General features: G+C 39.0%; 6 protein-coding genes and 1 pseudogene across 8 annotated transcripts; 2 read left to right on the top strand and 5 right to left on the bottom strand.

Moving 5' to 3' along the window:
* Nucleotides 1-4923: 4923 nt before the first annotated feature.
* On the bottom strand, nt 4924-5554 carry LOC126791719 (flowering-promoting factor 1-like protein 3). The gene has a single exon (XM_050518184.1). It carries the CDS (start codon nt 5489-5491, stop codon nt 5165-5167), a length of 327 nt encoding a protein of 108 aa, XP_050374141.1. The 5' UTR covers nt 5492-5554; the 3' UTR covers nt 4924-5164.
* A 7242-nt stretch (nt 5555-12796) lies between these two features.
* On the top strand, nt 12797-13666 carry LOC126791718 (uncharacterized). Its single transcript, XM_050518183.1, has 2 exons — nt 12797-12965; nt 13305-13666. Exons 1-2 carry the CDS (start codon nt 12802-12804, stop codon nt 13492-13494), a joined length of 354 nt encoding a protein of 117 aa, XP_050374140.1. The 5' UTR covers nt 12797-12801; the 3' UTR covers nt 13495-13666.
* A 2252-nt stretch (nt 13667-15918) lies between these two features.
* LOC126791714 (protein SRC2-like) lies at nt 15919-17065 on the bottom strand. Its single transcript, XM_050518178.1, has one exon. It carries the CDS (start codon nt 16938-16940, stop codon nt 16068-16070), a length of 873 nt encoding a protein of 290 aa, XP_050374135.1. The 5' UTR covers nt 16941-17065; the 3' UTR covers nt 15919-16067.
* An 11760-nt stretch (nt 17066-28825) lies between these two features.
* Nucleotides 28826-32034, top strand: LOC126791713 (mitochondrial thiamine diphosphate carrier 2-like). Its single transcript, XM_050518177.1, has 7 exons — nt 28826-29236; nt 29442-29558; nt 29668-29779; nt 30086-30213; nt 30957-31109; nt 31509-31658; nt 31773-32034. Exons 1-7 carry the CDS (start codon nt 29120-29122, stop codon nt 31989-31991), a joined length of 996 nt encoding a protein of 331 aa, XP_050374134.1. The 5' UTR covers nt 28826-29119; the 3' UTR covers nt 31992-32034.
* Nucleotides 32035-32396: 362 nt separating this feature from the next.
* On the bottom strand, nt 32397-33489 carry LOC126791716 (uncharacterized). Its single transcript, XM_050518181.1, has 3 exons — nt 33226-33489; nt 33000-33121; nt 32397-32917 (listed from the first exon to the last, which is right to left on the bottom strand). The coding sequence occupies exons 1-3, from the start codon at nt 33359-33361 to the stop codon at nt 32633-32635; spliced, it is 543 nt and encodes a 180-aa protein (XP_050374138.1). The 5' UTR covers nt 33362-33489; the 3' UTR covers nt 32397-32632.
* A 702-nt stretch (nt 33490-34191) lies between these two features.
* LOC126791711 (uncharacterized) lies at nt 34192-39526 on the bottom strand. 3 transcript variants are annotated; one of them, XM_050518174.1, is made up of 3 exons: nt 39435-39505; nt 37249-38101; nt 34192-36588 (listed from the first exon to the last, which is right to left on the bottom strand). In XM_050518174.1, the coding sequence occupies exons 2-3, from the start codon at nt 38077-38079 to the stop codon at nt 34828-34830; spliced, it is 2592 nt and encodes an 863-aa protein (XP_050374131.1). In that variant the 5' UTR covers nt 38080-38101; nt 39435-39505; the 3' UTR covers nt 34192-34827. The 3 variants fall into 3 exon arrangements, with proteins under 3 accessions (XP_050374131.1, XP_050374132.1, XP_050374130.1); XM_050518175.1 differs by having other exon boundaries at nt 37249-38079; nt 39418-39494; XM_050518173.1 differs by having other exon boundaries at nt 34193-36588; nt 37249-38079; nt 39435-39526.
* Nucleotides 39527-53205: 13679 nt separating this feature from the next.
* LOC126792258 (F-box/FBD/LRR-repeat protein At1g13570-like) lies at nt 53206-54715 on the bottom strand (annotated as a pseudogene).
* Nucleotides 54716-61250: the final 6535 nt, after the last annotated feature.

The raw sequence follows: 61250 nt of genomic DNA, 5'->3' as shown, positions 1-61250 counted from the left end.
GCATATCATAATTAATATCGTGTGTCCTAAATGGACATGCACGTGTCCATACCGTGTCTAAAGTATGATACGCTTATTAGGCCGTATTTAGCCGTATTAGAGCGTATTGTGTTCGTGTCTGACACAGACACGTAATACGTAAGGTGAGAAGTGTGTCCATGCTTCTTAGGTGAAATTAGAATAATTAAGATATTACATTAGCTCGCGGATGCTAATATTTAAGTGCACTTACGTACTAAATAAACTTAATTGAGAAAACAATAGAAGAAGGAAGTGGAAGAAAGCTCTCTGCTAGGGTTTCCCTTAGAGTGACACTGATCGCGATTTTGAGTGGTGGCGTGGAGATCTTCTTCGCCGATCCATAGTGAATCAAATCTTTGGGCTAGAAGAGAGGGTTTTCCTCTATTTCTCGCGAAGGGGATGATTTTGGACGGTGGTGGAGGCTACCATCAAGTTCGATTGGCGGCGGCTCAGAAATATCTTCGAGTTGATTGTGTTTCACATAGGGGTCGCTCTTCCTTCAAGGGTGGCGCTGCGGTTGGTCGCCGAGGTGTGGGCAGATTTTGGCCGATTGGGGATGGAGACACAAGGCCAGATCTAGGTATGGGCTATAGGGCTCAAATGGGTCGGTGGATCCAGGAGAGATTTCGAGCACTGATGGAGGGGGTTACAGGCTGGTCGGCATTGAAATTAGTTTTTGGACTAGGTGAAGGCGAGGTTTGGACTGGCGATGATAGTGGCCTATGTGGTGAGGGCATGTCTAACCGGCAGGGTTGTATTACCGATGGCAGCAAGTCGGTAATCAGGACTGCAACCAGCTGGTTTTAGGCCTCTCAGATCTAGGCTGGGTTTTGGGCCTGGGCCATGGACCAAGGGGAAGGGAACATAGCATGCTTAAGTTTTTTAATTATGCCCCGATGCCATTATTTGAGGTTGAGGCTTTATTTTATTTTTTCATTTGAGACTCTTATTTGGTTTTGTTTTTTATTTTTTATTTTTTTTGTTTCGTTGTTTGCCGAATCCATACGTGTCATGGTGTAAGTTTTTCTCTTCTTTTCTTTGCATGGTGCGGAAGTAGATTTAATAGTTAGGTCTATCATATGTATCAATATAGTACGTATACATGAAGCATTATCTACTCCTCGAATGGTAATGGGTGGATATATAATGACATGCTTGACTTGTGACTCTATGAATGAATTATCTCTTAAAAATTTTGAGAAAACAATAAAGGCAAACATAGTTCACTACATATAAGTCGCTGATCGATATATGTAGTTTATGATTTACAAACATCTTTGTCATTGTATGCCAACCTCACTAAGCTAGCATTCACCGACTTTGACGAGGACATTAATTTACTCTCATGAAACAAAGGTAGGGGCAGCAGAAAGGATGTGCATATTGACTTACTGAGAGTAGATAATTTTGTTTATAATTAGTCCGGCCTCCTCATGCATATATAGTTTGAAAAACATGATACACCGACATCCCAGATAATGTTCTTTCTCTCAGATCATTTAAGAATAAATCGATGATCCATTATAAAGTAATAATTCAAACTCAAACAATACAAAATTCAGTATAACTACAGCAGAATGAAAAAAAGAATGCGTTGAGAGAAAAAATTCCTCTTGCATCAGAGTAGTCGCATAAGCTGCTACAAGATGAGCCACATTGCAAAGCTTCCAAACACTCTGCTGCCTCATTTTCAAACTAAAAAAAGCGTGCTGGGACTAACTGAACTGAACTATATCTTTATATATTAATTAAAATGAATAGTCCGGTCTGCATGTATGATTGATCTATATGGAGGGAGACTAATGACATACATATCTTATTAGTCATCTAATTGTTCGTCACAGTAGGAGCTCGTTATATATGATATATGCAAAATTTATATAAATATCAAAATATGCATGCGTAAACTTACATTGAAGTGTGTTAGTAAGAAAGAGATTTCCTTCTCCCCTAAAAAAAGCAGAGAACCCCTTTCGTCTCCATATATTCATAATCCTCATTCTCCACAGAACTGATCGGATCAGTTCAGTTCATAATTTATATCTTCTTGGCTCCTTGGAATTGGAATCAAAGAAGATCGGCCATGTCGATTAGTCTCAGGGGTGGAAATGTGTTCAAGCCCGACGACGTCCGGACCCCACTTGGGTTCTGACAAGTTCCCAATACTATACTGAGTATTTGATAGACTACTATTGCCATAAATTAATGATTTTCATTTCTTTATGATTAGTGACATTGAATAAACTTTTAATAAGCTTTCTATGAAAATAATACAAAAAAAAATAAAAACATGTAACATATAACTAAGTAGAATAAAATCAAAATCAATCTAGTTTACTATCGTCAAACTCGGACCCTCCCTAAATAAAAATTTTGATTCCGCCACTGATTAATTTGAAAAGGAAATGACTACTCGATGAAAAGTGAGTCGTATCCATTCAAAGTAGGCATGGGCATATATATATATCACGCATGAGAGCTCTAGCGCGGTCTAGCTATAGCTACAACTATCTGCTAATGTAATGGGTTCTCCATTGGCCATCGCCCGTACGTACAGATATAATTTCACATGCATGTTGATAAGAGTCTTATCTGCACAAGATTTTAGTGCTACGTACTGTTTTTATCCGAAATAGAAGAAACTAATAGATATGTCTCTGATAGCCACCATAAGTCCATAAGCAAAGCCTTCTTAAAATCATGTCTCCAACAAGTCCGGGTTCATGCATGGCTGCTTATTCCATATCTCATGACTCGTGGAAAAATTTGAGAGTATACGCATCTTCATGCCTTAGGTTAAAGATGAACTCTCTGTCTGCCTTTTATTTATATACTATGTAGTCTTTACTGGCCGGATTAGTTTTCTTAGCTCTTCACTCTTTCTTCATTTCTTTTCCTTTTAATTGTTTCATCGATCGACTGTCAAAGTAATCCAACGATATATAGAAAAATCGGATCGACGTACTCCAATAAACTAGTAAAATGCAAGTGAGCCCCAAGAATGTTTTTGAATGTTACTACGAGAAAAGTGAAATCTCTCATCGAGAATTTAAAGTCCAGCACCAGTACGTACTATATATATGCTGGATCAAATAAATTTGAGTTGCCGATCGGATATAAGTCATATAACTACTCGTTAAGAATATTGGATCAGTGGTATTTAACTATTTATACCAGTGTACCGCAGTAGGTACAATGTGCATTAAGCGAGAAAAGATTCAGTAAACCTATAGATTCTCAGATACGCACCAAAACTGTAAGATGCTGGCTAAATTGTCTGCAGGGTTAAATCAACGTACTTGTATCTCTTGATCATGGGGGAGGTGTATGGGCTCTTTCAAAGTTTCAGTGAAAGGTTTCTATTTCCGTTTTGAGTAGGATGACTACCGTGTATCAAAGATAAAATCTCGATTATTCACGAAAAGTCGGAGTAGTTTGGGTCTCTGATAGCTATATTGCTTTCTATTATTCCATTTTTGGCTTACGGCCGACCACATCATTGGCCTCATTGCTCTTACTTGCCTGATTTGTAGGTCGAAATTGATTAGGGAATATGACATTTGAGGTATGACCAATTTGACATTTTGGTACCTAATATTTTAAAAATGATTGTTGTATCTGAAGTTAGATTTATAGAACATTTTGGTACTTATGTTGACTAATATAATGGTAAAATATATATTTAAATATATATTTATAAAAATACAATAAAAACATGAATTTTATGTGTTTATTATCCTCAAATCTTAATCGTTTATGCATTTAAGTTAATATTTTTTGGTCATGTTGATATCATAAGTCAATTTTATATTTATTAAATTCAATCGTCTTACAAAACTACTCCCTGAGGCTATATTTAAGTAGCTAAAAACATTCTTGTGGGTATTTAAATCACAAATTATAACTTTCCTAAATAAAAATCTAATTTTTCACTTCCAATTAAAGCATAAAATTAATTCATGTTTATTTTCTCGCAAACGATATAAAAATGATGAATACGAGGGTGATAAAATTAGTTTTGAACCCATAAAATTCTATTTGTTATTTTTATTTTGATAAATAATAAGTAAATGTTCATTTTACCATTTATATATAAAGTATCACATAAAATTTAACTTCAGATACTAAAGTGTCCTCTTTGAAAACACCAAGTACTAAAATGTCCAATTAACCATACATCAGATACCATAAAATGAATTCACCCTTTAAAAACTTGATATTTTTGCTTGCTACAGTCATTGATGTTCATCCTATGAAAATAATGTCGGCAAATTAGAGTATTAAGCGACGTTGTTTCCCTTTGCCTCTCTAAGTCCGTATCAACAAACCTCTCTGGAAGGCCAAAAGGCTTGGGGAATATAACTTATAATATCAAGAAATGTCAACAATATTAAGCAGCTCCGAGCCTCCGAGGAAGGAAAAAGTTGAAGACGTTGGAAGTTTAGTTTGCATTAGATATATATATATATATATATATATATATATATATATATATATATATATATATGTTCAGTAGCTAGCAATAATACATGGAAACCTGCCATATGCATGGATGTATTCTGTAAAAGAGTTGGAAAAACATATTGGAATTACGATTTCAAGGTGATCCAAAAATGAAAATGTATAGATACTACGGTTTGTTCCGCACCACCGTGTGTTGATCAAAGCTTTAATCATATCTTTGATGTCAAACTCATCAATGTTCTGATTGATAATATCTGTATCAGATTAGTAATCCTTCTTTTGTCTCTTTTGGTTGTAAATTGAAGGGAAATGGGAATCCCTTGAAAGAAACTAGACCAAAAACACACACAGACACAAGATCAGTTTATCAAGATCCAACTTTCGTTGCATGCAAAGACACATAAACGTTCAATTAGTTTGTACAAAACCGCAAAAGAGTACCCAATAATCACCAATCAAACCCATGTTTTTACTAACCTACATACATATTGTACCTACATACATCAAGGTTCAAACCAAACCAAACCGAAACACAGTGAACCCTCCAACAAGAAAACACAGTTACGATCACAAACTAACCAAACACACATAATTATCATCATCATCATGCATCACAAACACATTCATCAGCAGAAGCTAGCAGGCAGTAGCAGCAGATCCAAAGGACAGACTAGTGAGACTACATGTCCCTGACTTCAAACAAATTCCGATTCTTCACGACGATGTCGTACATGTGCATGGACTTGAACTTGTTGAAATCCTTGGGGAGAGAGATGAGGTGGACGGTGGACCGCTTGTGGTACTGAAGGAGATCCGGGTCGTCGTAGTACCTCTCCCAACCAAGTGAAACCAGCTTCCGCTCGAGCACAGCGTAAGAGCTAATGACGTCGTCACTGGGAGTGTGCACCAAAACCTTGCGCCGGCTGTTGGAGCCCTGCAAGGAATCCGCCCCCGGGTTCTCCACCAGCCGGACGACGCCGTTCTTGAAAACCCAAACCCCAGACATCTTCTTAGGGAAGTATGAAGAACCAAATAAACTAGTTGAAGAAGCAGAAGCTAGCTAGCTAGTAGTGAGAATATTTTGAGTATGAAACCCTTCTTCAAGGGTGGTGTATATATAGGCGGGGAAATGAGTGCTGTGAGTAAATAAGGTAGGGCCCTAAGCATTGAGGAGTCATTGCAAGGGTGTCATATGGGACATGGTGTTTTATGCAGGAGTGGACCTGCTGCAAGTATCGATCACGACCTGCATATCTCTATGTATAAATGTATATCTGTGTGTATTTGTCATTTTATTATATAAATTCCGGTCGAATTCTTTCTATAAGTGGTTTAACCCCACAGTGGGAATCTTTGTTTTGTTTGTTAGAAAAAGAATTTGATCGATATTAGTTAGGGTTGATTGAGACTTATTCGGTCTCTAGTTTTAAGAAGGATAAAATTCTGGTCATTCCTCACAGTTTTATAAACTCGACAGTTTATTCCTTCAAATTTCAATTTCAACTAATCACTTCTTATATTTTCAAATTCGAGCAATCTGGTCATTCTGTCATATTTCCATCTAATTTGGGTGTTAAGTCCATCCAATTTCTGTTTGCCCAAAAAACAACTTAACACTCAAATTGGATAGAAAGATGACGAAATGACCAGATTGCTCGAATTTGGAAAGTATAAGGAGTGATCAGTTGAAATTTAAACTTGAAAGAGTAAACTGTCGAATTTGTGATAGTTTGAGAAATGACTAATATTTTATTATTTTAAAAATTATAATTATATATATTGTATGATGATTAACACGTACTGGTGACAAAATTTTCTGTGATATCCGGGCATCGGCAAAAGGGAAATTGGATGGTGATGGGTTTTGAGGGGGTTGTCTGAATGTCTTATATACAGTGATAAAAATATGGATGACGTACTTAATCCAAATAACCAAATTACCTAGGCTTGACTCATAATGATATTACCAACAAAATTAAAACTGACTTATTGAACAATGCAGATAAGATTACAACTGATTATTTAAGAATGTGTGGAGGGAGAGAAGAGTAGCCCTGAAAGATGGGATCAATAATTAGTTCCGAATCAACATATTTTTCTATACAAGGATTCGCTAAAATAATTAAAGGGCCCATAATTATGCTAATGATGTTCATGATTGAGCAATGGTGTAATGTATGTATATATATGGACATGCATAGTCGAATTACGTACTGTTCCATGCATTCATATAGATGAAGTTGTTCTCCTTTTGTTAGTTCACTTTACAATATATATAGTAGCACAAAATCATGCATCTAAAATTCTTAATATAAAAATTAATGGGGTATATATGCTTCGGATGGACTCGGAGAATAAACCTAATTTTCTATAAGAGGAAAAGTTGGGATGCTCAAGGCATTGTTGGGTTATAAAAGTTTAACGTCTTTCTCCAATCTATGCGACTGGTTTGCGGGATGATGAGCTGTGTGCCAAAAATCAAAGGATTCCATGATTTCCATCACTAACTAAACATGCAGTATTAATGCATGCAGTAGTAAACTAAGCATAGTTCGATCACTTTCTGGAGGAAATGACGACCGACGTCTGCAGTGTGAATCCTCTCCCGCCCCCAATTCTTACGGCGCCTAACTACTATTGACTATATATTGCCAATGCCTCCTATTTACATACATATTCGATTTGAAGACCAAATCTTTGCATCTTCTATCCAGCCAATAAAGCTAGCTAGCGAGCTAGGGCAACTCTCGGAGTAAGAGAGCCAGATAAATTGGAGGGAGTGGCATGGGTTAACCTTATGTGACCAAGTACATGCGCATATAGTTAATGATGGAATCCAGCGGCAAATATATACAATTATCTACGTACCAACGACCTCATTTTGAGCCAACAAATTCATCAAGGGGTGCTGCACTTTATTTTGGATATAGATTATTGTTGAACTTTAGGGCACACATTCTCTATATATACAGTGCCATGATCATGCCCTTGTTTGGGATTTGTCACTTGCTTATCCTACCAACTTGGCCTGTGATACAGACCCAATCGTTCCCATAGCCAGCATCAACGCCCCTTTCCATTCCCATGACAACGAACCTGTTTAATTAGCTCATTAGCTGAGCTTCTAAATCTGTCATTTCTTCCTTGTTATTCCTTCTCATAAATATCTCAATAGCCTATTTTCTGAACTTGTTTTGCATATAAGTTGTGAAAAGATTTACAAATGTGTTAGCAAGTATATATGAATCCACGCTACTACTGATTCTGATCAATAATTTTTTAGATATATTTTTCAGGTTTAACTCCGCTGGAAATCATCAAAGTGGTAGGTGCTTAATCTGAGAATCTCTTGATCGGTACTTAGTATATGCCAGATCCGATGAACCATAAATCTGTTAATTATGTCGATTACTTAGATCTCAGTCCTTGCTTCATATCTAGCGTTGGTCACTCAGACTCGTTTGGTTCACGGAATGGAAATGATTTCCTTGCTCTTTCCATTGCCATGGAAAATTACAATTCCCATAAGTTTTCTTTCCTTGTGTTTGGAAAAGCTAAGGAATATAAAAGAAAATCTTATTGATTTTCTCATATTACCCACATATTACTGATATTACTATTAGTGACAAAAGTTAAGGTTAGTTTGGTCTAATAATTGTAGAAATTTGTAGGGGTGGGCACGGGACAGGATGGGACAAGACGGGGCTCATCCCACGTCCCGTCCCACTCTTTTGAATTGAGACGTGATCGGGACGGGACGAGGGTTTTTAAAAATGCATCTCACTCGGGATTAATCCCGGTTGGGATGAGACGGGGATCGGGACAGGACGGGACAAATCCCACCTTCTTATGAAGTTAAATAAAAACATATGTTTTTACTTTTTCATTAACAAAGTAACATTTAATAATGAAATTTTAACAAAAAAAATACATATTATGTTCAAAATATTATAATTTACCATTATTATTTGAGTTGATAGAATTTTGGAGTTATTAAGAATATAAATTAGTTTCATTTTCATACAAATATATAAGAATTTTTAAGTTTTCATTAAAGGTGGGACGAGACGAAGCGGGATAGAAATTATTCGTCCCACGTCCTATCCCACCATTATGAAACGGGACGGGATCGGAATTTCCATTTTTTATGCCCACCCCTAGAAATTTGGATGTAAAAGTGATTCCATGAGGTGTGTGGAGGGAACCACTTTCCCACTAATTTTCCAATATTTTGAGAAATATTTTCCTTTCCTTCTTATTTCCTTTGCTTCCCAAACAAATGAAAGGAATCACTTTCCTTTCCCCCAATGATTCCATGAAACAAGCATGGCCGAAGTGTTAATGAAACTACTCGTTAATTTATGCGCATTACAAGCTTTTAAATCATTGATCGATAATTCGATTATACTTTAAGCTACCTAGCTAGGGCTACGGGAACTTCAATGCGAGTTCATGGAAACTCATCAAGAGCTGATCGAAGTGCAACTATATATACGAGCATATAGCAAGACTGGTAGCTAGCACCTGATCAATTAGGCATGGATTGATCTTTCCTTGGCAAGAAAAAATAACCATAAAGTCGACTATTTCGTATTTCAAACGTAAGCACTCGTGCGTCAATTACATAAGAAAGAATATAAAACAACGGATCGAATTCGTGCATATCACAAATGACCTATGCGTAATGATCTGAGATAGGCAAATGATGCTTCAACAGCAAAGTTCTACTGTTCTACATCTCATACAGACATGAGTGATACTCACAAATCTAAATCTGCCATATCGTTCAGTTCCATATTAAATATGAGGCTTCAAACATTCCACATCGGCCAGCCTTTTTCTCCAAGTCATTTTAGCCGGGGAACATTCTAGCCCCGACCACCTTTTTTCATTGTCTTGGTTTTGCTTTAATCCTCTGGCTAGCTATATATCCCGACCAGTAGTAATCGATCTTCATAAAGTGTGGAAAGCTCTATTACCATAGTTATTCACAACAAGCCCATGTGATTGCCCTCATGAAAAGAAAAGCCGATTCCTATTTTCCATATTTGCTTCAAAGAATCGAAGATAATTTGTGAATACATCATCCTTCAAAAATAAGGTTATGTTATCAACACACCTCAAAATTACTATTCACACCCTTTCAATTATTATATCACCAGAAATTAATTGAATTTACAAATTAACCCCTAAAATAAGCTTTATGATTAGCTCTCATTATGAAGGGGGTGTGAATAGTAATTTAGGGTGTGTTAATAGTACAATCTTAAAAATATTCACCTCTTATTGAAGGAAGAAGCTAACGACCTATCTTAATCACTAAAGCGAACTGTTCCAAAATTAGTAATAAGTTTTGGACGTCACGGATTGAATTAAATCGAATTTAATGATAGGGAAGCCTAATCTATAGGAGAATATTTGGATTAGCAGGGTTAATCATCAACCTTTTGCAAGTCGATTCTTGATGATCTCCTCGAGTTTGTGGCTATATATGCGTTGGTTATGTGCGGATATATCATAATCAACTTTGATTACAAGATAATCTATCGATGAAAAGATTATATAGTAAATAAATACATTAATTGTGACTTTTAGATCACTTGTTGGTGAATAGCTAGCTCTACCATGGTGATCGAAGTGAATTAAATCATCATTTTTGGATGTATGCTTGTTAATAGATAGTCTATCAATTAAAATACACATGCACACGATGGAAAAGAATTCGTGTAATTAGATTGAATGATTGATCTACAGACATGATCGAGTACGTACGTAAGATAGCTTCAATCTTGTTTAAGATCGATTATATAATCCGGAGTGAGTAAAAACGTAAAGTGTTCACTCATTCCATATATACGTGTTTATTAACTTCATCATCTATCGATCAATTGATACATGAAGAGGCTGTGAAGATATAATTCTACAATATTGTCACTGAAATCTTATATCATTTACTGCATGTCGGTATTCCTTCCGATATATACATATTGATTCTCGATATACCTATTTATCGGTCCATACTGGTATTATTCCATTCAAAACTATGAATCGATAGATGTAGAGGTTTAATTTGACTAGTCATACAAAATGTCATCACGCAAAACTTAGATTCTCAATATACGTGGGATTATAGATTCCTCTAAACGATGGATGTTTGTATCCGATCATCGCTCTCTATATACGTATCTATCTCTAAAAGCATGCATGCAGAATTCATCTTGCAGATCCCTCTCAAGATTCAAGTTAGCTTCCACATGTTAAATCACTGACGAGTGGGTTAATTGAGACGCACATAATGTCATGTATACACTATACCAATTAATTTGATCAAGTTAATTTCTCAACTTTCCCAAGTCACAAGTAACCATTTTCAAGTTGCATAGGCATGCTTGACAACTAGAGATTCCTCGATTTCTCCTAATGAATACTGGAAACCGTTCTATACACTGCAAAATTCAAGCATACCTTGATACTTATTTTGTAATCTTTGCTTACATCTTCTGATCTTCAAAGGATCGAGATTTCCCATTAATTAAGGTGAGTTTCCAAATGATTATCCCTCTTAATAGTAAATAGTTAAATCAGACCGGCCAACTTCTCTCCTGGCCTACTGTTGTGGATTATTCTCCATTATGCTATTATAATAAGACCCTAAGAACTTAGGAAAATTGGGCTGTGCGTTGCCGATTACCATGCAACAACATTTTTCTCCACAAATAAATCCTCACACACACATGTGCATTTCATGATACCCCTCCATTACCACACATAATTGTGTGATATCATACTTTGCTGCACAGCAGACAAGCTCAAGAACTTATTGGCTTCAGTTAGGTTTTGTTAGTTAAAGTGACAATTTGTGAAGATAGCAATGGGAATTTTTCTTCTAGTGTGAGAGGGAAGGGAATGAAATAAAGCAAATGGCTAGGGAATGGTTTTGCTTATCTAGTATTAGTTTATGCCTAACTTTGATTTTAGAAGATGGGATTTCAGGGCCAATGACACTGATTTTGAGAATAAAGCAGTGAACATATTCAATTCCTCATAAGAACAAACTTACGGATGAATTGTTTTAATAACATGACATGACCGTGTGACAATAAAGAAAAATTCAAATTTTGAAAATGACATGACCGTGATTTTCTTTCAACAAAACAAACAATTATAACGTGATGATCAGAACTAGCTTGCGTTTTTATTCCTCGGTGGAATTTGACGTTATGCATGTTCTCCATCTTCTAAAATCAATGGTCGCAAGAATATGAAAAAGAAGAAAGCAGCATAAATATCAAGGTTCCTGTAATTCATGCTAATTCCTTCATGAAATTTGGTTATCTTACAATTGGCCGGGTCAGATTTCAATTACAAATGTGTAAAATCAAAGTGCAACATCACTATCCAAATACAGTATGAAACTGCACATTCAAAGCAACCCTATTCACTCGCTTTATTTCTGTAAACTAGCAGGCTTCGCCCAAAAGAAACAAACAGAAAACAGTCCGTCTCCAATGACCAACTGGAACACTTTCTCTGAGGGGTTTGCTTACTGGTAACAATTTAACAACATTGTAGACAGGGAAAAAGATATCAAGTTCTGACCAGGTGTGGGCGTGTGGCAGCAGAACTTGCGCGCAACACAAGTATCCATGTGGTTCTCATGATTCTCTAAATCATCAAATATTCAAATAATTAAGAACAAAGTAAGCAAAGTTCCATTCTGTAATTATTTAAGATTTCTCAAATCCTAAGCTGAGATCTGCAAGAACTATTTTCCCTTCAAAGATGCACAACAGTTAAGCTGCTAAATGTTGCTGTTGATATTTGTACCATGCATGATGCATCACCATGATGTTAACAGAAAATTATACTCTTGTTATTAAGTCTTTCAAAAGTTGAACTCTAATAATTGAAACACGTACCTATAAATTATTCCTTTCTCCAAAATATATTTAGGGCCGTCGGCTTATGCTTATGAGCCAAATGTGGCGCCAAACCAACCTCATAAGTCATATCTCTACTTTGAGAGCCAATTAAGCCTAGGAATGTTTCATCAAAAACTGAACTACCAAATCTGCCCATGTATTGTAGTATATTATAGTATACAAAAAAAAAGTTAATTCTGATACAAAATGATAATATATATGAAAAAGATCATACATGAGTTTGTGAAAACTGGGAAGAACAAATTAAGGAGAAGAGACATAATTGTGGAAAGAACAGATATCATATGCGGTCTTTTACGAGAATGCGAGTAGTTCACAATAAATTTGGGTCTTATTCCTTTGGGCTCAAAAACCCCGAATTAGCAAAAAGAGAATGGGAGTGGCGTCGTTTAGGTGGATACTGCAATTGCACAAGGACGTCCCAAAAGCCGCTCGTTTCTACTCGGAAGGCTTGGGTTTCACCGTCAACGTCTCCACTCTCCGATGGACCGAGATTCAGTCCGGTCCGCTCAAACTTGCCCTCATGCAATCCCCCAAGTAATTCGCTCCTTCTCTTTTCTGTGAAACTCGCTCTTAATGCACACCTTGTGTTCGACGAAATGTCTGTGAGACCTTTTCACACGCCACACCCTCCTACATTTTCTATTTTGCAGAAAAAACATATGTTTCGACTAGACCCATGTCCCAGTTTTCTGAATTAGTTTAATGGTTAGACTCGAGTCGGAACTCGGACTTCTCATTAGACTTGGTAATATGTTGGTCGCATTGTTCTTTAATTATTGGTTGTGTGCATTGGCTTCTATTTGGTCTTCCTCTTTTTTTTTTTTGGATTTGTTTATGACTAAAATAGCAGCTGCTAACAATCAAGCTTAACAGTGACCATGCCATGCAGAAGGGCTACTCTTCCCTTTTGTCTTTCACAGTGCCGGACATTAACCAAACAGTGGCGAGGCTGATGACATTAGGAGCTGAGCTAGATGGTGCGATCAAATACGAAATCCATGGGAAGGTTGCTGCGGTAAGATGTCTTGATGGGCACATGATAGGCCTGTATGAACCGGCGTAGGGCTCTAGAAGCTAAAGACCTTTTGATGATGGAAGTTGCTGAAGTAAGATCCTTGTGGATTTTTGTTATGTAAAACTTTGAACTCAATAGAGAAGATGTTATGCACTTGTGCCAAATTGCTCCTCTCTGGTGTTTTATGTTCATTAGCCCCTAATTTGTAATACAAATTACCAACTTTGTGGCAGCAGAAGTTAAAAAAAGCTTCATTCTGCAATTATATAAGTACCCTAAAAAATCTAAGCTGAGAGCTTCAATAACCAATTTCCCTTCAAAGATGCTAAACAGTTCTGATACTACATGCTGCTGTTGATATGGATGGCACCACAAACCTCATTAAGATATCATTACCATGCATCATCATGGGGCTAAAAGAAAATTTTGCTCTTTATATGAAACTCAGAACACTTCATGATTCTACCAATAAGCTGATGATTCAACTAAGAGAAGACTAGCGGGCTACTGGGGTGATCATTGGTAGGCCACTAATAAGATCCACAAAAAACTAAAATCTATAGCAGAGAATCAACATCAAGAAGACAAACAGAAAAGTGCACAAATAGGTATTCGGAACAGATAATTGAAAAAGCAATGCAGGTTGTAAAAATTAAAACTTAAAAATAGGACGAGCTGGAAAACAGTTTTGAGTAAAATTCAATGGCGTATTTAGGAGAAGAGACCAATAGTTTACCATGACTTTCAGCCAACCCAGAGTTTCATCCACTTCACTTGTACAGTTGCAGCCAAACAGAGCCGTGTACCCGTATGATAGTAGAGCTATTATTGTTCTTTGCATATTATATTCGCCAGTCTTTTCTTGCATCTTACCTCTTTATTCTATGATGCAAGAAGTTGACAATGAATATATATTTAGAAATTTCATAATTACAAGTAAACAGACTAACATTAGGCAAATCTAAGAGACGTCATGATTAGACTAACACTAAGCAATGAAGTAAATAAGACATTAAGACTTATGTGCAAGAGGATGTTGTTGTAAAAAGAAAAGAAAAATACACAGGGAAGAAAAAAAAATTGAAGCTCAAACAATTGATTTCCATATATTGAATCATTTGAAAGTTCTTACATGTAGCTTCTACTATCAAACATTAAAAATTAATTTAGATCTCAAAATAGCATGGAAATCATCACAAAGGCAGGCCAAGACGCAATCAGAAGGAGCAACAAATTAATGAACTGCGATTGCGAAGAACCAAAATGTTCTAGACCATTTGCTAAACTGAACTCTCTATGAATATGATGTCGCATCCCAGCATCAGGATGTTTTCACAAGAATCATCGATAAGGCAGAGCCAACTTCTAGTCCCGTTTAACATTATCAAATTTCTTCCCACAGGCCATTCCTAAAACGGTAAACTTTACCACATCTCGAAAAACCAAGGCAACAGCAAGCTGTAATATATTGTGAACCAAAATTGAGAAACATCTGAGCTTATCAAACCTGTGAAATAATTTACTGAGGATTTGCAGGAACAAGTATATGTCACAAAATCAGTCTATGACTCTACCAGTACACATTGATGCACTTGACCATTCAGTCTAGACTAAGCAGAACTCGTGGCTGAAAGCCTGAAACACTTCAAATGCTTGTGATCTTATGATTCTCTCAATTAACAAACTTATCACAAAAATAAGAATACAGCGTCCGCTAGTCCAATACAAAATAAGCTCCATCCAAACAGTTTAAATCCATTTATATGCAAGTAATTCTGAAGATCAGATAGCTTCAACCATTAACAGTATAATGAGCAACTGTATCATCAACTTGGTCATGATCTGGAACACTCAATTACAAAAGGTTTTGTAAATTGAATATGAAGTACTAGTTGTTCTACTGCTTTAGCAAAATATTAATTAGTTATCTCCTATAATGCAATACTGTACATTATGATGAGTACACATTGATGTACTGTCATATTTCTTTTCCGAAATATCGAGAAGCTATAATATTGGATGTCTTTTCTAGAAGGTTGATTCGTTGTGCATTTTTAAGAAGAGATGTGCCAAAGTAACCTTGTTCCATTCACGAAGCGCAAGGTCATCCTCCACTCGAATATCCTTGAAAGTTTGCTTTGCAATTGACGAAGAAAGAGGAGGCTGCTGTACTCATGCGAATGCCAGCTTGCCTTGTCTTCCATTAACTTCACCATCAAATAATATGAACCACTTGGAGGACCAGGTTTAAGATATTTCCTAGTTTACATCACTTCCTGCTATCGCCAGAGGCCACGGGTCCTTTCTGTCCGGCCGGCGCACATTTATATTGTTAAAGTCTTAAGGTTGGTGAGGATTACAAAGTCCACTCCCGTTCATTATTCCGGCGAGTCATAACCTCTCAGCTTCGAAATTCTAGTTTCCGATATTGTTAAGACGCTTTCAGCAACAACAAAACAATAACATCATGAATGAATCAAATCAAACTAAAAGTAAGAACAAGATGTTACAAGAACACCAAACACTGTGTATAACATGAATTACAAGATAATATCCAAATTAACCGAAAATAGAACTCTCAAGTCTACACAAGACCAAACATAAAACGAGTCTAAAATCGATCAAAAACCACCACACCCACCACCACCGCATCCTCCGCCACCGCATCCACCGCCGTCGACCATATCTCCAATAATCATCCCACCAAGAACACCTCCTAGCAACCCAGCTCCCAATCCCATCCCGAACTTGCTCTTCTTCTTCTCCGGTTGTTGCACCTGCTGCACTGGCGGGTACCCATACCCCGGCGGCGGCGGCGGGTATCCGTACCCGGGCTGCTGCGGCGGGTACCCATATCCCGGTTGCGGCGGTGGGTACCCATATCCCGGCGGCGGCGCCTCCGGATAACCCGCCCCGGGCGGCGGTGGCGGGTATCCATACCCGGGTTGAGGCGGCGGGTAAACCGACCCGGACGAACTTGTCGCCTGTTGTGGGTACGCCCCGTACGTCGGTGCTCCAACCGGGTACGCCGTCACCGGCTCACCCTTCTTAGCCACCTCCGGCGCCGGGGCGGCGACCTTTTCACCGAACTTATAAGAGAAGCTGAGCTCGCCCTTGGGCCTCCCGGAGGGGCGGCGGACCTGGTAGGAGATGAACTTCATGTTCTTGGGGTCGGCGGAGTCGAAGAGCTCCTTGACGGGGACGTGGACGGCGCCGATGTCCTTGTCGCCGAGACTGCGCTCGCAGACGAGCTTGATATCAAGAGAGAGACGGTTCTGTTGGGTTAGAGAGTCGTCGACAAAGAACCTCATGGGGAAGTTGAAAGTGGGGTGGGTGCCGCAGTTGCGGACGAGCTTGGTCTTGGTCTTCTGCTCGCCGTGGAAGGTGTCGCCGTGGAGAGAGACGACGGCGTATACGTCCATCTTGGAAATCAAGTTCACGTCTTTCAAGTCCTTGGCAGAGACCAGCTCCAGTTCCAGGGTCCTTTGCTCCATAGTTGGCGTTTCAATCAGAGAGAACGAGAGAGAGAATTAGACTTATGGATTTGGGAAAATTAGAGAGTTCGTGGTTGGTGCAGGTATATATGTACAGTGAAGGAGGAGAAGAGAGCACCAGGTCAAGGTCAACGAAATTTAGGGTAAAGGGAAATACGAAGTTGTATGGTATTTCTTGGAAGGAATCTTTATAAGATAATGTCATGTTTCTTGCCTTGGGAATCGTGTTGGTCATATTGTGAAATTAATAATTTTCCTTTGTTGGAAATTGTAATCTTTTGACTTTTTTCTGTGCCGTATTTAATGAATTCTTGACAACATGGATAATGTGATACAATCAAATGAATCAACCAGATGCATGCTTTGAATTCTGACTCTGAGGCTGCGCTGTTACGAATTGTAAATGCATCCATCGTCCTGAACGAAGTCATCTTTTTCACTAAATCTTTGATTATGTGAACTTCAATTTCTACTAAAAAGAGTTATTCGAAATTTTTGCATCAGTTAAAATAAAGGACCATTCTAATAAGGGATTTTTTTTTGTCTTTTAAAGGGATAACTTATTAACTAATTTTTCGACTACATTTCAACATCTCAACCATTCAACTTTTAGGGTATAATGTATAGATTGATCCCTGTAAAATTTCAGTCAAAATAGTGATCGTTAAAGTATTAAACTTGGTGAAATCAATGGACGCACCAAATCTGTCAAACATGAACCGTTCATACTTATAAGTTTAAATCACAGTTTTGAATGTCTTAAACACCTCAATTTTGGCTGAAATTTTACATATGTGATCTACACATTATACTTTAAATGTTGAACGGTGGAAATACTAAAATGTGATCGAAAAGTTGGACAAGTGACCTATCCTTTTTTTAGACCCAAAAAATAGATCCCTTAATGGAAGGGCCAATATATCTCTTTCATAAGTTTCCAAAGAAGTATACTTTCTTAATTCATTAATATTCTAATTAACGTCTTGGTTGATCGACCAAACAACAGAATTTTGAAATTCAAATTGATTGTTTAAAATTTCATCATTTCAAAATCTGTAAAGAATTCAAAATGTATCACATAAACCACCGTAATGGCAAATAGTGTTCGATTATGAACTTATATATTACTGGATTATAACATTGTAGAACGCGAATCTGAAAACAAATAAGAGTGCAGACACGTGTACAAATAAAATGTAATTTATTGAATATCAAGCGCGGGGTTACAATCTTTGTGAACTCCTCTGATTCTATCTCCGTATATGACTTGGCTCAAGGGTGACGTGCACTTGATCTTGAGAATTTGAGTTTGATTTGGATTTGGATTTGATGAAGAACGAGCGATTTGGCCGCTTGATGATTCTTCGTGGACTTGAGTTTGGATTTGAATTTGATGAAGAACGAGCGATTTGGCCGCTTGATAATTCTTCGTGGACTTGAGTTTGGATTTGGATTTGATGAAGAACGAGCGATTTGGCCGCTTGATGATTCTTCGTGGACTTGAGTTTGGATTTGGATTTGGATTTGATGAAGAAAGAACGAACGATTTGGCCGCTTGATGATTCTTCGTGGACTTGAGTTTGGATTTGGATTTGATGAAGAACGAACGATTTGGCCGCTTGATGATTCTTCGTGGACTTGAGTTTAGATTTGGATTTGATGAAGAACGAGCGATTTGGTAGCTTGATGATTCTTCGTGGATTTGGGAGACTTCGGGATTTCTCGAGAGTGATATTGCTCTCTTCTTCTCCAATGTTAAAATCCCCATTTCTTTATGTTGAAAGGGGTATTTACAGTGTCAAGAATACTCTATTTTATAGAATACTTTAATGACACTAAAATAATAATATTTCTTTAGTTGCATAATTAAATCAATATATATTTTCTGATTAATTTAAAATTAGTTATGAGAATAACTAAATTAAACAGATTCAAATAATTGATTTAATTATAACCGTAAAGAAATTTATTACTTTAATCAAATGTCCGATTACCATTTCGATCGTCAATGACATTCAATTTTCTGATACAATTCAAAACGTATCACATAAACCACCGTAATGGCAAATAGTTTTCGATTATGAACTTATATATTACTGGATTATAACATTGTAGAACGCGAATCTGAAAACAAATAAGAGTGCAGACACGTGTACAAATAAAATGTAATTTATTGAATATCAAGCGCGGGGTTACAATCTTTGTGAAGTCCTCTGATTCTATCTCCGTATATGACTTAGCTCAAGGATGACGTGCACTTGATCTTGAGAATTTGAGTTTGATTTGGATTTGGAATTGATGAAGAATGAGCGATTTGGCCGCTTGATGATTCTTCGTGAACTTGAGTTTGGATTTGAATTTGATGAAGAACGAGCGATTTGGCCGCTTGATGATTCTTCGTGGACTTGAGTTTGGATTTGGATTTGATGAAGAACGAGCGATTTGGCCGCTTGATGATTCTTCGTGGACTTGAGTTTGGATTTGGATTTGGATTTGATGAAGAACGAACGATTTGGCCGCTTGATGATTCTTCGTGGACTTGAGTTTAGATTTAGATTTGATGAAGAACGAGCGATTTGGTAGCTTGATGATTCTTCGTGGATTTGGGAGACTTCGGGATTTCTCGAGAGTGATATTGCTCTCTTCTTCTCCAATGTAAAAATCCCCCTTTCTTTATGTTGAAAGGGGTATTTATAGTGTCAAGAATACTCTATTTTATAGCATACTTTAATGACACTAAAATAATAATATTTCTTTAGTTGCATAATTAAATCCATATATATTTTCTGATTAATTTAAAATTAGTTATGAGAATAACTAAATTAAACAGATTCAAATAATTGATTTAATTATAACCGTAAAGAAATTTATTACTTTAATCAAATGTCCGATTACCATTTCGATCGTCAATGACATTCAATTTTCTGATGCAATTCGGAATCACGTAGCTTCGATTACGATCATTTGTTTATGTGCTGACACGAGTTTTATTCTGATCCGCACCAACTTTGTTAATTTTTGGCCACGTGTGCAATTTTGTCGGGTTCTTGGTCGATTTAATCATTTAATAAAAATGATTTACTTCATTAAATTTCTTGTGTCTACAAACATATTCTAATATTATTAATTAATTAAGGATTGTCAAATCACAATTCATTTCATGGGTGATGCCGTGAGTCTCCATCCTCAAGCAATCATGTCATCCACCCTTGACACCGTGACAACAAGCTTTGCTGCGAGAGCAAGGGGTGATGAGGATGATGTAATCGATATCTCGCATATGAACATAGAAATCAAAGCGCGCACCAATTTCAAATTTTACCTCATTATCAAGACTCTCACCACCAAACCATATACGATTGGTGACTTGCAATCCCAATTTCATAGGATTTGGACGCTCAAACACAGATTCAAGGTGCTATCTCAACTAAATAATATGTTTTTTTTTTTTCAAAATTTGACCTAGCGTGTGATCCCAATAAGGTGTTATGGGGAGGTCTCTAGTACTATTTGAAGGTCCCTGTGTTCTTTAAAGAGTATGATGGTCTTCAAGGTCCGGAATTAGTTCACATGAACTCTCTGTATTTTGGGTTGGCATCACAAATATTCCTCCAGAGCTAGAAGAGAAGAAGGTAATCATTAATGTTACCTCTGTTGTTGGTTCTTTGATAACTAGATGAACATACTTTTGAGGCTTATGGGGTTATTAGAGTTAGGGTTGCTTGTTCTCTCACCCGGACTTTCTTTGAAAAGAAAAAACTAAAGATTGTTCCAGGTGTAGAGGCCGAGAATGGCTTTACCTTTGAAAATCTTATGGAGCTTTTGCCCTAATTGCAAAGTCATCACGCATGAAGATGGCCCTTGTACTCGTGTTATTCAGCCTCCTTCTAACCATACACCTATATTACCAAGTTCTTTGCAAAGTTTTGCAAGTATAGATTTGGCAGGAGGTCTTTTTAGGTTCAAAAGAGATCAAGGAATGTTTGGGCCTAAAATAATACTCATGTATTATTTAGATTCTGTAGGCTCGTGGACCGGTTATTTGGGGAAAATCTATCAAAGAGCAAGATTATATTCCTTATTGGAATAGATTTCGGGGACTGATGCTGTATAAAATCTGAGTTGAATAAAGAAGGTAAATCCGAATCAACTAAGAGGTTCTCAGGACTTGATCCGCAAAAAAGAACAATATGTGTTCTCTATATAAAGGGGTCGAATGTGTAAAATAATACACACACACAACGTCAAACAAACTATCGCGCAACCGCATAGTCAAGTCTCCCCACGGAGCAAAAGTCCGATTAGCTTCGGCAACCAAGTCTCCCATCGGAGCGGAGCTACCCAGATGTATGCCTCGCGCTGCATGTAGCAACAAGTCCGATTAACTTCGGCAACTAGAGTCAAGTCCATCGATTCGCTAGCCTACCTTCTAGCAAACACAAAAGTCTGCACTATTCAGTAATTCCCTATAGCAGGAGAGTCCCGCTATCAACGACACATTATAAGCTTTGCTTTTCCCCAAGCGGTCTAAAGTAAGATCGGTCATCTACTTGAGGTGGTGTGAAAGGTACCTAGCAACTCCGGTTGTGTATAGGTCATTCGAGTTTCAGCGGTTTATCAGCAACTGCGGAACAATCGTTTGAGAAGAAGACAGTACGTGAGTGAAATCATCATCAACAAGCAAGAGTTGTACCTAACTCAAAGGTACTGGCACGCCAAGCAACAACAGAGAACGAAGGTTAGAACCATCTAGGGTTCAAAACCGGGGCTTGCTTATTGTTCCCTGAGGAAATCTTTTTCCCAACTCGAACATTTGGCACGCCCAGTGGGACCGTGTAAAGATAGCAAGCCAGAATCCTTACGCAAGAGGATATCCTCATTCCTCGAAACCAGGGCACTCGCATTGTGTTCCTCACAACACAGCGACTTGCAGAGGTTTAACAACGGTTGAAGCATTACTAAAATTTGGACTGATAGCGACATCGGAAGACATGCAAACAGCTTTCAAGGAGTTGACAAAGTAGTCAAGTCATTGGAGGAGTCATTCGGCGAGAGAATGACTGCGATCGAGAGAACGTTGGATAATGTGCCGCAACTACAGTCGACACAAGGTCAGCATCTGGCTGAGACCAACGATAGATTGAAGAAGCTGGTTCTGAGTGCTAACGAGCACGCGAACAATGCTCGTTTAGAGTTTGAAGGCCAAGACGAGCGGTTCAAGCAAATTGAAGAAGCCTTGGGAATACAACGGACTGTCACTGAGTTTTATGAGAAACAAAATCATGACAAGCCTAAGGCCACCAAAAAGGCTAAGTCCAACAAGAAGGTTAACGCCGGTGACGACGACGACGGTGAAGAGGATGAGGCCAAAGATGATGAGGCTGACAAGTCAGATGCAGAGCCTATCAAACCCGCAAGGAAGAAGAAGACGAATGCTAAAAAGGGAAAGTTCACATTTGGAAGTTCAAGACGTTCGAACACACCCGAGTTTGAGGCACTTAAGAGGGCAGTGACACTTCTTCAACCAAGTGGGAGACAAGAGCGTCAGGACCAGTTCCGTCGCGAGCGTCAAGATGAGCATCGAGAAGAGCCTGAGAAAGAAGTAGAAGAGGGTCAGACCCTTACCAAAGAGCAGGTTCAGAAGATAATCCAATAGAGTGTGAGGACCATTCATGGTCATGCTGCCGTGAACATATCCTATACAAGTCCATTCCCAGAATGGGTGACAGCATGTCCTTGGCCCTTGGGTTATCGACCAATCAAGTTCCAGACTTTCTCAGGAGAGGGGTCCGAGAATGCAGCTGAGCACATCTATCGTTTTCACAGTGATTGCGGGCCATATGCATCTGATCCAGTCTTCAAGATGAGGGCTTTTGGTTCATCTCTGTCGGGACCGGCGCTATCTTGGTTCTCTAAGTTAGCTCCAAGATCCATTTCAGATTGGTCCATACTCGAGATAATGTTTAAAACGACTTTTGGAAGTGTTGAGCCTGAGGAGGATTTGTCATCTTTGACTTCCATGTATCAACAACCAATGGAGTCGGCAGTGGAGTTCCTAAAGAGGTTTAAGGTTCAGCAAGTAAAGTGCAGAACACCACTCGTGGAACAAGATGCCATTCGAATTGCTATAAAGGGTTTGGAAACCCGTCAGCGGGCCAAACATCATGATGCCTACTTTTCTAGCATGGCAGACTTAATGAACAAGGTGGGAAGCTACCAAGTGTTCCTCAGGGAGATGGAGGACAGTGCCACAGTTCCAAAAGGTCCATCTGTGTCCTGTCACCCTGGTACTTTGAAACCACGCTATGCAGTTTCATCTAGAACTAAGAGGGTTTCCACTATCTACTCGCATGTAGATCCTTTCTACACACCATATCCATACGAAGAGCAGTGGGTTGAGGAGGTAGATGATGAGGTAGCGGCAGTGGAGATAGCCGGAAGACAAGCATTGAAGTACAAGGCTTTGAAGATGTCTAGAGACCATGTCAAGATTTCTACAGCAGCATTCACCAAGCATGAGTACGAGTCGTATACCTACAATGCTCACAAGGCTCCAAAGATTTTAGATGAACTGTTCGCGAGTGGAAAACTGCAATGTAGCTGCATCACAGATATAAGGGAAAAAGTACTGCAAGTTTCACAACTTGTTCAATCACCAAATAGCCGACTGTGTTAAGCTCAAGGATTAGCTGCAAACCTGGATTAACAAAGGCATGCTTGGGGTAGATACTGAAAGAGCTGCAACATGGGTCGATATTGATCCCTTCCCTACAGTGTCCGTGGTGGAAGTTACACCATTGACAACACTTTTGAAGGCTCACCGCCCTTCCAAGTTTGTTGAATACACTTATGATGCTTCCTTGGCTCATGAGATCTTGGACAAGCTTATTGCTGAGGGTGAAACCATTGTGCCATGGACTGAGTTCCTGACTGTGGAAAAAGTTAAAGGTAAACGGTATTGTAAGTTTCACAACGTTTGGACTAATGATACTCGTATTTGTATACAGCTCAAGGACCAGGTACAACAATGGTTAGATGAGGGAGTGTTGTCTTTTGCCTTAGAGCCCGAGCCGGGCATGAAGACAACAGTGAAGGAAGTGTCCATGGCGAAAGAGGTTGCAGGAACCGAGCAATCTGAGCAGGGTAAACAGAATGGTGTAGTCCAGAGCAAGGAACAGAAAGTAGCAAAGGCAAGAACTTATGTCCTTTGCAATAGATGCAAGAAAGAGTGTTCCATAAGCTGTAAAAATTCTAGTAGACATGAGGAAGCAAGAAGACATCGAAGGCGTCGCTCGCCGACGAATCGATACCAGAGGGAGAACCCCAAGAAAGCTAGAGTTCAGACAGATACTTACGCTCAAGCGCTAAAGAGGCCAAGCTCAGGTCTTGGTGGAGTCGCGAATGTGCCTGGGAAGCAGCAAGTTGGGGCAAATGCGCCGGAAACTCAAGCTACGCGCGAGGCGCTGCAGCGGCCATACATACCGCCTGTACCGAGGTCGTTAAAACCAGATGTTTGGTATGTTCAAGAGCATGGAAGAGCTATGGAAGCTACAAAGACTCAGAAGAGGAACGTACAGAAGAGATGGTGAAGGGCCAAAAGAATGTTAGAGGCGTATAACAGAGGAGAACTCTCTCGCGACCAGCTGGAACAGCCACCTTGGCTGCTGCGAGAGACAGTTGAAAAGCTTACTATAAGGCCATACGTTCACATTCGTCGGAATGATAATTACAAGAAGGAGCCATACCCCAGGAAAAGCGTTCATGATCGAATTGAACGACCAATTAAAACTGCTCTTAAGCAAAAAGTTTCAATCCATGATAGGTTGTCTTACGCATCTACTGATGGCAGGGCAGCAAATAGACAACACATACATAGTGTTTCTATTCAGCAGAAATAACAGCAAAGTAGTGTTACACAACCTGCACAAGCTAAATGGGTTCCAAAGAGGTCTGTAAGTAGGCCAAGCCACCAAGAACCAGTTCCAGAGAAAATAAAGCCAAAGTTTGAATTGAAGCTGAAGATCAAAGAACCAATACCAGTGATTCCAATAGTAAAAGAACCAACACTTGTGGTTTTAGAGATAGGCGAGGTTGTGGTAGTAGTTATTCTTCCAGAGGCCCATCAAGAATAATTGCTAACGGAGTATCTCAGGAGCAAGTTCCTCTCGCGAGCGCCAACTGGGTCAATTCCGGACGACAATATGGAAGAACCAGGCTGTAATGAGCAAGAGTTAGAACTTTCTGATCAAGAGGAAGAGTTTGAGGAAGGTTATTATGAAGAAATAGCAGCTACCCCATACTGCAACATGTTTAGCCTTTGTCATGAAGATAACATCGAGGAAGGAATACCAGGGCCAAATGCTGTTCCTAGTTGTAACATGGTATTCACCTTGTCCTCGAAGTACGGTCTTCCAAGGCCAATGACATCTCATCTATTCATTGGAGGTGAGACACCTGCCCAGGAGGTGGGTACAGTCGCATAGTTGTCATCTACAGAGGTGCCAACTGTTGAGAAAGACACGAGGAAATAGGAAGCTGATAAATCTCACATGATGATAGAGCTCCAAAGATTCTTTATGATGTTCACAAAGCCTACAACGACCATGACTCAGCACATTAAACCTTTATACATATCAGCTGAGATGGAGGGTAAGAAAGTGAACAAGATTCTCGTCGATGGCGGTGCAGCGGTTAGCATTATTACAGTGAAGATAGTCAAAGCACTTGACATTGCAAAGGAAAAGGTTCTCAGTAGCAATCTTAAGGTCAGGAGTTTTGCTGGCAACTTAACTAAAACCTTGGGAGTTTTGATCCTCAAAGTCAAGATAGGACCTTCCGAGCTGTTCCAGACGTTCTTTGTTACAGACTGCACAGCTCCATACAGCATCATACTTGGCAGGGATTGGATACACAGAGCTTATTGCATCCCTTCTACTTTACACCAAGAAATGTTGATGTGGAATCCCGCAACTGATAAGGCAGAACTAGTAAAAGCAGATGATAAACCATACTCAGTCGCTTCCTGCATCTTGGATGCTGAGTACTATTATGGGGACATGAGGCCTTTAGGAGTTGCTGGAATCGGCACCAAGGGTCGTCCAGTTGGGGTGACTTCTACAAAATTGACACGATGGGGTTTAGTACATGTCAAATCAGATATAAACAGACCTGGCTTCATCGTGAAAACAAAAAATAATCATCCATGAGTACATCACTTGCCAAAGAGCAAGAACAAGCCTATGTGTCATTTCTCCAACGCTTATCTATTTACAGAGAGGAACATGAGGCTTTGGGGGCAGTCGCGCTAGTAGAATGCATTGAGGATGATTTGACTAAGATTCAAGGGGAGGAGGAGTTTATTCAACCAGAACCTGCAGCTTTGGATGACACCCCACCTAAAGTGAAAGATCCAGTGGAGAAGATTAATCTTGGGATTGCAGAAGAGCCCATGGAGGTTGGAATAAGTAAACACTTGGATGAGGAACTGAGACAACGTTTAATAGAGTTGTTGCAAGAGTTCCGCGATTGTTTTGCTGAGAAGTTTGAGGACATGCCGGGCTTGTCTCCAGATTTGGTTTGCCATCGCTTGCCCATAATGGAAGGTTACAAGCCTGTACAACAAAGTCTACGGCGAATGAGTGCAGACACAGCAGCGGTAGTCAAGAAAGAGGTTCAAAACATGTTTCAAGCTGGTATTATCCGACCAGTTAAATATTCTTAGTGGTTGTCTAACATAGTACCAGTGTGGAAGAAGAATGGCAAAATTCGCGTTTGCGTCAACTACATGAATCTTAATACTACAACACCGAAAGATGTCTATCCCATGCCCGTGGCAGATATGTTGGTAGATGCAGTCGCATGACACTATGTTTTGTCTTCTCACACTGAGTTTTGTTACTTGGCAAGGTTTTTAATCAGACAACACATTATGTCCTATTTTACAGTTTACTCGGCATAAGGGGGAGTGTTGAAGGAAAAACACGTCATGTGTCTTCATCAATGTAACAGACGAGAGGTAAATTACATGATTAACATTCAATAGTCATTGTGTAATGATTAGTCATTATTGTCATCATAATGTGCGATGTAATCACCATTGTAATACTCTTCCTATATAAAATGATTATGCAATAAGATGACAGAACAATATCCACGTCGTCGTCAGATATATATAAAGTAAATATGCAAAAGTTATCAAGGCTCCATGATTAATATAAAAATCAGGACGAGGTGCATACATCATGGGGAGTCTAGCACATATATGTTATTCTCAAATGTAATATGTACGTTATGTTCTTTTCCCCTTTGACCAAGGTTTTATTTCTCCCATTGAGTTTTTGTTACTTGACAAGGTTTTAATGAGGCAACACTCTTTATGCAATTTTATCTTTAACTCGGCACATGGGGAGAAGGAAGGACGCTTTCAGAGGCGAAGGGCCATGGGAAGATACCATTAGTGTATCAATTGAAAGAAAAACACAATTAGTGTGTCTTCGTTAAAGTAAATGATTGAACGAGATTACCATTTACTTATATTGTAAACATGACCCCTATATAAAAGGGATTGTCAATTAAATAAGTAGACCAATTTCATTTTCTTTACAACATAATTGACCAATTTTTCAATTTTGGGTTTACGAATCAAGCTTTAAGTGATCGACTTTCTTGTATTGAGAAAGAAATCATCATTGTTAATACATCAAAGAGATGGATTATGCTTATCAAAAAACAACGAAATTGTGGTTACTATTACACTACTACTGTGAGAGATAAAACCCGCGTATATATAGCCTGCTTACGTATATTTACTTATTTAGGGAATAAAATACTGGCTACCACACAAAAAAATAAAAAGATGAAACTTACACTTTCCTCTTTTGAATTAAAATGGCTTCCACTGTTCAACAAACCCCAGTATTTTTGATCAACTTCTGGATCATGGATTACTGATCGATATATCATATTAATCCAACATAATGTGAGAAAAGTGTGGAAACTGGAAACTACAAAACCTCTAAACCAAGTTTAAGTGATTTTCACACGAGTAAAGCTGTTGTCTGGCGTACTATTCTATGTCCTACGTAGAAGAGTCGTTATGAAACTTCCAAACACAGTAGAATGTTTGTTCTAGATTTCCCAGAGAACTAACATTTCTTTCCCTTGTGATATCTACTGACGTCTAACTTAATGGAAAGATCGACAAACCTAGTAATATCTAAAACACATTTGGTTGGTTTGTATTCTATATGTGGTGTGTTTGGCATATCTATCACATGGTTCCTTATAACATATGAATGTACATTACGTAGGTTTGGTCACACTCCCACTCCAACAGCGATAATACATGCCAACATCGTGTGTACCTACCTTTTGTTTGTAGAGTTAAAGTACCCATGCGTACAAAGATAAAAAGATAACACATGATAGACAATAAGAGTTATCTATATAACTATATAGCTCTCTAACTTAGAAACTAGACTCAAACGGGCTTAAATACCTTATGTGTATATAAGGTATTCAAACTTTCAAGGTGCTACAATCAATTCTACTATTATACAATATATATATATATAGTTGATCCTTATCATTACTGTATTGACAGTAACAGTCCCGTTCACTCGGTTAGCTACTGACTATGGAATTCATGCTCAACCACCATTGAATGTAAATTCAATGATTGAAAACAAAATAACTCAATTTTAAAAAATTCTCCTAATTCTTAGATTTACATTAAATAGTGATCGAACATAAATTCGTTGAACAAGCGTTTTGTTGCGATATACTCTGTATATGTTACTGCTCGAATTTTCATATAAAATTTGGACCATTCGGTCCATTCCACTATGGACGGACGGAAACAGAAAAATCGTGTAAGTTGTGGAAACAGAAAAATCGTGTAAGTTGTGGAAACAAAAAAAGAGAGGCAAATACTCCGTCACCCAAATCCGCCTCTATAATATCCAATAAGGCGGCAAAACAATGACGGCGACTCTCCCCATTTCCACTTTTGCCCCTCTCTACCGCCCTCTCCCAACTTTCCCCTTTCTCTCTGCAACCCTAAAATCCCTCCCCCTCAGATTTCGTCACTGATTACGTCAATTTCTGATACCCTCTCTTGTCTGAATGCGGCTCCTTGTCATAGGTCGAATACCCTAGCTGTTTCCGCCGCTGGGGGGTAAATGGAAGAGCCCGGCCAGCTCAAGCGGGCCGTCATTGACGCCACCGCCGGGTTAGTCGCCGGCGGGATCTCCCGGACCGTCACCTCGCCGCTCGACGTCATCAAGATTCGATTCCAGGTCCAATGCTATCTCCATATCTTAGGATTGAAAATTTGGGATTGAAAATCACGAACCTTTTGTGTTTAGAAGTTATGAATAGTTGTATAAACACGGATTAATTTAAGTATGAATTAAAGTTAAAAAAGGAAGGATTTTTGGTTATTGTGCTGATGAAGTAAAGGAATTTGTGTTTGGCTTGGTTTGGTTTGGTTTGGTTTAACAGGTTCAGCTGGAGCCGACATCTACATGGGCTTTGGTGCGTCGGAATTTGACCGGGCCGTCGAAATATACCGGGATGTTTCAGGCCACGAGGGATATTTTGCGAGAGGAAGGCTTGCCGGTAGGTGGTTCTCAACTGATATTATCAAAACAAACTCATTATGGCATTGTTATGAATGAGCATTTTCAAAGATTGTTATGGTTTCTCAAAATTTTCGTGCCTGTGACAGGGGTTCTGGCGAGGCAATGTTCCAGCTCTACTTATGGTTATGCCGTATACCGCGATTCAGTTTACTGTACTGCACAAATTGAAGACATTTGCGGCCGGTTCTTCCAAGACAGGTAATTTTCAATAGTAGGCAGTATCGTTTATGAGGGATGGTTTTATAGTATATTCTTTCTTAACATGCTGTTCCATAGTGTTTGATGATCTGTTATGTGAACTTTTCACTTCACCATCACAATCTGCACTAGCACATCATGCTAATGTTTCATTCAAAAGGTTCTTCTAATACTGCCTCTATGTTTGATTATGGTTCACACATGTGCTATAGAGCTTTGAGAAGCTATTATCACTTTGTGTGAATATAACTGTGTCCTATGTTTCCCCTTCCTGTATATTTATTGATCTTTGATTTTGTGGTGCAGAGGATCATGTTCATTTAAGTCCTTATTTGTCCTACGTCAGTGGAGCGGTAGCAGGTTGTGCAGCTACTGTTGGGTCATATCCATTTGATCTTCTTAGGACCTTGCTAGCTTCACAGGGGGAACCTAAGGTATAGAACTTCATACATGCAATTTCCATGGAATCGTATTAGGTGTACATGGTTTAACCTAACAAGTGGAATACTGGAACATGGACTTCTTTCGTCAAGGTTGAAAGTGTTCTATTTCCTGCAATTCTTTAAAATACGAAGTTATGCATCTCACCTTAAATGAGTTTTATGTTAGGGTTAGGTTAAAGGATTTCTTAAGTTTGAGTATTGTTGGTTACTCTTGTATGCTGTGGTAATATAGTGAAGTGATCAAAGGTTGCAAATTTGGTATTGTAGCTTTTTTGTTAATTATACTGGAGTTCTTTGGCATTGCAAGCTCTTGAGACTTGAGAGTCTGCTTTGGACAACTTGGTTAGCTGCAGTCAGCCTGGGTTCACATTCTGGTGCCTGACTGTATTTTGATTTGCGAAAGACATGTTCCAAAAAACGCACTTTTTAAGATAAGAGGTGAGCTTCTGGCAGGCTGTGATGTCTTCCAGGGCTTGGTAGCAAACAACGAAGCTAGTGTCTGTAGCTATTCTTTTTATTTTGTTTGCTTTTGAGGTTCATTTGGGAGTGTGTGGCTAATTGCAGACTACCAACTGGATATGTGAAGCATGCATTTTAAATGGTCAACGCAATCATGTGTACATGTAAATTCATACTGCATGACGTCATTTAGATAATTTATGTCCACAAAGTCCCAGTTCTTTCATGAGTTCTTTGGCCTTGTAGAGTGCCTTACTGATATTTTTCTTCAATAGGTGTATCCAACTATGAGGGCTGCATTTGTCGATATAGTTAAAACACGTGGATTTCGAGGATTGTATGCTGGACTGTCACCAACACTGGTAGAGATTGTTCCCTATGCAGGCTTGCAATTTGGTACCTATGACACATTTAAGCGCTGGACCATGGTAAGATTACAATAAATTTGCTTTTTGTATTGCACCATCCTTTCCTGTGACAAGTCTTTCAAATCAGTTTTTTTTTTCATTTCTTTCCCCTCTTGAAAACCTCCACCTGAAAGGTTTATAATTTAGCTTGATAAATAGCTTTGTGCAAATGTACACTCAAACTGATTGTCATGTGATCTAAGTGGCTAGTTGAAACACCAATGGACTGTTTTATTGTGTGAATGAAATATATTACTTCAGTGAAATGAATAGTAAGACTCCTATTTGTTTTGTGAAGAGGGATTTCTTTGATTGTGGAGATTCTGTTGCAAGTCATTGTTTTTCGTTGTGTTTTGTACAAACAATTTAACAAGAGGAAGTCAAATTAGGCCTCATAATATCCTATTGTGTTCATTGTAGATGTTGAACCAGTTTAGATCGTCTAGTGCAAACTTATACGGTACGGAGAATAGTCTCACAAGCTTTCAGCTTTTCCTCTGTGGTCTGGCTTCCGGGACCTGTGCCAAACTTGTCTGTCATCCACTTGATGTGGTCAAGAAGAGATTCCAGGTAGATCTCTTGTCATCCTGAACTTTGTACTACAATCATTCATCTGGAATTACAATGATGATGCAACGAAGATGGGTATATAGAACTTCATTTTTTTTCTTTGGGTTGTTGTAGATTGAAGGACTACAAAGGCACCCGAGATATGGAGCACGAGTCGAGCACCATGCTTACAGCAATATGGTTGATGCGTTGCGACGAATAATGCATAAAGAAGGCTGGGCTGGTCTTTATAAGGGAATAGTCCCATCAACGGTCAAAGCTGCTCCTGCTGGTGCAGTGACATTTGTGGCTTATGAATATACATCAGACTGGTTAGAGTCTAGATTAACTTGATTCTAACCACGCTCTACTCAGCAAATATTAATTTTGGATCATTTGATTCTTTTGTCATCTGAAATGTTACAAGACGTCAAGACCCTCTTCTTGAAGGAAAGGAAAAGGGCACATTGTTTAGTGATACCTCTACAGGCTCTTAAGATTGTGAGCAGATAGTAAAGTGGTTGAGATGTAAACCATCTTAAATTTTTGTAACAACATTTGGACTCGTAATTGAAATTTAGCTCTCCAGAAAGATGTGGTTACTACAGTTGCATCCTATCTGCCTTCAGACAGCTGTTATCTAGATTGAAATAGCAAACAATGTACGCGTAGAAAATATCAAGTACTTTCCTATCATCACTAGGAGTTTTAAGAACATGAACTAATCCCAGGGAAAGGACTCAGTAGTTTCACTTTCACTTTCACATAAAGAAAGTGAATATCATATCTTGTGTTCAAATCAAGAGCCTCGACAGGGTTACAACTTTTTGCCTGACTTGGAAACCAAGCATTAGCTACAAAAATCCTACATTTTTCAGATACTGTGGAAAATACAGAATTCTCGAACACTTTCTATGAGTGTCTCTATATCCTCAAATTCTTATTCATAACAGAAAGTCAGTAATTCACAACAGCAAACCATATAACTCAGCCTTTCAAGGATTCTTCTTCTGTTTACTGGTATCCTCAGGAGGCAGTGACACAAACTGCACAATCCTCCTAACCTCGGCGACATCGACCTGAAATTTCTCAGCTATTGTTTGCACCTCCATGGGGCCATTGTGATCCTCAGCCTTGCCCTGATGCAGTAGTATAATGTGCCGCAGCTGCGCCACGTTCAGTGTCCCCGGAGGAGCAGCTCTCTCCTCAAACCTCCCGGAATCCGGCTTCGTATCCCTCAGCTTCGGTAGCGGCCTATTGTACTTGTCCACCACATGTGCCTGTTTCACATATTTCACAACTCACATTGCCACATTTTACACAACACAGCAACACAATTTGACAAGAGCAAGTCATACTGACCTCACCCATTTCCGGTTTTCCGCCGGGCTTTGATCTGATCCTCCCGACCATCTGATTCAGCATCGAATCGAACTTGGGGTCGCGCTCTTCAAGCAGATTCTCCGCATTTGCACCACCACCATCTGAACCCCAGCATCAAAAAGACGACGGCGTTTTAATCAGATTGAATTGAAATTTGAGAAATGTGGGTGAGCTGAAAGTGACTAAAGGCGAGAGCTTTACGTACCAGAACCTAAACCCTCGGCGGGTTTGGTAATCTCAGGAGCCGGTTCCCGCTGATTGACGACGGTCTTGGGTGTTGACGACGTAGTGGTGGGACCGGGTCGGGCTTTCCCGGCAGCTCGGCGAAGTGCCTGGCCCATTTAGGGGTTTGGGAATTTGGAATGGGAAGTGGGAGAGAGGAGGAGGAAGAAGAAGAAGAAGGTGGGGGCGGTGGGCGTGGGTGTGCGCGTGGTGGTTGCCTTAAGGGCACACGTCTCAGCTTGTGTTAGTATTTACTTGTCATATTCTCATACACGAAATTGGCAATTTCTAGTTTAATTTGATTTAATTTCTGTTGAGGTAAATATAGAAAGAGGAAAAGAGATGGTTTGCATGGGATTTAGCAGCATTAACTATGGGCTTCTTGGGTGTATCTATTTGCTATTTGGTACCTCTTGTTTTAGGCAAGACCTAACAACTTGGATGTTATTAGGGTTTTTGGTTGAAATGTAGATGCATGTTGTAGTGTTGTAGGCTCACAGTTACCGCAGCTATTGTAATGATTTCAAATAAGAAAAGTTAAGGTAGCAATGTAAAATCCCACTTTATAAAAAGGTTATTGACAATTTAGTAACCTTTTTTCTTTCTTTCTTGATACTTGCGTGAGGTTGACCTGAATTATTGATTCTCATGTCATGAGTCGCAGAAAATTTCTCGTGATGATTTTGTAACGCATTGTAATGCTCAAGTAGTGTAAATGAAATTGAAGTAGCGCACATATAATTTTAAAATTTTGTTTTTCTTATCATTCATGACATTGAAGTAACACATTCCGATAATATGAGGTATACTAATCGACAATGGATGATGCAGAATTGCAAATTAAACTAAAGAACTAACAAATAATGAACATCACTAATACATGAGGTAGTGCATTAGATTAGAAGACCAAAACAAAAATGATTATAGAATTATGACTGAGCTTCTCTACAATTTTTCTGCGCATAGAGAACAAATTAGGACATGAACACTACTAGAAAAGCACATGCTGTGAGACATTATTTATAACCAGAAAGGCAGTAAGGCACTAAACTATGACAACTAACAAGACAACTTGAAACTCTTGGCTTCAGTTGAAACATAATCAGCTAAAATGGCATGATACAGATGTAAAACGAATTACACGGTTATACTTATCCAAGTGTATCAACTGTGCAGAAATTCAATGCAACAGCTCCCACACTTCCTTTCACAATATAAGTCGGTACTACAATTAATACCTAGAACACCACCACTTCAAAAACAAGTTTTACAAAGACAGACTAAAACTTCTATAATCTATCAATTGCTGTTAAGCTGAGATTTGAATGATGAGTAACTTTGTACTGTCATCTCACTTCCGCATCGCCAGAGGTGCTTTGGCCGATGTGGTTGGCCTCTTGCAAAGCCGCTACTCCAACCTCCGCCCCCACTTATGTGAAGTTTGCATCCATGACATATACAATGCACAAGAATGAAGTGGCTGCTACTAACTTTTCTGTATATCTTGGGTTTAGCAGGCGAAAGCAGTGCTCTCTGTTAACATCCAGAAGCTCCTAGCTCTAGTCACAAGTAGACTAATCAGCGCCTAACCCAGTTGGGAAACCATGTCAAGCTCACTGTATCCATCAGCATTATTACTGTAGACAGCAGTGCTGGTTTCCTGCATATTACAATCCACGACACTAGTATCAAAACTGTCTGGAACTCGCACCCTAGCATGAGAGCGTCTGGATTTGGATTTTTCCCGAGGAAATTCATCCCTACTCTTTCGCGTTTGCTTTGTGTCTAAAAATCCACAAGCAAAAGCTTCCAGTACCTTAGCAGTCAGCGGACGATTTCTTGTGCTCTGTCTCCGGGTATTACCTGCAGGCTGTTGCTCGAAAGCAGCCATGCATTCAGAGGTTTCCACTGATTTTAAACAACCTGGTTCCTGGGTTGTTCCATCATGTTGTCTTTCCATCATAGGCTCATCACTTTCATCATCTAGACAACTCGGTTCCTCGTTCAGGTCAAATTGAGGCCAATGATGAGGTTTTCCTGCACTCACATTGTTGCTACTAGGAACAGCTTCACTACTAATCACTGGGCTACCTCCTCTAGATGTAGTAATGTTGGATGATAACCTCCCAGGCGATGGTTCCACTGCAGAGTGGTTTTTCTCGCCAACTTCAGAATTGTGTCCAAAGTTGCAGGCCTCTTGTTGTAACATGGGACCTGGCGAGATGTGGCTGCTGCTACTGCTGCTCTTTTTGCTACTACAAGTAGCTAACTGCTGACGTTTTTTTGAAACAGGAACCTTACCATTTTTATTTTTGTGTACCACTTTCTGGCTCCTTTCGAATTTCATTTCTCTTCTAGGCACCATGTAATCGCAAATATCAATGATCTGCTCCTTTCGAAGCTTTTTATCCACATTAGTCTCATGTCGACCAAAATCTTGATGCCCCCACTCTGAAGCATCATAATCAGTATATTTGACATCTCTTATTTCTTTTCTACCCAAACTGGTGTTTACGTTCTTGGAAACATTGACCTCATTTCTATGGGAACACGAGGTATCCACAGAGTTAGATATCTCTGGCAATTCATCAGAAGCATCATCCCCATTTTCAGAATCACTACTTGAGATGGAGATGGAGGTATTCAACTCAACTGGTAAGCGTCTCAGTTCCCTAACCTTGCATGTTTTCCCATAGGCCAGACTCGTGTCCACAACAGTGAACTTCATCATAGTGTCTGTGCCACGAGTAGGGGTACGAGGTTTCAAATAACAGTGACGTTGCTCAGGCTTTGTGTCATTTGCCCACCCATTTTCATCCTTGCTCGTGGAACCTTTATCTGCTCCAGTCTCAAGCTCAAGGAGCTCTGGGTCAGAAGCAACTTTGCTGAGCACGTCACTTACCGAGTCAAAATAGTGACTGCCCTTCACCAGTTTCCTTCTGGAAAATTTCTTAATCCCAGGAAGAAGAAAAACCAATGAATTCTTGGAAGCAGTAGCAAAGCGATCCTGTCTTGGCTGCTCAGAATGCCACCCTCTAGCAAGCAAACGTGGCCAAACAGCTTCCCAGAAGAGGTCATTTGAGCGAGCTTTACTGAGCCGGAAATTCCCTGTCAGAAAGCCAACTATTTCCAAGGGCGAGAGAGCAGAGCATGCTTTCCCAACTGGTATTTCTCTGCGACTAACAACCTGATTGGACTTTGGGGTCTCCATGGAAATGCCTGTGAGATCTTTCCTCCCTTTACCAATTGCCACTGCTTCCACAAGAGCATCCAATCCAACTTTAGATTTTAGAATGAATACATATTCTTCTAGTAATATCTTTCCTTCCCCGAATGTCTTTGAGACCTGGAAATTCATCCAACAAAACTAAGGAACTATATTCTGGTATGAACCAATTTAGGAACAGAAAACGATTGTAGCAAATACATTCAGCACACATGCCTTCTCCCCAACATTTCAGCACTAGATGACTTTCTTCTGCATTAACATTATGTTTACGACTACAATCTAATTTATTACTGTTAAAGGTGTGTTGGCAAACCATGAGTTATTTCTTCGAATAATTGATTTTAACAAATTTTTTAAATAGCTCTGAGCATGATTTACATGACTTTTGATGAGAACAAGAACCACCAAACTCAGTTTAAGGAGGCAACGATCTATACAACTATTTATCAACTGTATTTGCAGTTATGCCCACAATTGTATTGATATTTCGCATCCTTTGCTGTTCATAAGACTAAGTCTTCATACTGAATCTAAAGTTTTGTGTAGCAAAAGCAGATGACTAGGAGCTCCAAGATAAAGAAACTCAAATGCAGACAAGTACAGGAATCATTTATCTATGAGACCAGAGGAGATAATTGCTATAGATAATGAACATGTAACTTCAAGTGCCAAACTAATCAAATGATAATTATCAATGTCAGCAGATAGCACTTAGAATTTGAATTATAGTATTCTGAATCTCCGATAAGATATAAGTTTATGGTTGAATGTAATTACCTCAAGTAAAGTACTTTGGCACTCTTCTGACACATGAGGATGCAAACGAGATAATAACTCATGATGCCTGAATCCTGTAAATATTCTTTGTCCAAATACACATTTTCTGCTTCTCATTTTCTTGCATTCAGACCACCTGCTGTAGCTTTTAGACCCGTAAAAGGTCCCATAGTAGAATGATAATACATCACCCATCTGTTTAGTACCAACGAATTTCATTACCAGCACAAGGTCCTTCCCGAAGATATATAAACCAAGAAGAAAACTGGCTTCTTCTATGTGACTCCAACTAATACTTGAGGTACCAGGAACTGGACATCCATTTTGATTTTCAGGCATTATCATATCCTGTTTCACATTAAACTTTGCAGACTCATTGAAACTTATTCCTTGATGTGAATCAATATCCATGGGCTCAGCTTTGCATTTGGAGCTATTCCTTTCCGACGCCACCAAATTACTGCCATATTCAGATTTTAAAGACTCATTTTTATGGGTCATGACAACTGCATTCTTATAACCCGCACAAGGTTCATCTTTTTCACACATAACTTCCTCACTGATCCACATAACTGGAATTGGCAACCCGACCAGAAATCTGTATGAACTACTGTCTGTGCTTTCTGCATCAGTTTGATTCTCTAGACAGCAAAGATAATCAGATACAGCCATTAGAGGGGAAAGTTCAACTTGGTACTCTTCTCCTACTCTAGGAAGTATCTCAGGATCACCATCCACACCATTTCTATCCGAAGCTTCTGGAGAAAAAGAACGGTCAGCAGAGTCATCCTCAGTACAATCGCCATGGTTATTTCCTTCAACTGAATCCATCTGCCAGACAAGGGAGAGTGGTCTGTGATATTATTAAAGAATCAGAAGAGACAAGTTCACAATCAAACTTAACTTTTCTATTCACAAACAATATATGAGGCATGAACACCCCAGCAAGATATTGAAAAGCTACAAAATCCTATTGCCAATTGGAAATTCCAAATGTATATATTTTGCTGCTCTTTTTAAACAGCATTTGTGCCACGCTAATATCTAACTCGAAACAGATAAGATATAATATGTAGATTGCTTGCTAAGCAATGAACGGTACTGATCTCAGAAAGCTCACTACAATCCTACAAAGTTGTCCTCAGTTATCAATCCATGACACCTCCGATCAATAGTTATTGCAGCTTCATCTTAAATATACAAGGAAACTCTTGATTCATAGTTTAAATCTACTGTAAATCCAATCACTATGCAATTATTATTGCAGCTTCATCTTAATCAAATGATGCAAAGTCTTGATTCCTATCCTAGTAAATCAGCAATTTACATTGAAGAACTCATGCAACCGACACCACTCTTTGTGTTAAAAACTTTATAAGCAAGTCCAAGTTTCAACATATTGTAATTTGCAAAAAAACATGACCCCAAAGAACAAAAATGCAAGAAAAGCAGTACATAACCAAAATAAATAAATAGACAAAAAAAAATCTTACGTTTATTTAATTTAAATTCTTTTACCAAAGAAAAAAAAATCTAGGACATTCAAGTTCATTCATTCCCTGTAACGAACAAGAAAAGTTCATTCATTCCCGTATGATATTGTATAGTTCAAAGAAAAATGAAAAATCCCACAAAAATACATTTCTTCAAACGAAGCAGCTTAGCAAACTTATGACAAAAACAGTCGACCCCAGATCCCTATTCGAATCCCAGACTATAATCAACACAACCCACTGCATAAAGCCACTCCCAGAACCCATCCATCATAACATAATCACAACTTCACAACCACAACCAACCTCACCCAAAGCTCAAACCCAACCTCAAGAAACCATCACAAGAACCCAAACACGATCCCACCAAATCCCACTCTTTCACTCCACAATGACCGTCTAAAACTCTGCATTGAATCGTAAACCAACAACAACCCATACAACAAAGAACCACAACACCAAGAAAGATTCATCTTTTACATTAGAAAGCACCCGAATTCAACCCACGTGAGAGACTCCAACCTACCACTCCGAAATGGGTCTTCAAGTTTCAGACTCTCAGCACCAATCGTACAACTCACAGATTACATAACTAACCCAACCACATGAAACGTGAAGCGCACACAGATACACAAAGACAGAGAGTGTGTCAATCACAACAGAGAGAGAGACTTACAGAGTTGTAGTAGTTACCTGGGTGTTTGTAGAAGCTAGCTAAGCTTTCATGACCACGAAGGCTTTGATTTCAGAGAGACAGAGAACAATATGCGAAAAAAGCAAAGTCGTTGTAGAGAGAGAGAGAGAGAGGGCTCTGGACCGTTTAAAGAGCTACGACACGAGATACTTCCCACTCGCTACCGGAGGCGCGTGGGGAATAGCTGAGCACGTACCACGTAAGATTCCTGCTACAATAGACGGGACGTAACTTGGCCTGCGGGGGCGGGCACTGATATCACGCCACGTGTGTAAAGTGGGGGGGGGGTTTTTTAGACGACGAGTCGTAGGGTTATTATGAAGGTCAGATTTTGCTAAGCAGCCATGGGGTTGTTGTGGAGGGTGGTCCTACTGCGACGCCGCTTTATAGCGCGTGGGGGAGACTGATGTTGGACTGGATTTTTATTTTCTGTGGGATAATGATTTGGTAGGCTTTTTTTGTATCTGTGTTGGGAATTGATTCTTAATTAGAAAAGGTTTACGTGAGATTAGGGTTTCAAACTCAGTTTAAGTTGGCTTCGAGCAAACCTCTTAGAAATGAAGTGCGTAACCGCCAGAGGAATTAGTCCATTAGTGAGTCATCACAATAGTAATAACGAACTAGAGTGTCACGTTGATCAATCTGCCAAACTCCTCCTCTTCTTTTTCTTGTTCTTCTTCTTCTTCTTCTACTTTTCCTCCAAAGCCCTTTATGTCATCTTTCATAGCATAGATGATTATATATTTTAATTGTTAAGATAGGAAGTGATAATTAGCTGCAGCCTATAATTGATGGAATTCTTGGGTAATCTTATCTTTGATGGTTTATAGAGAGGCTAAGAATATGAATTCCTATGATGATTCATGATCCATAATTGAACCCAATTGATAACTCATCAACGAGCATTCTGATAATATCATTGACGTTAGAAACATACAATTAAATTCATGTGTGTATGTGATATTCTGTCTATCACTGTATCTTCAAGCACAAACAAATACATAACATAGTAAACCATATGTATAGAAAGGACTTGGATCCTCTCCTGAGCCAGGAAAGCTCAGGTCCTTCCTGACCTTTTATAGAGATTAAGACACGTTTCAATTCTCAAATCCAACGGTCTGCAATAATTTTAGTAGATTAAAAATCCTTTTCTCCTTGGTATCTTCCTTCATTCAGTCATTGTTCTTCTCTCTGTATTGGAATTTAAACTTTTAAGGTTGAAGAGAAGCAGCTGCGTGAGTCTTGCCCTCCGAGTCCGACGTCCGACCTCCCCTCTAAGGCACCTCAAGGTTTCGCCGACTCCCCTCCATAGTATCCTAATCACTATAAAGCTTAATAATTGGGTTGATCAGTATGTAGATTTGATCCATGGGTAATGGGTATGGCACTGAGATCGATCGGCTCCTCACAAAATTTCGCAGAAGTAGAGAGTATGGCACCAATCGATCGACCCAAATCAGTTAATTTACATTCTTCTGTAATTGTTCCCGGAAGTCATTTTTATCGAAGAAGAGAGGTAGCGGTTCAGTTGGGATAATGGACATAGATTTGCAAATCCAAGACTCGGTTGATTCAGAATAAACAGAAGAGAGGGGAGCAATGCATCCCATATCCATCCTTGGATTAAGGTTTAAAAGAAAATAAATAAATACAGTATTAGATAGCAGCCATTAGATTCAATGGACACTTGGCGAGTTGTAGTGCAAAGGTCAGGAAGGACCTGAGCTTTCCTTGCTCACGAGAGGATCCGAGTCCGTATAGAAAGCGATTTTGCGATTAGCACAAAAAAAAAACAATATGAAGTTAGGTAACTCTGAAATGAAAGTTAGGCGGTCGAGAAAAGGAAGCTAGGTAGCTAGCGAAATTAAGTTTAAAAAGACAATATGAAGCTTAGCAACGAGAAATTTTTCAGTCTTTTTAAAGAATCACGTGACAATTTCCAGTGATTCTTAATTTTAATTATCATTTGATACTCATGATTTAATTTAAAAATTATATTTAAACTATTTTATCAAAGACTATTTTAAGTTTATTTATAAAGCCATACACCCTATACTCTAATACCTTAAATTCTAAAACTCTATATCCTAAACTCTACACTCTAAAACTATATACTCTAAATTCTAAAATCGAAATTTTAGTTCAAAATCATAAATACCTATGAGAATAATTTTATAAATAATAAAAATATATAATATTATAATTTTAATATAATAAAAATTCGTATCAAAATATAACAAATAAGAAATACCACTTATTCATTCTCGTTGAAAACAAAATTTCGCTTGGCGACCTTGAAATGGAAGCGAGGAGGGCTCGGGACGCCTATACCGTGAAATGGAGGCTAGGTGGGACAAAGCACAATAAAAAACATGAAACTAGGCGACTCTGAAATAAAAGCTAGGCGAGATTTAGACGGTCGAAAAAGACAGTGAAGTGATCTCAAAACCCATGTCCCGGTTGATATCAAGTTAATTCGATTTTAAAATTGAATGTTGATAATGAGGTGGGACCAACCTGGTCTAACCGGCAAGAAGAGGAAGATTCCACTTTTGCTAATTAATTTAGCAACCTATAAATTACCCCTTATAAATTGTCTATCAAGTTACTGCCCATATATTAAGCCTATATCCTTAGACCTGTTCCGGAAAAATTACTATTTTACCTTTGTGTGTGTCTTAGCTTAATAGGTTTCATGTTAGAAGATAGATTAGCATCTCCGTAATAGATTAGGACTCCGAATCCTACGAGATTGTGGTTTTGTAATGACTATATATAGCCCCGATCGCGACACTTGCAGCCCCGCTCGCGACCTCTGCAGCCCCGCTCGCGACATCTGCAGCCCCGCTCGCGACATCTGCAGCCGGGCACAATAGCCATTTGGGCTTCATCATATATTTTCTTTTCCTTTTCCTTTTTCCTATTTCATTATTTAAATGTTCATTGGCACGTTTTTATTTCTAACGATATTTCACGTGCTCATATAGGAAAAATCATTGCTCGTCGTACTATGGTGATGACATTCATACCGAGATGGACGATACTTTTATCATCTACATATGATTTTGATCGTATCCTCCCAAGATTTTTATGTCATCGGACGAAGATCGAAAAAGGAATTCAACAAGCAACTTCATGCATGACGATCGATTTGCAGAGCAATTTACTTATATGCGGTCTATTTGGCAGACCAACAAGTATGTTTTTCTTAAAGTTGTTGCTTTTGAAGATATATATATAAATTATCGGGCACTATTAGCCTTTTTCATGTCTTCTTTTCCGGCATTTCTTATAACGCCGATGAGACCAAAGAGGGATATGATTCCCCTCTTGGTCGACGTTTTTCGTGTGACGGTCCTGGGGGAGTCACGTTATTATTTAAAAAGGAAGATATCGATTTCGTGTGGTCGCCTGAGTGCACCGCTGTTTTGGGTGCGATCATGAGAATCGCCGATATGCATCGATTATTTTGTGACCATATACATCACAACCTTCTAATTCCGGTTACATACTTGAATAGTTTCGATTATTTGAAACCTATACAACCCTCGTTTCTTATGGATGCGTCGCCATCGCGACTATTATTTGAATGTTTGAGTTTTCTTAAACTCATGTCTATAAACGATAATCCCAAGGTCTACGTACTCATTTATTTGAGTTGATTCATTACTCTGATGCATCACTATTTGCTAACAAAAAGATCCCAAAAATAACGAATTCTATGGGACACACTTAAAAGTGATTTAATGAACGTCTATGACGTTGTATGCTCAGAGTTGACCTTGATGCATACTCCACATCAAAGAAACGCATGCCATTTTTGGCACCTGTATCTATTTCTTGAGGGAATTTTGGAGATGGAAACGTAACATTCTTCCATTCTCAAGTAAGCACATTTTTTAGCCTCAGGCTAAGGCTCCGCCCAATCCGATATGCAAGATTTTGTTGCTACAGACTTTTGATTAGTCAATCTATTTTGATTATGTCTTCTGCTTACTATTTTTCAAGTATGACGTTGGCATTGCCATGATTATTGCTCGACTTTAGCTTGTTGTCCATTGGAATTGGAAGCTTGTTTGTGTTGTATTAAATATTGGCATATTCTATAAAATTTCTCGTATTTCTTGTTTACAAGATTGACTCGTGAGAATTTTATTTGACTTGGCTTAGCATGCATGGTTAACGTTTGCAACTCACGTGGTTTTTAAATTGGCCGCTTTTGGATTACATGTGACCCCAATAGCACTACATTGTGATTTTGGACCTTAAAATTTGGAAAACGGACCTCGGAACGTCAAAATTGACGTCGTTTTTCCCGGTTACTATTCCGGCGTTTCCGGAACGTTTTCCAGCGTTTTACCGGTGTATTCGCCGCCTTCCGACCATTTTCCGGCGTTTCCGGCACCGCCATCCGGTTCCAGACGGCGTTCACTGTCGGACCTGAAGTTACAGCCTCCATACCAGCCAGCTCCGGCCGCCGCCAGCCAGTTTTCCGGCAATCGGTGCCGCCGGCTTCTGACGAGTTTTTCCGACGATTTTTTTTCCGTCGTTTCTCGTCATGTTTTCCGCATATTTCAGCAGTTCTTGCTGCCACGTTTTCCCAGTCCAAATTTCACCCGGTTTTGAGTTATATTGACATGGTTTTCCGGTTAATTTTCCGGTTTTCTCCAAGTCATTTCATAGCTCAAATGATTTTATTATTATTGGTGACCACCCGCACCAAATGGAAGGTTTTCCACCGTAATTGTTTGGTATTCAACTGCTCTAATACCATGTTTTTCCAACTCTTAAGTTGAAGAATGTAGTTCTATTGCCATGTGATACATTCGATGGGATTGCCATTTGTTTCAATCCCCTCTCTTACAATATCCTACGGCGTATTGTGTAGAGAAGTTCACCGCGTCGTTGACTCTCTTAATCTTCATTTTGAGAATGTCCCGCCGTGAAATCGAGTGTCTTGCTAATTGCGTAACCACCCACACTGTCCTACAGCGCAGGTAGTTGTTTTACGGATCTCGTGGGAGATTGTGTTGTATATCTTCGTACCTTGCTAAGTTTTAAAGGCCATACATGCCAATGATGGATTTTCATCTTGATATTTGTGTTAAGAATGGAAAGGAATAAATCTGTCAGATTTCATTGACAGTATCTTTTTCAAGCTTCGACAGTAGCTTTGTTAGCCTACAGACATAGTTTTGTTTGCCTGCAGTAGTAGCTTTATGTAACTCAAGATTCTTTGAATCATGGGTTCGGTTTTACTGTCTTCTCGGTTTTGACATGATCGTTTTTTGGTCATTTTGAACAAAATATGATGATTCAAGTTCTTTAAAGTTCACATTATCATCTATTTTTCATGTTCACGAAGCGATTGGAGGACGACCTCACCCATGCTCCACACGGTGAGGCCGAGCCTATCCGTGCCATGCACGGTGAGGCCGAGCCTGCCTATTTAGGCGGCTCCATGGCATTAAGGCCGTCAGTGGCGGCATCCCCTCCTTCGCAGGAGCTTGTGATGCCTCCTGTGTTTTCTAATGCATCCATGGTAATCTCTGATGCCCATCGCTCATTTTGCAAAGCTTATTCTTTTGCTAGATTTCAAGGAAGTCCTTATTTGATAAGGCTCCAACCGAGAACATTCCATTCTTACGAAGTATTTAAGGTGACATTAGTGGACCATATCCAACCGAATGCGGACATTTTTTTGGTATTTTTATGGTATAGGTTAAGAGCATCGACGCGTTGGTCACACGTCGCTTTGCTTTCCACAAGAAACGCTGCATTCGCTTAAGTTTTTAGCTATGATCATCATCCTAAGGGCTCACCACCCTTCCTATCCTCTCAAATATGTTTGAATGGATACCGTTGGAAAGTTCACCCCCACGACTTTGATGATTTCGTTTTGCATGTCTACTGGGATCGTCGTTGAACATATTATTCCTCATGTTCATTCACTGCACGATCTCGCAGAGCTCGGACTTGGTTATGGGTACTAACCTGCCGATTTTTGCATGGGGATATGTAATGATGTTGCATGCAGCGACACTTATTCGTTTCAGACCCACAACTTGCCAAGAGTTTAGTGCGTACCAGATGGTCACTAGATACGGTCACAACGTTCTTTTCACTAACGCCTATTTGGTTAAAGTTGTTTATGTGCCTCTATTGTAGTTATCTCAATGGGTCTACTTGAAACGATTAAGTATTCTGGTTGGTTATAATTTATGAATCACCAACACTTGTCCGCTATTTTCAATCTACAACCGTTGATCTCTATCCTGCGATATTAGCAGACGGTCACTTTGATGAGACATACTTCCCGTCGTTAGGGGGAGATATGGAATGCTCTCATTCTGGTTTTAACACCAGGAATTGACGTGGTGTGGCACTATGTCTCATTAAGATCCCGCACTACTCAAAGTGAGCAAATGTGCAACGCATTATCGACCTCCAGAAAGTCAAAGATTCGATGCTCAATGACTTTACCGATATTGCGAAAGTGACGAGATCGCACATAAATGCTGTGATGTGCCGGTAAGGTTGGAACTCTCACAATATGAGAGAATTTCATATGACCTGGTCCTAGCACCGTTGGCACCATCCCTGACAGTGGGAAGGAAGCCGGCGATGGCACCATCGTACGCTGTGGTGTTGTCGGCGCCCGTGGCATTGCACCACAAAACAAGGGCGGCAAACGCAAAGATGGACTAGTAAGGGTCATAGCTTCGGTCTTGGCTCCTGCCTAGATGAGGGGGAGACCATTATTCTCTAGAATCAAAACTAGAAAGAAGCGAAGTGCGTAGGCACAAGTATTTCGCCCATCATCAAGAGATATTCTCTAAACATGTGTATCAACTAAGTTTCTGTGGGAAGCTACAGACTCCTTTTGTTGATGTTAGAGAAGAATAGAAATCTCACGAATTGATCGTATACAGCGCGCGCGTGTGTTTAATGTATTGATCTCCCATGATTGATGATGTATTCGCTTATGCTCTTATTCCGTTGTAAAGCATCAATGATGAGCAACTTGACCGAAGTGGAAAGAATCAATACAGGCTGAACTAGACTTGTTATGTTGATCGTTGTTCGTAAGTGTAATGAGAAAGATGAAGTCAATTGCAATATATGCAGGACTTATGGCGCAAAGATTGTCTCATTATCCTAGTATTGAGTACGATGAGTTATATTCTCTCGTTATGGACATAATTACTTTCCGCTACTTGATCAGTAGTAGTGTCCATGAAAACTGATTTGCAGCATATGATAGTGGTCATAGAATATCTGTAAAGGGATCTTGACGCAGATATGAGAGTGCCTGAGGGACTTTAAATGCCTCTAGATCACGGAGAGCTTATGTAATCAGATTGCGACGTTCGAGAGAATGTAGTACAATCGGTTGCAAGAACTCATACCCATATGTGTTCATATGAAGCTAATTCTTGATTCTCTATTCCGTCTAAGTATAGATGATGAAGAGATTCAATGAGCTATACATTCATACATGTTAGTGTTGTAGGGACACTATTGCTTTCATTATGACGTGATTAACTATGCGCCTATGCATTGTCATTGGACTTGCATTGCTTCTTTGACATGGGTTTAGTTCTACACTTAGTGAACCAACACAAATCCTATCCACACCAACGTCGCCAGTAGCTCCAGCAACATCAACGTACGCCTTGGTGTAGCAGTCGACACTGGTAGCGTAGAGGATGCGTACGGTTCCATCTTGGACCAAAATTAGTCCTTCATTGGTCCATTCCCCCATTCTTTTCGCGAAAGACACATTAAATGTGACAAATCAGAATCTGTTTAGTTTCGTAGGTCAACTTCAATGAGACCTACAAGACAGCTCACTCGATGAAATATGATGAAATTGGTACCGTTGGAAAGACCTATGTGTCTACTTTCCAGGGACACCAATCATTTGTTCATAGCTATCATATTGAGTGAGTTATGGCCGTTTTAGCAAAGTAGGACAGTCCTGTCTGGAAATTTGCAAGTCAGTCAACTTCGACAGAGCATTGTGAACTGCTCCGATCGGATGAGGTTGTGAACCTTATGTCACTGGAAAGCCACGGGTGTCTACTTTTCAGAACATTTTACGGTTCGCTGATACCTATTTTGACGAAGAAGTTATGTCCGTTTAAGTGAGTGAAGGTCATTCTATCCGAGAATCTGATTTTCATTGCAAACTCTTGTTTTGAGTTGTTATGCAATCTTGTTTCCTAAGATCTAAATTTGGCTAAGTATAGCATGTATGATCTAAGGATGTGTGGCTAGATTAATGATTAATCATTAGCCCAAGACTACGTTTGAGAAGCATGTAATGAACGTTGTATACGTTGTTCTTTGTACTCCATGATTATGACACTAATCAGGAGGAGTTGTTTCGTAGACTTCAGGAGGAGTCTAGCTCATATGATGTTATCAAATGTAGACGGTGCGTTGTGCTCTTTTTCCCTTCGATCAAGCTTTTGTTTTTACCCAAGAGGTTTTTATTTTACTTGACAAGGTTTTTACCGAGGCAACGATGTGTGCACCATGCAACCTAGGCATGCGACACAAGGGGGAGTGTTCCGGGAGAATTACTATTCTACCCTTGTGTGTGTCTTAGCCTAATAGGTTTCCTGTTAGGAGATAGAGTAGCATCTCCGTAATAGATTAGAACTCCGAATCCTACGGGATTGTGGTTTTGTAATGACTATATATAGGCCCCCATATCATTCAATAATACACAATTATTTTCATCCTGAAACAATACCCTATATATATAAAAGCCTATATCCTTATGTGTCGCCACTGCCGCCGATTAGACCCTATGTGTGTGTGTATATATATATATATATATATATGTGGCTTTTCAGGTAAGAAAGAGGCATTATCTTAGTTTAAGGTACAGATTTTCATTTTTAATCAACTTTTAGATCCAGTTTTCACATCTCCACCGTCCAATATCTAGGCTATAACGTATAGATTATCTCCACAAATTTTCACCCGATTTTATCACTGTTAAGGTACTCATAACTTCGATTTTCTACTCAAAATATGAACGGTTCAGGTTCGGTAAATTCAATATGTCCATTGGTTTTGATTAGTTTGATACCTTAACGATCATGAAATCGGCTGAAATTTTGTGGAGATGATCTATACATTATAACCTAGATATTGGACGGTGGAGATGTGAAAACTCGATCGAAAAGTAAATAAAAAATGAAAATCCGTACCTTAGCTTAAAGTACGGACCTCCGCACCTGAAAAACTCCGTATATATATATATTATTTTTTTCTTTTCGAATGAAGGATGTGAGTTAGAAAATATTGCTAGCCCACATACCCATTATGATTATTATTAGCAAGATGTGTCATCAAAGGTGACGTAAAACTTGAACCTCGAATTACATTTGAAGCATTACAATTATCTTAAAAAATTACATCAACTAGAAAAATCGGAACCACCGCTGGGTGTAATTCCAATTGATTACCTAGGTGTTTTCCCTATATATGTATGTATGTATGTATAAACTCCGATCCCCATCTTGGTCAAGTAAATTTGATCGAAATTTTCATCACAATGCGTCCCCGATCGATTCCATTGCTTCGTATCAAGGTCCAAGTCATAAGCAACAGAACAAAAGGCTTCACTTGGTACTTGATCTTGATCACACGGTACTGCATTCCACCATACTCAAAAATTTGACTGCAGTAGAAAAATACCTGATCACAAAAGCAAATGATCAATCTCTGCAAGGTGATGTTTTCATGGATTCCAACATAATCACCAAGCTGAGGCCATTTGTGAGGGAATTTCTAGAGGAAGCCAGTCGACTGTTTGAGATACATATGCGATGCGAATGGCTGAGCTACTTGACCCCAAAAAATAGTACTTCTTCACCTCCAGCTCCAGTTCTAAAATAACATCGCGCGATGATCACAGCTCCTCGGGACAAAAGAAGAGTCTAAATCTTGTGCGTGGCTGCGAACCTTCCAATGTCTTGATTCTCGATGATACAACAGACGCATGGGCAAAGGAAAATCAGGGCAATTTGATAGTAATGCAGAAGTACAAATTTTTCTAGTCCAGTACTAGTCATACAATCCTCAATAGCAGTACCAGTCTTGGTAGTCTATCTCATGCGGAGAGGAGGACAGATGAAAGCGGTTATCTCAAACTCATTCTTCATTGTCTTAAGCAAATCCATGATATTTGGACCAACAATATCAGCATTGATGTGATGCAAGTGTTAAGGATTCACCGGAAGCAGGTGTTGAAGGGATGTGAGATTGTTTTCAACTCTCATAACACTGATCTGTGGAAAATGGCAGAGGAGTTGGGAGCTACTTGTTCAACACGAGCTGATGCACCATTAGTCGCGCATGTGGTTGCGACAAAGGCTCTAACAAAGAAATATCTTCTGAAGAACAAGTTTCTGGTTTGCTCACAGTTGATTGAAGCTGCGAGTTACTTGTGGGAAAAGCAACCTGAACACAAGCTCACCATCTTCAATTGATAAGATTATGACCTGCAAATTGGCATTCTAGAAAGCTACCGATTATATTGACATGAACACATTTTTACCTAGGCGAGTCATATATATAGATTGTTAATTTATTTCCTGTTATTGTTATATATCTCTGTGACATACCTAGAGTGGAAGATTAATTTACACTTGCTTGATTGTTATTCATACACATATGATCTACATATATACTAGTCTACCCACAAAAGCAATCCGTCCGTGAATCACGGACCGTGTTTCACGCCAACACCTAGTTGATGAGATTATTCACCTAGGGGATCTATGCAAAAGAGTTGGCAGCAAGCCATTCGAGTTCATCCTCGTTGCCGTGAAAGTATGCCCTGGGTAGTGAACTCTTTGGTATGATCTCTTGCACCTTGAGACATCGAACTTGCGATATCTTTCTCATGTGTTATCAACTTATCATCAACATAGAGATTACTAGCTTGTTTAGTGGGTATAAAATGGAAGTGAATGCATTTGGATGGTGCAGTGTGATGTTGCTTATGCAGATGAAACTTTGTTTGGACATATACCCTTCCGTTTCCTTCGACATAAATTTGTACCTTGCTGAGTTTGGTGGAGATCTTTATTGCATTCCTATTAAGCCTCGTGTTTGTTGGCATGTTTACCAGCTTGATCGGCCACGAAAGTAATGGAGTCTAAACAAAAGCTTAGGTACTAGGGTTTTGTTTTTGTCCGGCCGCTCGTCAAGTATTGTGATTCCTGCCATGCCAGAAGCTGAGGAATGTGCGTACCTGTCTTCATCAGTGTCACAATTCTGAAATTTCGAATGATAAAAATTCGAATTCAAAGCCATAAAAATTCTAAAATAATCTCAAATATATTGAAATCATCTTATAATAACAGTGTATCGAAACTGATTCCACATCACGACTCAGTCGACTTGAATAATACATAACCAGTTTATACGCCAGTATTATAACCAAAGAAAATGTAAAATTCACTCAATCCTCACCACAAACAGAAGAAAGAAATCTTCAGAGTAAGCACCCCGAATCTCCTAATCCCCACCTGCAGAACTATCCCATACACCATTGAATTGGTGCACCAGGATTGTAAACACAAACCCGCTAAGTTTTTCACCCCTTATGAGTAAACCAATAGTATAACATACATCGCATACAAAAGAAATATGACAGATAACATTTAAAGACAAACGTACTCTAATATCATTTAAAAATATGTGTAATCATGTGACACTGGGCAACCCATCTGTTACCCATTATCATTTAAAAGTGTAATTATGAGACACTGGGCAACTCATCTGTTACCCAAAATCGTTTAAAAATATGGGTACTCATGACTCAGACAACCCATTTGTTACCCCTCATGCAGTACACCGACATGCACTGTGCAATCCATCTGGTTACCCAAAATCATTTAAAACATCGGTACTCATAAGACCCAGATACCCATCTGTTACCCCTCATGCAGTACACCGACAGACACTGGGCAGCCTATCTATTACCCAATATCACTCAAAAACATGGGTACTCATGAGACCCAGGCAACCTATCTATTACCCCTCATGCAGTACACCGGCAGACATACTAGTGGTCTAACTGAATTGTAACCGACATCCGGCCAAGACTTGGTTCCGATTACTGCCAACAACGTCCGAAGACCAGAAAACATTATAACAAGACTCAATGTTAAAACCACGTACAATATAACAATCAACACATGTTTATTGTACTACAACCGAGCGACTTTTGCATAAAAATATAAATATAGTCACCATAATACACTCTCATTTAGAAATAAAAACCGTAACAGTATATAATATAGCAACCCATATATATGTATCGTATTTACCATTTTTGTACACATACACAACCCACTATATTATATAGATGTCACAGTTCACTCTTTTTAAGAAATCGTAAACATGAGTCACCGCCAAATTTAGACTTGTCATAGTGAGATTTACTCACATTTACCATAGTTCATAATCACTAAAACTTTTTAAAATCATTTATTAAAATAACGTTTCACTTACCCATAAACTGTAGATGATCAAGTTCACGAAATTTAAACCAAAACATATTTTTAGAACAATTTTTATAAGCTAGTGATGCAATGACTATGTTAACAACTCAAACTAAATTCAATAATTATTACACTACTTCGATCATGATGATCATTGTGAGATTTACTCACCTTATTTCCTGCGTGCAACTTCCACGACACCGAGAGCGATTCGCTCACTCGTTTCGTCGGTCACCTAATAGCATGATAAAATGCTTGAAAACGATACGTAAAATCTTAGGTGACGATTCATTACAACTTAACACTGTTCATAAAGCAACAAAGAGATATGGTCGGAGAAAGATTCGGCAATAAATAGGAAAAATCACGTGAACAGTAACAGAGCTGATTTTAGGAAAAAAATTTGGTTTCTGTTTTTTAATCTCCTCTCTTTCCTTTTATACTCATCTCAAAATCGGAAACTAAACTTCCGTTGGTAGCAACTTTCAAATACGACATCCGATTAAAGCGTGTCGCGCGTCTACGAACTCATATTGACGAACTTTATGACTTTCATGAATGAAGTTTTCTGAGATTTCTAACGGATAAAAAGTCAACTCTTGACCCGTCACGGTAACTTTTCTGAGCATAAATCGCTCGAACACTTTCATTTTCTCCCTCGTACTATATAATCAGATCACCACCAATTTAAATATCTCCGAACAATAATTAGAACATAATTATAAATTTCTGGGATATTACAATCAGAGACTAAAGTTCCCAACTTCACCAACAACAATGTCGATTTTTGACTTTAAAAGAAACATATTTGAGGCTTATGACCCTAGATAAATATTATGAAGAATTAATATTTGGGCTCAAGGGCGTCTCAGAAATCAGAAAGCTTGTTATTCTTCTATTACTTCTATTGCGACCTCACAACCCCGTTAAGATAGATTTTGGCATTGGTTCTGCATTACTGTTGATCAGGTCATCTGGGTAAACTCCTTGAAGTGGTCTATAGCAGCCTTATATCTCTCCTCAGTAGGGTCTAGCTAGAAATACTGTAGTATAGACCTTCATCAATTTTGCATTAACACATTCATACCCAAAGATAATAATGTTTTACTATTTTAAAATAGGTAATATCATCGTCTATTCTTAGTTCTTACATACCAAAACAAGGTTAGGCAATAAAGCTCCCACATAAAAACATTGTGGACGAAGATTTTTCAGAAAGTACCTTGGCAAGTAGCATTTAATAACCCTCATCAGAAGAGGACTCATCCGAGTATAGGGACATAGGGATATAATGGGACGGGACCATGAAAGTTTTCTTCACACCCTTAAATTCTTCCAGTAATTTGGGTAGTTCCCACGAAACATAATCAGAATTAGGCTGAAGAGTCATCCTCTCAAGGACAGGTGAACTGGAAAGCAGACCTCTGATAAAATTTATATCCTTTAGATTACCACCAAAACCAGTTATCTTCAAAACTCGCAATAGGTTGGAGGTGCAATTCCAGTTGTCATCTAACCTTATCATATTCTGCTTCGGTCCAAACTATGATATCAATGAAGAGAGTTTGAATCAGTGAAATATAATTATGATTCATTATTTATAAGCACACGTCATTTTAATAGAATACACTTACTGAAATTTCAAGTTCTTGGAGACGGGAGTTAGATAGCAGAGCTTTGAGGAAGTCAACTTCAGCCTTCACACCACGGAAACCTGTTACTTCCATCCCAACAAGGTTTGGGGTATTCTTAAGTTCAAGACTCTTAAATATATGTCCAACATTAAGGAATTGGAGATTTGGTGCATCAATGTTGAGATGGGTGAACCTCGTTGATGCAGCCTGCAGAGCATCCTTCTGACATTCACTCCTTAAGCCACGTAGAGTCAATCTCTCAAGTATTAAACAACAACTGATAATCTTTTCCAACACATCTTGCGCTACAATAACTTCATATATTTCGAGGCTCCTTAACTTCGGAAAGCCTCTGAACTCCATAGGGGGGTTTTAACAGACAATTGGACAGCTCTAAGCGAGTCAAATCCGGAAGAAGAAACAAACATGAAGAGATCTTAATCATCTTGTGCATACTCCGTTCTTTGAGAGAACTAGAGTTTCTCAATAGATAAAGCACCCATCTATCTAGAGAACTAGCATCAGCAAGAAGTTCTCGATCGGATAGTATGAAACTGTCTATGGAACCAGAGTGAAGTAAGAGAACATGATCGACAATAGTCACAAATTCTCTCATCCTTGTGGCACCAGCTCCGTAGCCTCTATTATTACCCGAAAGACAACATGAATCGAAGAAAAGATGCCGAATCACAGCCCATTTGTGTCTCCAATTGCTTGATAAAACACTCGTCCTCACTGCCTCCCTGATGGGCAGAAATGACAAGATTTTCTGCGTAACATCACTAGGTAAGCTGCTTATCCTGTCCAACTCATCATCCCTCCTCTTTTTCAAAGTCTGAGATATTAATCAAGTAACCAAAGACACAAGAGCAGACAAGATCATCAAATACACCCAAATTCTTAGGATAGCAGTATTGAAAAGCTCTTGAGGATTTCTATGTTCTTACTTACATTCAATTTAGAATTTCAAAGGCAAAGCAAACTCGTGTATACGTTTACAGAAATGGAATTGAAGGTTTATTCCATGACAAAAACAAGAAAAGAGCACAAATTTACCGAATCCATGGCAATGCTAATTAAGGTTCGGATCGGTGAGGTCAGTCGTCAGTCGTCAGTCGTCAGTAGTCCATCAAAAGAGAGAGGAAAAACAGCAGCATAGGGTGTAAGCGATTGATATCTAGAAGAGGAAAGGTTTATGGGACTGACAAGACGACGTCGTTTTGGTCTCGTTTATTTATTGGCTCTCCGAATTTGGTGAAATTATAGAAAATTATTCAAACTTTTAGAATTGAGTATATATGGCAATTTCTGATGAGTTTTTTTTCACCAACAGTCCCTCAACTCTGGTGTACCTACCAATGTGATACCTCAACTCTTAATCGTACCAATGTGATACCCAGACTCTAGTATTGCTATCATTGAAGTACTTCCGTTAGTTTTTTTTAACTTTTCCGTTATCTTGGTGACGTGGCAGTTACGTGAGGCCCACAAAGAGGGTTAAAAGACAAAATTAACCTCATCTGAGAGGAGCAATGTTTTTCCCGCCCTTTACCTTGAGAAAGACACCCAACAATTCCAATTTTGGCGCCAATTTTCCCTCCCTACTCCTTAATTTGTGTCTCTTATCTAAACTAAAGAACTACCGCCAACCAGTCGACCACAATCTGATAAAACCTAGATCAATCTCATTTTCTATTTTTACCCTAGCACTTGTTAAACTAACAGAATAAATATAAAAATTTATATGGAACATCTCATTTCCACAATCTCATAAGAATATAAAAACACATAACTTAACGAAATTCAAATACATGTTTAAGTACCATTAGTTGCCACATTTTATGTTGATCTGCCATGATTTTTGCTTGTAAGAACTTTTAAGTACCATTAGTACAATGCTTTATCTGCTGGTATTATTCCCTCTGGCTTAACGAAATTCAACTACATGTACCATTAGTTCTTACAAGTAAAAATCATGGCAGATCAACATAAAAGGTGGCAACTAATGGTACTTAAACATGTATTTGAATTTCGTTAAGTTATGTGTTTTTATTCTTATGAGATTGTGGAAATGAGATGTTCCATATAAATTTCTATATTTATTCTGTTAGTTTAACAAGTGCTAGGGTAAAAATAGAAAATGAGATTGATCTAGGTTTTATCAGATTGTGGTCGACTGGTTAGCGGTAGTTCTTTAGTTTAGATAAGAGACACAAATTAAGGAGTAGGGAGGGAAAATTGGCGCCAAAATTGGAATTGTTGGGTGTCTTTCTCAAGGTAAAGGGCGGGAAAAACATTGCTCCTCTCAGATGAGGTTAATTTTGTCTTTTAACCCTCTTTGTGGGCCTCACGTAACTGCCACGTCACCAAGATAACGGAAAAGTTAAAAAAAACTAACGGAAGTACTTCAATGATAGCAATACTAGAGTCTGGGTATCACATTGGTACGATTAAGAGTTGAGGTATCACATTGGTAGGTACACCAGAGTTGAGGGACTGTTGGTGAAAAAAACTCATTTCTGATTGATGGGCATCCCGTCTCGATCAAGGTAGATCTCCTCACTCATATCATATAGAATTACTCGGAGGGTGGGTAAATCGTAAATGAAATTGTCACCATCATTCTCCTAAAGCAGATTCCTCCTTGCGTACATCCGCATTCATCACTTCTCCACTCTCATCCGTATTGGTTTCGTCATCCACACCATTCTTGAGAAGCGGATTTCTTCTCACCCATTTTATTAGTTGATAATACCATATTGAAACTAAAAAAAAAAGCATAAAAAATTTGGTATTCCAACTTTGAAAAAGTTTATCGAGAAAATGACAAACGGAGTTTTTAATGATATCTCATAAATTAGCACTTAGACCTTCTTAATTGATGGACCTCTAATTTGCTTTTATACAATTATAAAATATTGCCCATACTATAATTAAGGGAGCTTTTAGTTATAAAATTATAAATAAAATGGGTAATAATTTTTTTAAACATTTGATAATCATAATTTCTCATCTGTTTCGTTCAAAACCTTCGTTGAGATTGTGAACGTTGTTTGCTAACAAATACGACTATTTTCAAGTCCTTAACGTTCGACATTGCTGATTATAACAAATGCATTCAAGCGAATGAAACATAACATAAACTAACCGAAAGAAACAAGAAACTAAAAATCTATACAAATTTCATCATTTTTCTAATGATATCTCACACAACTATAAGGTTAAATTTTATATTTTATATGGTGAGATTCATTTGATAAGATGAATTTTGTTTTGTAAGGTGATTTTTTTTCGACAAATTATAAAAAAGTACTATCTCTCAACTTATATTAGAAAAAAAATCACTATTTATGAATTGATTATAAAAAAATCATCACATTTAAGTGGAAATTATAAAAAGTCAACAAAATTAGAAAAAAATCACTTTAAAAATATTTTCTAGATTGTTTTGCCATTTTTCACTATTTTTTTTCTTCTAATTTCGGGCATAACTTTCTCGTCCGGCGATAGATTTTGATGAAATTGGTATCGTTAGAAAGATCTCGCTCCCCTCTTTCATTTTATATACTACCCACTCTGAATTGACTATCTGTATAAGACGCAACAACCATCGCAAAAGGGTTGCCGCCATCGATGGCGGTGCTCTAAGCAATTCCGACGAAACCGAAGCTCAAGGTTCCCTAATTCTAGTTATTCTCTTCATTCTGAGCATACTTATACAAATCTCATTTGAATTTTAACAAAATTTCGCATATTTCCACATTTCCTCTCGGCATGTCACACTTCCTGTCACAACCACTATCACAGACACTGTCACAACCTCTGTCACACTACATGTCACACCTCCTGTCACACTACCTGCCACACCCACTGTCACACTAACTGTCACACCTTCTGTCACACTACCTATCATACCTTTTGTCACACTACCTATCATACCTTTTGTCACACTACCTATCATACCTTTTGTCACACTACCTGTCACAACCACTGTCACAACCATTATCACACTAACTGTCACACATGCTGTCGTAATCGCTGTCACAACCCTTGTCACACCCACTATTACACTTGCTGTCACAACCGCTGTCACACTAACTTTCTGCTGTGACAAGTAGTGTGATAGCTAATGTGACATACAATGTGATAGCTACTGTGATAGCGACAACGGTAAATTCGTTCAACATCAGCATATGTGCATCTTCCGCAGTGAACATGCGCCTCCACCCCGCATTTCCACCCCGTGCCTCCATTGTCAAACCACGACTCAATCTCGCATCTCAACCTCGTACCTCCACCCCGCGTCTCCACCCCCCACCTCCATTGTCAAACCACAACTCACCGCTGTCACAACCCCTGTCACACCTACTGTCACACATGCTGTCACAACCACTGTAACGCTAACTTTCTGTTGTGACAGGTAGTGTGATAGCTAATGTGACACACAATGTGATAGCTACTGTGATAGCAGTAGTGGTAAATTCGTTCAACATCAGCATATGTGCATCTTTTGCAGTGAACCTACGCCTCCACTCCGCGCCTCCATTGTCAAACCACGACTCAATCTTGCGTCTCAACCTCGCACCTCCACCCCGCACTTCCATTATCAAACCACAAATCATGCACGTCTCCACTCTGCACCTCTACCGTCAAACCACGACTCCATCTCTTGTGCCTCTCTCCTGCGCCTCTACCCCGCACCTCCACTGCATCTACAAACCACGACTCCACCCTTCGCCGATGATCTGGTGCCTCCACTGAGCCTCAAACCGGCCGCCGACTAACCCGTGCCTTCACTCTGTGCCGCTGAATCCTGCACCTCCTCAGTTGTTTCAGGCTGAGAGATAGCTATAGTGGCATTCTTGTAAATACTTCTAACTTTAGTGGCAACGCTATAAGAAATTTAAGAATATGACTTTTCTATTTTAAAATCATACCTGACTTTTTTCTAATTTCATGTATGGAATGTGACTTTTTTATAAGAAGCCCTTTTTTTTGTAAGGTGATGTATATTTTTTTGTTATGTGAGATGAATATCTTTAGTAAGATTAAATATTTTGGTAAGATGGCTTTTTAGTAAATTCATATGCGTTGACATAGTCAATACCAATTTGCAAAAAAAAAAAAGATGTCAAAGTGCTAATTTAGGAGGCATGAATATAAGTTGCAAATGACAAAAAAAATACTAACCAATGACAAAACATTGCTAACCATTAGTCTTAGGCGACGAATATAGGTGCTTAAGAGACCACTTGCGTCCGTCTCTTTAGTGTTTCTATGGTGTGGTGCAGAGAGAAATTTGCTTAAGATGAGGACCAATCATCCTTTCCAACACATCCCGTGCCACACAAACTGTTCGAAATGTGACTCTCCAATTTGGGAAAGCTTTTCGAATGTCTCAGAGGGTTTCAGCATACAATTGTGTAGGTCCAAGTGATTCAAATCCTGAAAGAGAAAAGAAACATGGATCATTTTGTCCTCCTAAAATTGTTTTAGCACCAAATCTATGACAGAAATAGAGTTATTTGATAGATGATGAACCCAGCTGTTTAGGTCTTTCAAGGCCAGTCATATATCTTCCACTCAAAAGTTTGAAACTGTCTAAGCAACTTGTATGACGTTGGATAACTTGATCAACAAATATTCTTGAATTCTTGCAAGCTTGCTCAATCATCTCCATTCTGATTTGAAACACAGTCATCGTCAAACGCAAGACGGGGAATCAGAGTCCATGTGTTCAGAAGTTATGACCCCAGATGAATGTATGTTTTTGGCCATTCGGGTTGTGTCTCAGAATTCAGAAGGCTTGCTGTTTGTTTCTTTAATTTCGCCATTAATTAATCGGATGCTTGTGCTTCATCATATATAAGCCTTAAGATTGACAAGTTTTGGCATCAATGATGTTTAGGGTTACAAACATGGAACATTCACTTTCAAAAGAACCTTACGTAAATTGGTTCGACATTCTACTGTTGGATACAAGAGAAAATCACACAGAACATGTAATCACTATAAATACGAGTTTGTGAAGGAAATAAATCTTGTATCACTATCCCTTTCTTGACTTGTTAGGATTGCATGCTGATCTTGCTGGGTCATCTTCCTCCCCAAAAATTTTTCAAGACCAGGAAATTTCCTCAGCACAAATTTCTTCTGCCCACACGTTGATTCTCTGCATGATATATGGTTCTCTTAGGTATCATTTGTCTTCATTATAAATCTGAAACATTTAAGTGACAGGCAAAAATGAGAGTTGCACATGAATCAGATACTTCAAACTCATCAGTTCATAACAGCTGAAATAGGGCCAGTCACCCTGCGTATCGCTTCCATCTTGTTCGATCATCCTCTTCCACCTCCAAATCTTTATCATCCGGAGGTGGACCATCTAATCGTTTCCATTCCAGGTTGGGGAAGTAGGCATTCATGATATTCATACACCTAATAATCCCATGGTTGATCAGGTCATTTTTCATCAGGGTAAAATCATTGGACTCCTTGAAGTGCTCTACAGCAGCCTTATACCTGTCCTCTGCAGCACCTGAGCCACAGATGAGCTCAGCATTCAGCTCATGCACCCTACTCTTTGTCTTCTCCAATTCTGTTTTAAGAACACCGAGCTGTGTCTCCATATCTTTCACTTTGGCACGTTCCTTCTCCAGCTCGGCACTGGTTATGCTCTCCTTCTGTAGCTCCCGAATGACATCTCCATAGGCATGAAATTGGTCAAACAGAACCTGAGAAAAAAAACAGCAGAGAATATTAGTAGCAACCGAGACACTGGTTTTTTCCAAGTAAGTTGAAGTTTTCATACCTGTGCAGTCTGTGCATAGCACCTCTGGAGGTGCTCAATGGGGTTCACAGCCTTAGCTGGCTCTCTAACAGACTCCACTACAGAATTGACAAATGGAACCAGAGAAGCTTGACCTGAGCTAATTGCAGAAGGCCCAGAGCCCACTTTATTATCTCTTCTCAATTCAGCTAGGGGAACTTCATCAGTGCCTCTCTTCTTGCTCTTCCTTGATGTTTCACTGAGAGTCATGGCAGCTACAGAACAGATATTGTACCAATTATGACGGATCAGCACACCTATAAAGAAAAAACACATAACAGAGTTCTGAGCTGATTCTTACCCTTCAATACTGGAGAAACTAAACCACCATTCGCCAAAGGGGTACTATGAACTAAAGGAGTTGGTCTTTTCCGAAGCACTGCAGTAGAAAGAAGACGCAGGTAAGTAACAAGAAGCAACAAATACAGGAATTACTTGATTTTAGCTTAAAGCTTCCATTGAAATACCTGATAGATCTTGCTTCGCTTTACCGATTCCTACTGCCTGCACAAAAGCACTCAATCCGACTTTAGCCTTTATGATGAATATATATTCTTCTAGTAACAATTTTTCTTCCTGATATGACTTTGATACCTGGCAGATGGTGAAATAAATTAACAGGAATCATAACGTGATATGAATACATAAAGAAATGACACAGCTATATCATAAATCCAGGAATTATTTTCTGCCCAAGAAATGGTCATCTGCATAAAGAGATTTCTTTTTGCTGTTTTGCATATTTATGGTTTTACTGTTCTATTGAAAGTGTACTCACAATTCCGTACCTATAGCTAGAACTTGCATCTATCTTCA

This window comes from Argentina anserina, chromosome 4 (genome assembly GCF_933775445.1).
Source record: "Argentina anserina chromosome 4, drPotAnse1.1, whole genome shotgun sequence".
NCBI lineage: Eukaryota > Viridiplantae > Streptophyta > Magnoliopsida > Rosales > Rosaceae > Argentina > Argentina anserina.
Note: the sequence above shows the minus strand (reverse complement) of the source record. Positions and strands in the feature narration are given on the sequence as shown.

Excerpts from the sequence above, each read along its gene's own strand:
- LOC126791716 (XM_050518181.1), bottom strand. The coding sequence starts at position 33,361 with ATGGGCCAGGCACTTCGCCGAGCTGCCGGGAAAGCCCGACCCGGTCCC. Across the intron at positions 33,122-33,225 it reads CGCCGAGGGTTTAGGTTCTG|ATGGTGGTGGTGCAAATGCG; the intron begins GTACGTAAAGCT and ends GCTGGGGTTCAG. Across the intron at positions 32,918-32,999 it reads GAAAACCGGAAATGGGTGAG|GCACATGTGGTGGACAAGTA; the intron begins GTCAGTATGACT and ends TATGTGAAACAG.
- LOC126791718 (XM_050518183.1), top strand. The coding sequence starts at position 12,802 with ATGGGAGTGGCGTCGTTTAGGTGGATACTGCAATTGCACAAGGACGTC. Across the intron at positions 12,966-13,304 it reads GCCCTCATGCAATCCCCCAA|TGACCATGCCATGCAGAAGG; the intron begins GTAATTCGCTCC and ends CAAGCTTAACAG.
- LOC126791711 (XM_050518173.1), bottom strand. The coding sequence starts at position 38,079 with ATGGATTCAGTTGAAGGAAATAACCATGGCGATTGTACTGAGGATGAC. Across the intron at positions 36,589-37,248 it reads GCCAAAGTACTTTACTTGAG|GTCTCAAAGACATTCGGGGA; the intron begins GTAATTACATTC and ends ATGAATTTCCAG.
- LOC126791714 (XM_050518178.1), bottom strand. The coding sequence starts at position 16,940 with ATGGAGCAAAGGACCCTGGAACTGGAGCTGGTCTCTGCCAAGGACTTG.
- LOC126791719 (XM_050518184.1), bottom strand. The coding sequence starts at position 5,491 with ATGTCTGGGGTTTGGGTTTTCAAGAACGGCGTCGTCCGGCTGGTGGAG.
- LOC126791713 (XM_050518177.1), top strand. The coding sequence starts at position 29,120 with ATGGAAGAGCCCGGCCAGCTCAAGCGGGCCGTCATTGACGCCACCGCC. Across the intron at positions 29,237-29,441 it reads TCATCAAGATTCGATTCCAG|GTTCAGCTGGAGCCGACATC; the intron begins GTCCAATGCTAT and ends TTGGTTTAACAG. Across the intron at positions 31,110-31,508 it reads CATTTAAGCGCTGGACCATG|ATGTTGAACCAGTTTAGATC; the intron begins GTAAGATTACAA and ends TGTTCATTGTAG.